The sequence below is a fragment of the Lathyrus oleraceus genome, chromosome 1 (assembly GCF_024323335.1).
Source record: "Lathyrus oleraceus cultivar Zhongwan6 chromosome 1, CAAS_Psat_ZW6_1.0, whole genome shotgun sequence".
Lineage (NCBI taxonomy): Eukaryota > Viridiplantae > Streptophyta > Magnoliopsida > Fabales > Fabaceae > Lathyrus > Lathyrus oleraceus.
The window spans coordinates 100,465,309-100,537,397 of NC_066579.1; the positions used below are offsets into that span (position 1 = coordinate 100,465,309).

Sequence of the window (72,089 nt, forward strand, 5' to 3'; positions counted from 1 at the left end):
CTCACCCTTTCTGTTTGAATGTTACCTTTACATGGGTATCGTGCAGATACTACAGAGTAGTATTGCTGGAGTAGGTGGACAGTAGCTCGCTCAAGAATAGCTGGAGAGTTTCCGTATTTAGTTTGCAATTAGTTAATGAGTCAATGCTCTGGTCATGTAACACTGGGTAGATTAGTGGTATTGAACTCGTATCTTATTTGGATATGTTTTATGTCATTAATTTTTTTATTTTATTTGATCATGGTATGGGACATGGATCATCTTATGAAATACATGAGTATTCGTTATTTTCCGCTGCGAACGCATATTGCTTGAATATTCATGACGAGTGAAATGTGTTATTTTGAATGACCAGGTGTATTGTTGGGTTTTTGAAAGTTTTAAATTTCGAAAACGTCGATGTGACGCCCTTTTCTTTATATGCGTGCTTATTTACTCTGATTATATGCTAAATAACTTGGGGTAGAAAAGGGGTGTTACAAGAAGTGTGGAGCGGACAGAAGCCAACAGTTTCTCATCTCAAAGTATTTGGTAGTGTGGCTTATGCACACATACCAGATCAACGAAGAATGAAGCTTGAAGACAAAAGTCAGAAATACATACTCATTGGGTATGATGAGAAAACAAAAGGGTACAAGCTATTCAATCCCATAAGAAAGAAGGTGATAGTGAGTAGAGACGTTCGAATAAACGAAGCAAGTAATTGGGACTGGAACAGTTTGACATAAGTTATCGTCGAAGTTGAAGAATCATCTGTCACTGTACCACCAAACATTTCAATAAAACTTGAAGACTCTGACAATGAAGATGAACCTCCACAACCCAGAATGCGAAGTTTGCAAGATCTGTATGATTCGACAAGTGAAGTGCACCTTGTATGTCTCTTGGCAGATGCTGAAAACATCAGTTTTGAAGAAGCAGTACGAGACAAGAAGTGGAAAAGTGCCATGGACGAAGAGATCGAGGCGATTAACCACAACAACACTTGGGAGCTAGTTGAATTGCCAAAAGGTAGTCAACCCATTGGTGTAAAGTGGGTATTCAAGAAAAAGATGAACGCTCAAGGAGAAATAGAACGATACAAAGCAAGACTTGTTGCGAAGGGATACAAACAGAAAGCAGGAGTTGATTATGACGAAGTATTTGCACCTGTTGCAAGAATGAAGACAATTCGATTACTCATATCTCAAGCTGCGCAATTCAATTGGCCAATATTTCAAATGGATGTCAAAACAACTTTTCTGAATGGTGTACTCGAAGAAGAAGTCTATGTTGAACAACCACTCGGCTACATAAAAGCTGGAGAAGAGAAGAAGGTACTGAAATTGAAGAAAGTGCTATATGGGCTGAAGCAAGCACCGCGGGCATGGAACACACGTATCGACGCATATTTCAAGGAGAACGGGTTCGAGCAATGTCCGTACGAACATGCCCTCTATGTGAAGAAAATTGGAAGGAATGTATTACTTGTTTCTCTCTATGTTGATGATCTTATTTTTCTGGGCAGTAATGTCAGATGATAGAAGAATTCAAAAGCACAATGACACGTGAATTCGAGATGACAGACTTAGGCCTTATGAGATTCTTTCTTGGTCTAGAAATTCGACAAGAAGAAACAGGAATCTTCATCTCACAAGAAAAATATGCAAAAGAAATCTTGAAAAGATATAAGATGGAAAGCTGTAATCCGGCTTCGACGCCAATGGAACCAGGAACAAAGTTGTCAAAATTTGATGGAGGAGAACGTGTCGAAGCTTGGTAGGAAGTCTTCGCTATCTCACATGTACAAGACCAGATATCTGATTAAGTGTAGGCATTGTAAGTCGATTCATGCAGGAGCCAGTTTACACACATTGGAAAGCATTGAAGCGAATTCTGAGGTACATCCAAGGAACAGTGTCACTTGGGATGTTCTACTCGAATTCAGACAAATGCAAGTTGGTTGGTTACTCTGACAGTGATTGGTGCGGAGACATAGACGATCGAAAAAGCACTTATGGATATGTGTTCTTCATGGGAAATACTGCATTCACTTGGCTTTCTAAAAAGCAGCCAATAGTAACACTTTCGACATGTGAAGCAGAATATGTAGCAGCATCCTGGTGCGTTTGTCATGCAATATGGCTCAGAAGATTGATGAGTAAAATGGAGCTAAAACAGAAAGGTGCAACAATAATATAAGTTGACAACAGGTCAGCAATTGAGTTAGCAAAGAATCCAGTAAACCATGAAAGGAGCAAACACATTGACGTTCGCTTCCACTTCATTCGAGAACACGTGAAGGAAGGAAATGTCGAACTGAAGCATGTAGCAAGTAAGGATCAAGCAGCAGACATTTTCACAAAACCACTATCAAAAGAAATCTTCGACAGAGGCAAGAAATTGATAGGCATGATGAATAGAAGAAACATTTAAGTTTACGGAGGAGTTTTGTTGAATAAACTTTAATGTTATAGTTAATGAGTTTTATTAATAAGATAGTGGAGAGATTAAGAGTCTGTTGTAGTTGGAAGGTCAAGTATTTACTAATTATTATGTTTCCTAGAATAGCTGAAATTTCTGAGTCTGTATAAAGACCAAGGATGTACTCTAATGATATGCAGAAGTTACAAAAGACTTACTTCCTTCTGTCATTCGGATTCAAGAAATCAAGTCCGGATATTGGAAATTGGAAATTTCACTTTCCATCCTAATAAATTTAAATCTGAATTTTGCACTCATTGTGGAAAAATTGACCATACTATTGAGGTTTGTTACATAAAACATGGTCTTCCACTTCATTTTGGTAAAGGACCAATGGAAAATAATGCAGTCACACACGAAACATGGTTTTCCATATTCAAGTTCTTCCCTGCTTTTTTTTAATGTTCTTTACATACTTGATTTCTTTGTCAATTTAATTTTTGTTTCCAAATTATGCGAAAATTTTGAACATAATGTTAGTTTTAATGATACTAAGTGTTTCATTTAGGACTATCAATCTATGAAGATGATTTGTTTAGCATGTATAGATATTCATGTAGCATAAATACTTCTTATATTTTTAAAGATAATGCTTTGTGGAATTTCATATCAGTTCATTTGTCCCTTTCTAGGATGCAACCGTTACATTCTAGTTTTTTCTTTGTTGTTGATTAAAAGGTTGTTTGTGATGTTTCTCACTATGCCAAGTATAACAAATATCCCTATGTTTCAAGTTTAAATAAATCTAAAAAAAATCTTTTTATATTGTTCATTTTGATATTTGAGATCCCCTAACCATTAAGCCTTATATGGTCATTCTTATTTTTTAACAATCGTAGATGATTGCAGTAGGTATACTTAGTTGATTTTTATGAAAAATAAACGTGAAAATAGATAAAATGTTATTAATTTCATTAGAATGGTGGAAGTTCAACTTAAATCAACTGTTAAAACTATAAGAAGTGAAAATGACCCTAAATACATTATGCCTAATTTATATTCATCTAACAGAATTTTGCATCAAACTAGTTGTGTGGAATCTCCCAAAAAAATGGAAGGGTGTGGAGGAAACATCAACACATTTTAAATATAGGAAGATCGCTATTTTTTAAATCCAACATTCCTAAAGTTTCTCGACTAATGTAGTTAATCATGCATGTTACATCCTGGATAGAGTTCAAGATCCTGTTTTGGAAAATAAGTTTCCTCACTATATATTATACAATGAGGAACTTGACTTTCATGCATTAAAGGTCTTTGGAATTTCAGCATATGCATCAACACTTCATCCACACATAAATGAACTTCATCATAAGGGTAGGAAATGGATTTTCTTGGGCTATAAGCAAGGTAACAAATGAATTGTTCTTTTAGATATCAACAACAAATAACTCTCTCTATCCAGAAAATTTGTTCATTATAAACATGATTTTCCATATAAACCAAATTGGCCCTACCGCACATATTTTAACTCAGACATACCACCTTTAAATACAGAACCTTCCTAAGCGTTTGATTCACATGAGTCTTCACATACTCTTAATCCTAATATAGATTACATACAACACATCATACCTTCGGATCTCATATAATAAAACAAAAATTCACCCAGACCTATTAGGAACATGCATGCTCCAACTCATATAGAGGATTATATGTTTAATACATCAAATGACTCAATGGAATCAGCATCTTCGGGTATTTATCTCATTTGTTATTTCCATTCCTTTGCATATTTGTATTTCATTCATAAATCTTTTAGCATGTATGTCATACAAGGTTCAGAGCCTAGAACCTATGAAGAAACTTGTAAATATGAACATTGACATAGAGTTATAAATTCTGAATTAGAGGCACTAGCCAATAATCATACTTGGGTGTTGGTTGATTTACCACTAAATATTAAACCTATTGGCAGCATATGGGTCTATCAAATCAAGCATATGGTTAATCGATCTATAGAGAGGCACAAATCAATATTGGTTGCAAAAGATCATAGTTAAATTGAGGGATTTAATTTTTTGGGACTTCCTCAACATTAGTTGTAAAAGGTTATAGTTAAATTGAGGGATTTAATTTTTTCATATGTTGGATTTCTACTTGCAAATGCTTCCATCAAGAATTAGAATTTACACTAGGTATATGTGAACAATGTATTCTTACATGGATATTTAAAAGAAGATGTCTAAATGAGTGTACCTTAAGGAATCATATGTGACAAGTCAAATCAGGTTTGTTAATTGGTCAAGAGCTTATATGGTTTAAAGCAATCTAGTGGGATGTGGTATGACAAACTCACTTATTTACTTCTAAAGCTGGGATATACTCAGTCAAGTTCAGATTATTCAATATTTACTCTCAAAGGGGACAATCACATCATTGTCATACTAGTATATGTTGAGGACATTATACTAAGAGAAACCTCCTTATCTAAATTCGACTGCATGAAATGTATTCTAAAAAATAATTTTAAAATCAAGAACCTAGGAACCTTGAAGTACTTTTTGGTCTTAAGGTGACACACTTAAAATAAGGTATTGTTGTTTCAGAAAGAAAGTATTGATTATATCTATTGAATGATACAAGATTATTGAGATCAAAATCTATTTCAGCTTCTTTGTATCCTTCAACAAAACTGCATCAAGATGGAAGTAAACCTTTTGAATATATTACTTCCTAAAAAAGTCTCACTAGAAGACTGATATAATTAAATAACACAATTCCATAAATAACTCTTGCTAACAACAACTATGTTCGTTCATTCAAAATCCAACACAAGTGCATTTTATCAAGCAACTTGTTGGGTTATCAGATACTTGAAGCATAATCTTGGTTGTTGTGTGCTATTTCATGGGTCTTCTAACTTGCAAACCTTAGGATACTCAGATGCATATTGGGCTAGCTTCATTGATTAAAGAAGATCTACATCATTATATTCCTTCTTCCTATGACCATCACTCATATCTTGGAAGGCAAAAAAGTAAAAGATAATGTCTAGATCTTCTTCAGAAGCAGAATATCAAGAACTAGCCACAACTACTTGTGAATTGGTCTAGCTTTTATATCTTTTATGATATTTTCACATCATTTTCTAAGACACCACTTTTGTACTGTGAAAACCAGAGTGCTCTCCATAGAGCATCTAAACTTGTCTTCCATGTGTCGCATCTCGAAAAATATGATCCTTCGTGATGGTTGCGGAAAAAATAATTTGAACAGAGTCGCCACCGAACTTTATTTTATTCCAAATAAGGAAAGGGAAAAAATCGATAAAACCCTTGAAGAGAAATAGAAAATGATCGTCGCAACCAAATTCGGGTTCGGGATGTCGATTACTCAAGGGGAAGGTATTAACACCCCTCACGTCCGTTGTACTCAACGAGAACCTTTTAGTTAAAACTTGCAATGAATATTGGCTTGTGTTAATTATTTTCTTCAAATTATTGATAATTATAAAAGAAAATAAAAGGGTCGCAAATTGGTTTTTATTTGGGTGTTTGACAAGATTGCGAATCTTGCTCATACGTATCCTTAGGTTCAATGAGGAATTTAAAGCTACGTAGTTTTAGGCAAGACAAAAAAATGATTTTGGTGTTTTTTATTATAGTGTTTGACAAGACGTGAATCTCGCTCCTACGTATCTCCAGGTGCGATGGAGAACTCAAAGATACGTAGTTCTTGATAGCCAAGAGTGTTGGTTGATTGATTTTTTAGAGGACGAATATTTAGGTCGCATTCTAACGACTAAACATTGGCTTGTTTGCTCGCGGATGAGAGACTTAACGTTTGTTAGTTTTATGGTAGAATGGATCCTGTTTGATCGTGTTCTAGTAGTTTAAACATTTAGTTGTATGCTCACACATGAGAGGCTTAAGCGCTAGTTGTATATGCATTAGAAAAGACTAAACAATGTCCGTTTGTGGAAAGGTTTCGATCTCACGGGGCAAGAAAATAGGTTTTATTGGTTGAAGTTTGTTAGGGTGAACATGTGTCTAGATCACATTCTAATGGTAAAACATGGTTTGCTTACTTGCGGTGGAGGCTTAAGCGCAAGTTTGTATGTGTTAGAAGGGATTAGACAAATGTACTCTTACGAAAGGTTTTCAATCGCACGGGGGCGAGAAAGTAAGTTTGATGTGTTGCGTGTTTTTTAAGGTGATTGACGAATGTTTAATGAGAACGATACGTAAGCCTCGGAACCAAGTTTGGGATATTACCAGAATTCTAGACCTCAATGATACCTTTTTCATTCAATGTATTTATGAAATTGTTTGATGGATAATGAACATTCAAAAGATTGTTCAAAGATTCCACTAAAATGCTAGACTCCAATGGCCCTTACTTCCGTCCAAGTTTTTATGTTAAGTGTTTTAGAAACGAAAAGAGTGAATGAAAAACTAACCCAAGACGTGTGCCTCGAGAGCATTCATTCGAAGATTCAATGAATGCGAGACTCCAAGAACCTTTTTCTTTAATGTTTGGTGAAAAAAGAGATTAGTGTTGTGTTTTAGTCGAGGGGAAAGGATTGAATCGCACAAACGAAGTACTTGACATTGGATCAAGTACTTGCATTAGTGAGAATGATTTAATTTGGATTATGAAAATGGTTTGAAGTCGAAGCGATTATGAAATCAGATGGATTGTTTACGATGAAAGATTGTTGAAATGATAGACATATGTCGATCAATTTTTTAATCATCAAAATCATTTGGTTGAATTTTGATAAATCATCTAATTAAGCTAATTAAAATTAATTATCAAAATTTTTTAATTGACAATTAATGTAATCAAATAATTAAGTTAATTAATAAAACTATCTAATTAAACAAAAACTTCAATTAATTAATTAATTAATTAAATTAAAGAATAAGCAACAAGATCGAATATAAAATAATTGATGCGAGTTAACCACAATATACTCAAAGTTGGTTTGTGCATAATGACAACATGAATGGAATGTCATTCACAAGGGTCATAATGCGGCGGAATCAAATTAATATATCAACTGAAATTCGGCGGCATAACGACACATAAAAATCGAATACACGAATTTAAATCGATTTATCACAATGAAATTAAACAAAAGTCAATAGCAACACAATGTTATATTTACAATGAAGATAAACCTAAAGAGGATAGCACATCAACCTAATGAAAGTTACTCAGGAAAGCAACATCAATTTTATACAAATGTATCCAAAGAACAATCAACGACAAAACGACATATAAACAATGTCGATCCCGCAAATTAAGTTAAACGTTAGAAAATTGTACCTGTTAACCCCGAAATTTCCTTCATGTGCAGTTTTAAATTTACCAAAAATTATTCATATATTTTCAATCATTTTCTGACTTAGTTCAAGGTCGGTTCATGGTCAAGTCCTTAAACAACCATTCATTGTGTAATGTACAAAAGGTGATTAGCATAAAAATGAAGAACGACAGTTCCAAGTTATAAAGACAAACACATAGATAAAATATGAAGAAACAGTCACAAAATGAAAGCTTCTTATAAAAAAGACAAACACATATATGCAAAACTAGAAGAAAAAAGTTGCCATACTCGAATATCTGGATATGCACCAGCTGCAAGAAGCCTCTTTACAATGGGAATGTGGTTTCTCCAAGCTGCAACATGAAGAGGAGTCAGCCCGAAGGTGTTCCTTAAATTGATATTGCCACCACCTTTTTTTAGTGATGTTGATGCAGACTCTACATCATTCAGGATCTATTTCGCACAACAAGCTGCGCTTGTTTCTTGTTGGTGTGAATGCTATTGTGTTTGATTTCACCGTTGAGGTGCTGTTGTTGTTCGTATCGCCGAAAAAATGAAAACAGAATGGATACTTGTGCGTATGGTGATTTGTTTTGAGATTTACATGGTGGTGAGTAAAAGTGAATGAGTTTTATTGATGGAGAGTGGGTTCCATTTTTGTAGTAGGGAACTTTGCAGAAAACTGATTTTCTTCTTTTTGTTTTTCTCCACTATCCATATGAGTGAGAGAGAGAGTATTAATCTTGCTGATAATTTGAGAGAGGGTGATGTGTTGACGCGTGGAGTGTATTGATTGGAGTGTGAGAGATCCGATGAACCTTTATGGAGAGAGAAAACGGTTATCATCACATGAATAACAATTGTGGATCTTTGATTAATTTGAATCAATGATCCAGATTGAATTGAATCAGAGAAATACAAATTAATTTAAAATGTTAAAGTTATCTATATTCTAGATACTTTAATTGATTTAAATGAGATTAAATCAATTAAATCAAGTGACATTCTCATCTTTTTAAATAAACACTGTAAAAAATTATTCTAATCAATTTGATAAAAAGATAAAAATGAACAAAAATCAAACGTAAAAGTTTTCGAAAAATTAAATTGAATACACTAAAATGATCGGTGCTAAATAAATTTTTCGAAAATATACAGATTTTGATCAAATTTTGAAGTAAAAAAATACTCGGTTGAAAAGGCTTAAGCTGATCAAAATGCGACTGAAAAAGTAGTCGAAAAAATCAAATGAACACGCCAAGTTAAACTACGCAAACCGTAGATTAATAACACTGACATCTGCGAGCTCGATTTTGAAACTTTTCGCCTGCTAATTTTATGTACATTTGAAAATTGATTCAACCGATATGTTTGTAGATCTGAAAATTTATTTTAGTTATTTTTTTAAGTATTATGCATGAAGAAAGACATGTTATGCTATGTGTCGCACCTCGAAAAATGCGATTCCTCGCGATGGTCGCGGAAAAATTATGTTCGAACAGAGTCGCCACCGAACTTTATTTATCCCAATGAAGGAATAGGAAAATATCGATAAAACCTTTTTAAAAAATAGAATAATGGTCGTCGCAACCATATTCGGGTTCGGGAGTCGATTACGTAAGGGGAAGGTATTAGCACCCCTCACGTCCGTTGTACTCAACGGGAACCTTTTAGTCCAATTTGCTATTTGAATGTTAATTACATGTTATTTGCTTTTCTTCGGGTAATTAGATATTGGATAGAGATGGATGAAGACCTCAGAATGGAAAAAAAGGAGGTTTTTTATTAGTGTGCTCGCGAAGATACAGCAATCTCCTGCCTACGTATCCTTATAGTGCAATAAGGAAATCAGAGCATTTGTAGTTCGGGGAACTACGATTTTGGTGTGTTTTGTTCGAACGACTGTGTAGGTCGGCGTTCTAACGGCTAAACGCTGGCTTGTCTACTCTCGGCGGAGGCTTATGCACTGGTTTGTTGTGCGCATTAGAAAGGATTGACAGTGTTCTTTTTTAAAAGGGTTTTGGCCACGCGAGGGTGACAAGTTGAATTGATGTGTTTGATGTTTGATTGGTTTCGATCGCTCGGGGGCGAGAAGTTAGGTTTGATTTGTTTTTGAAATGTTTTTTGGAGAACGACGAAAGATTGAGCAATGTGGTGTTCACCAATCGTCCAATTCTTTCGAGGAGTAATAAGGCGTTCGCCTTCTATTCCTTTTTCATTCAGATTATTTTGAAAGTTTGTTTATGGATGTTGAATATGCACGGTAGTGAGGCGTACGCCTCCTACTTGCTTATTCAAAGGATAATGAGGCGTACGCCACTTATTCCTTTATCCAAGTTTATTTAACGTGTTTTAGTCGGAAGTCGATAATTTGTGCAATATGGCGTACGCCAATTATTCAAATAATCGAGAGATGGCGAGGCGTACGCCTCTCATCTTTTATCATCCGAGGTTTAAATTGTAAAAAATATGTTTAGATGTTGTATAGGATTTGTGAAAATAATTTGTATTTGAATTGGTAGGTTTTGATCGAAAGATGATTTGAGTTTATTCGATTGTGGTTTTGAATTGATGACGAAGATTCGAGCAATGTGGCGTACGCCAATTATTCGAATAATCGAAAGATAGTGAGGCGTACGCCTCCTATCCTCTTTTCATCTGAAATGTGGAATTAAAAGGATTTAGGGTTTGTAGTTAATTTAGAAGATGTGATTTGAAGGTGTATGATTATTAGGGTTTTATTTGAATGACGAAAATCCGAGCAATATGGCGTACGCCAATTATTCGTATAATCGAGAGATAATGAAGCGGATGCTCACTATTCTCCTTTTCATTCAAAGATTAATTATTAAAAGGTTTTGAGGAGTGTATTGATTGAAAGGGTTTTATTTGAATGACGAAAATCCGAGCAATATGGCGTACGCCAATTATTCGAATAGTCGAGAGATAGTGAAGCGGAAGCTTACTATTCTCCTTTTCATCCCAATGTTTATGTTTGAAAGAGAAAAAACTTTAGAAATCGAGTTGATTGGCAAAATGATTTGAATTTGTGTTTATGAAGGAAAAGAGTTTATTTAGTGTATTATTTCATCTACTCGATTAATCAATAACCAAGTAGGTTTCATTGTAAGGAAGCCCAAGAGTAAGCTATGTGAGGTCGATGGCGATGCTTTAAAAGCAATCGACTTACAAGGGTGTTTTGAAAGAGGGCTCGACTTTAAATCGAGAATTGTGATTTGTGCTTTTTGAAATTGGTTTGTGTGTTTTGAATTGAAATAAAATTGAAATTTAAAATGATTTATGAAAAGATGATTTGGAATGGTTTATGAAATAATTTTGTTTGAAATGATGTGAAATTTGTGATCAGAAGTAGTTAATCAATTTCTTTTTTTTTAGAAACAAAATTAATTTATTAAAAATTAATTAAATTAATTAATTAAATTAATTAAAATTAATTATCAAAATTATTTAATTAAATTAAATAATTAAGTTAATTAAAATTGATTAATAGAAATTAAACTAATTAAAGATTTTAATCGATTAATTAAGTTCAAAGAGAAAAAAATCGGTGAAATATTCTGATAATGTATTGAGAATTTGGTGGTATGTCGGCATGAAATTGCCGAATCCGAATCTGCATATTATAGATCTCATGTCATCATCTCCTATCTATACTCGAAACGCTCTTGTAGTATTTGTGAATTTTTGTGTAACATTTTATGGACCTTATGCACTACTGCTGATAATTGGTATCACAAAGACCAAGACACAACACCACATTACAGTTCTCACCCATCCCTCCATACTGCAGTACGCAAAATGCAAGTCTATCTTAAAAAAGGAGAAGAAAAAGAACTCCACATGCTGTGATGATATCCAAATCCGGAATATGACAATCAGTTCTCATTCAAAAGAAACCAAAACGTAAACAAACCCATAGTCCATTAATCACATCCAGGGAGTATAATCAACAAAACAAATTCATGTTTCTAATCAACAGTTCAGTAAAAAGAACATAGTAAGCACATTGAAAGACTTTAAAATGAGGATGGAAACAAGGTTACAACCTGGACCCTAAGGCGCGAAAGCCACGAATGAAAACTCCGCAACAACAAGGTTCTTGAACCAAAATATAACGATCATATCACAGTGCTCAAACAAGATAAATGTACATGACGGTAAACAATCAGGATTCAAATAATTTACAACAAATAATACAGCTTTGCGGAGAATGTAATGCACACCGTTACCGTAATATCGTCGGTGTTGGCTATCTGGGATGCTTTGTTGGTGGTGACCGCACCAGTAATAAATCACTACTTTATATTGCTAAAAACGAACCATAACCTGTGCAGGAAATCAAAGCTACAACAACAACATGTCGTAACCGACTCGGCGTTCCCGTCTAGCAACTCAACCTCGATCTGTACTCAACAGCAGCTTGACCTGTTCGTAGTGTCCAGAATTTCAGCAAGTTTGTGATACATCCTTGAAACAACGTCGTCGGCAGCCGTGACGATCTTGCTACTCAAAGGATGATGGATTCAACATCCCAACAAACAGAAACACCTGCATCAACAGCATCCACAAATAGAATTATATAAATTTTGGAAACGTTAAATCAACGTTTGCAGAGCAAACGTCAACTTAGTGATTTCGAGCAAGAGTACCTGGAGTTTGCGAAAGGAAAAGAAATGGGAAATTTGAGGGTTGGGTTTCGTGAGGGTGAGCGGAGGAGTGTGGTGCGGTGACGGATTTGGGGTTTCACCGGTGGTTTTGCATGGCATTGATGATGTTGAAACCGGAATGGGTTGAAGGTGAATGGGTCGCGATGAAGACGGATTGAGCGATTTAGGTTAGGGTGATGTTGAAGGTGGTGGCGGCGCACGGTGAGGGTTTTGGGAGTGTGAGAGATGTGTGGAAGAAGGTTTTTGAGTGATGAGTGAGATGGAGTGAGCTGTTATGATGAGAGTGAGGTAATGAGAGACTTGTGTGTGAGAGAATGAAGGACAGAGCTGTAGCGATGAGAATGAGAGCGGGTGGAGGTTCGTTATGAGGAATGTGAGTGGAGAAAATGAGTGGCCAGAGAGTGACGCGTGTAAGAGGATAAGAAGAAAGATTTTTTCAATTTTGTTTTCTTTTTTCAGAGAGATAATGGGAAGAGAGATTTTTGAGGGAGTGTGAGATATTTGTGAGATAACAGCTGGCAAACCAAAAGAGAATCCAAGGCTAAAACATTTATTCATTTATTTTAACAATCTCATAAAAACATTAATAATAAAAAAAACTAATTGACAGTATTTCCTCAAATTTTGACGATTCAACCGATTTTTCTGTATTCTCAAATAAAGTCATTCTGACTGACATTTCAGGTGTTATTCATGATGAAATGCATGTCACGCTATGCATATGATGTAAACTGAAAAATGAAATCGAAATTATGAAAATTTAACATGCCCGGACAAAATTGGGGTATGACAGCTGCCCCTATTTAATTACCTTGAACCAGAAAGTATAAATGACAGTAGTCTTTGTACATTCGTGGTGGAAGATAATTAAATACGAAAAGACCCAAATTTTGTCCTTTGAAATGCAATGGGGAAATGTAGAAAGAGAATGCAATTAGAATGTAAAATGAAACAGTCAAGACTCTCTGGGAATCGTCAAAACAGTATCTTGGATGTCATAATCGAGATATTCCAATAATGGAATGATACCTCAACTGTATCTAAGACTTTCTGATAATTAGCAGAACAATGTCTCGATTTGAACGCACGAGATTCTCTGAGGATCAACGAAGCAGTACCTTATATGATATAATTGAGATATTCCGACAAGGGAATGATACCTCAACCGTATCTAAGATTCTCTGAGGATACCTAGAGCAGTATCTCTAAAAATGAATGAGACTCTTCATATTGATGAAGCAGCATCTCAAACAGCAGAAATGAGATTCTCTGTATCGAGTCGAAGCAGCATCTTATACGATAGAATTAAGATATTCCGAATAAGGGAATGATACCTTAATTAAATCAAAGACTCTTCGAGGATACTAGAGCAGTATCCCTAAAAACTGAATGAGACTCTTCATATTGATGAAGCAGCATCTCAAACAGACAACTAAGATTCTCCATATAAATGAAGCAGTATCTCAGATGTTTATCTGTTGGGGGAAATATTTTAGACAAGACTCTTTTTGGAAGAGATTTACTATAAATGCTCTGCAGTGGAAAAGCTCATAAGAGACTTTTTAGGGTAACCTCTGCTTGGGGAGCAATGATAGCAAAGATGTTGGGAAATATCATTATTAATCACAAATTTGAAGAATGACTGGCTGGGAAATAATTCCACGAGCACATGCAAGATAATAACTTTATTGAATTAAATGAGGAAAGTCCGGGATACATATGAATGACCCTGGATCTTGATATTTTGTTATGTTTTTTTGTATAATGGTCCACTCTGGGTGGCAATGCCATGCATGGGATGATGCATTAGATGCATGAAGGGATGCAATTGTTAGGGATATTTAGGATGTGTATGCATGAATGCGAGTAATTTTATTCATTTTTATGAAATTTCCGTTTTGACGGGAGTGCTTATGCATGGGTATGCTGATGATTGATAGGATTGTGTTTGATGAATCTTCCTAATTGGCAGGAAAATTATGCGTGGAATGATGCATGTGATGCATGTGGGAATGCAATTGTGTAATTGAATGTTTTTGTAGGGTTTTATTTTTTTGAAATTATTGGGGAACATCATCATCAAAGAGTTGATGGAAAAGATCATCATCAGAGGGTTGATGGAAAGGTAGTTGTCATCGTCAATGGGTTGACGGAAAGAGGTAAAGGATGGCATCACCAAAGGGTTGGTGTAAAAAAAACCTCACTATGGAGTGGCATCACCAAAGGGTTGGTGGAAAAGAAATTTTGTAAAATATCGTCATCAGAGGGCTGATGGAAGAGAGACTTCACTATGGAGTGGCATCACCAAAGGGTTGGTGGAAAATTTTATCATCATCAGAGGGCTGATGGAAAAGGTAACTGTCATCGTCAAAGGGTTGACGGAAAGAAACTTCACTATAGAGTGGCATCACCAAAGGGTTGGTGGAAAAGATTGTATATGTAGTATCATCGTCAAAGGATTGACGGAAAGAAACTTCACTATGGAGTGGCATCACCAAAGGGTTGGTGGAAAAGTATGGTCATCGTCAAAGGGTTGACGGAAAAGAGACTTCACTATGGAGTGGCATCACCAAAGGGTTGATGGAAAATTTTGGTCATCGTCAAAGGGTTGACGGAAAAGAGACTTCACTATGGAGTGGCATCACCAAAGGGTTGGTGGAAAAATTTGGTCATCATCAAAGGGTTGACGGAAAAGAGACTTCACTATGGAGTGGCATCACCAAAGGGTTGATGGAAAAATTTGGTCATCGTCAAAGGGTTGACGGAAAAGAGACTTCACTATGGAGTGGCATCACCAAAGGGTTGGTGGAAAAATTTGGTCATCGTCAAAGGGTTGACGGAAAAGAGACTTCACTATGGAATGGCATCACCAAAGGGTTGGTGGAAAAATTTGTTGTGAAATGTCATCATCAGAGGGCTGATGGAAAAGAGGGATCAGGTTACGTCCATCAAAGGGTTGATGGGAAAGAATTATGATGTTGTGCATGCGTATGATGCATGTTAATGAAAATTTCTTATTTTTGTGAGAGAGATCTTTGATATGCAACTTCCTTATTTGGAAGGAAAGTCATGTGTGTTTATTGTATGCAGTGCATGTGGTAATGCAAGAGGATTATTGGTTGTTTCTGGATTGATCTCCTTTTTTGAAGGTGAGACTTTCTGGGTACCAATGTTGATTGGATTTGAGTTTATGAAGATGCCAGCAAAGTGGACTTTCAGTGGTTGCCAATATGGATTGGACTTTGGTTTTGAAGATGCCAATAGGGATTGGACTTTGGTTTTAAAATGGACTTTTATTTTTGGTAGTTGCCAATATGGATTGGACTTTGGTTTTTTCTGGTAATTGCCAATTTGGATTGGACTTTGGTTGGTGAAAGGTTTTGACTTCCCGACATTCTGTATTTTGACGATGCGATGATCAGAAGATAGATGTGGATGCTTTTGGTGCCCCAAGTTTGATCATTTGCTGACAGACTGTGTATTTGTTCTTGAGAGAACCTCGACTTCTTTGCCTGATATGCCTTGATGGTTTACAAATAATTTTGTGAGCGTAGCGACGTAATCAATGCATGATGATTGTGCTTTTGCTCTGCCCTAAGGCTCTTTGCGACCTTGTCTTCCCCAGCCTGTAGGGTCTTTGAAGGAATTCGCCTTTGAAAGGAAACTCTGGGAATGATTATACCATGGACTGAACCAAATTTTGCCCCAGTGTATGAGTCTTGTAGTGTTTTGCCCCTGATTGAGATTTTGAAAGGCGTGCCCCAGATTGACTGGATATTTTGAAAAGATTTGCCTCCTTGATCAACTGATGCTTGGAGATTTGTCTTTCAACTGACCAATTTATAGTCATTATATACCATGCCCCTAATCCATAGGGTTAGGAAGCAGTCTTGGTTCAGGTCAGCACCGACGAATGATCAAGTTCTTCTCCGATTGCTTCTTTGAAGTTTCCTTGATGTTAAGTACATTACTTGCAGTTAAAATTGTTTATTTAATCAATGGTAATTTTAATGCGACGTTCATGCAGGTTTGAAAAATCATTTATTGAAGTGATGTGATAGTGTGTGACGAATGAACCATTAGTTCAAACGCATTGCTAATTTAGCTAGTGTGTGAAAGATACAGTGAGAACATGATGCCAATACAGGTGATTTAGCAAATATTTAGGAGTCAGTTTACGCAACCTTGCTGTAGTATGCTTTCAGAATAAACCCTACTTCAATTAGGTCTTTTGAGGGTTATAACGTGGCCTGGTTCACGGTTTTTGAACAAAAGGATATAAGGCTCAAATTTTGTTTTAACCCACCCCTTCTTCATGATGATCTCCAATCCTATGTCCAGTTAACTCAACACACACATTTGACTTTTAACAGAGTTCAATGGTGTAAAGATGAGGATCCAAGATTCGCTTGAAATGGCAGTCACCTCATTTTGCTCTTCATAGATGTCCATGCCCCATTGATTCTTGATATGGTGGTCACCGAATCTTGTTTTGTTTTGTTGAGGGTTTTCGTGACCTCTTTTGATCTTTGTTTCGATCCCTAACTTTTGCCTGGACAACTTTTTTAAGCTTTGGTCCACCGGGATTGCCCCTATTTTTGCCTAAGTCTCCTTTTTGGGTGTTCGACTTAGCGGGCTCTTTCTTTGATTTTTTTGTGGAAGATTATGACTGCCAAGTCATTGGTCATTGAAGAACAACCGACATAACTTTGGTATTTTTCAAGGTTCCCTCGACAGTTCAGGATGTGTGCGAAGAATGGCATGTGGTTGATCCTCATACGGGATGTCTCATCTTGTAATTTGAATGCGTAGTCAAATTAACTAAGCACTACCTTGCCCCAGGTTAAATGTAAGGGTTTGTAAATCCGAAAGAAACTCCTACTTCTAGGTTCGAAGTGGTTGACTAGGGATTAACTCCTTATCTCTCCAGTGTTTGGGGATTTGAAACAATGCCTGTAAATCATTAGTAAGGTTTTATCCGAAAGCATACAATCAACAATTATGAGTATTGTGTTTTCGTCATCCTCCCTTCAATCTTTGCTAAAACAACAGTTTGATAAGTGAATGGGAGAAATATTTTTTTTATATCAATGGAAAAAATGAGTGAATACGAAAGGATTCGTTCAAAACATGCATAATCATTTCATTAATATTACCATTAAAGGAAATCAACAATACTTGGAAGCAGATAAGTACTTAACATGCAAAGAAAAATACAAATGAAATGCGAGGAGTAGCCAAATGGTTGCCAGTGCAGAGGAATCTCTCTCGTGCCTGGCTCACTGCTGGGCTAGCCTTCTTCAGAGTAATGGTATTTCTCCTCATCGAGACTAGTATGATAATCATCTTCAGACCTATTCTCGGAAATCTCCTCCACCGTTTGGACTGATGGACCCGCACAACTAGGCGAAGCAGTATTACTGATTTGCAAGCTTCGAGGCGCAAATGAGAACATCTTGGAATCAAGCAGGGTTTGTACTTTACTCTTAAGCACTTTGCAGCCTTCAGTTTGAATGCCCCTGTGCCCCAGCATGGAAGTCACACCGGGCGTTGGCGTCATAGCCTGGTGGATATGGAGGACTTACTGGTTTTAGCTCCTTTGGCACTATCAATCCCCTCTTAATCAAATATGGAAGTACTTGACTGTATGGCATTGGAAGTGGATCAATATGTCTCTCTGGCTTCCTTGGCCTCTGTTGAGCATGTTGGCGCTGCTGATGTGAAGTGTTATGTCGTTTGTATGGCTGTTGAGGTGGAATCCATCGTTGATATTGAGGAGGTCCTTGACTTGTAGGATACTGACCATGTGGAGAGAATGGTGTCTGGTGTGAAGCTTGTGGAGCTTCCCAGACTGCGTTAATTTCAGCTTCTTCTTCCTTTTGGGAACTAGGAATAGATTCACTCTCCATGCTCTGGCTATTTGAGGCGCATTGGATTTTTCCACTTTTGAGGCCATTCTCGATGCGTTCTCCAATTGACACCAAGTGAGCGAAGTCTGATGTTGCACTGCTGATCATCCTTTCGAAGTAAGGACTTTGCAAGGTATCCCTGAATAATTCCATCACTTCTTTGTCTAAGAGTGGTGGTTCAACACGAGCTGCAAACTCTTTCCATCTTTGGGCATACCCTCTGAAGGATTCGTTGCTTTCCTGAGACAAGGTTCTCAACTGCATGCGATCGGGAGCCATGTCCAAATTGTATTTGTACTGCTTCAAAAAGGCATTAGCTAGGTCTATCCATGACTGAACATGGTTCCTTTCTAACTTCATATACCAACTCAATGATGCCCTAGTCAAACTGTCCTGAAAACAGTGAATCATTAGCTTATCATCGTGGGCATGAGAGATCATTTTTCGACAAAACATCACCAAATGGTGCTTTGGACAGCTATCCCCTTTGTACTTCTCAAATTCTGGTACTTTAAATTTTGGGGGTATAACTAGGCCAGGTACCAAACACATGTCTAAGGCACTCTGTTCAACAGTATCTTGTCCTTCTATGGCCTTGAGTTTTTTCTCTAGCACATGGCATCTTTCAGCAATCTCATCATCTTGTGGCTGTTCAATATTAACCACCAGGCTTGTCCCATTGGAATCCGGCACTGAGAATGCAAAGCTATGATATTCAACATCATCATGGCAAGAGGAATCTCGAATGATATGACGTTCTTGTACAACAGAGTTATCAACCGGGGTTCTCGCAAGCTGAGGTTGGGTAGGACTATTTACTGGAGCTAGAATAACATTTTCGATAACTGCAGTTTGTTGAATGTTGTCCTCCTTATTTGCTAAAGCTATCATAGCCTCTACAAGTTGGTCTATCTGGTTTTTCATTGAGTCCACATCTCCTCTCAATGCAATGTGGTTTTGCTCCAACAGATCCATAATCTTTTCAGAGCCACTTCAAGTCTGATACGAATGTCGGGAATTCAACTGCGGGTTATGGACAAAGGATGAGATGAGTTTTTTTGTTTATGAAAATGATATGCAATTTATGCTGATGAGATGAGAATGCATGAAATTTTGTATTTAGGTATGCAAAGGAAATGTAATTTAGGTATAGTTAGGATCCAGGATAACACGAGTATCATATGCTACACCCTATAAGGAGGTTCTATGTTCTCTACCCCACACACAAAGGATGGCTCCTAAGGTTATTTGTTTTCAGGATAAGAACCTTAGAGTCATGGACCAAGTTCAGTCTTCCATCGCAATAATGGGCTAGCCACATCGGAATGGAAATTCTGAATCGGTCTATTCTAAGTGGGATCCTCGTATTGTTCGAACAGGGTGTAGACCCTTCGGTTCAATACTACACGATCGCCAATCATGAAGACGGACTTCATTTTAAGATGAGGTTCCCAGAGTCATGGATCATGTTCAACGTTTCCTCGCAATAATGGGCTAGCCATATTATGATGGAAATTCTGAACAGATCTACTCTAGGTGGAGTTCTCGTATTGTCCCAATGAGGTGTACACCCCTCGGTTCAATACTACACAACTCCGGGTTCTAAGTTCTTCTCAAAGCTCGGGTACGGAGCTTATCTCACAACATGTGTCAGAAACCATAGATCACCCAACATAATAGCAGAATAAATCACATAGCATAAATAATGCAACAAGATATAAAGAAGTAAAAAGGAAGAAAACAATATTTTAACATTCATAGAAATTTGAACTAAATTAGGCCTGACTCTCTCTAGCATGGAGCTATAGTCCCCAGTGGAGTCGCCATCTGTCGCACCTCGAAAAATGCGATTCCTCGCGATGGTCGCGGAAAAATTATGTTCGAACAGAGTCGCCACCGAACTTTATTTATCCCAATGAAGGAATAGGAAAATATCGATAAAACCTTTTTAAAAAATAGAATAATGGTCGTCGCAACCATATTCGGGTTCGGGAGTCAATTACGTAAGGGGAAGGTATTAGCACCCCTCACGTCCGTTGTACTCAACGGGAACCTTTTAGTCCAATTTGCTATTTGAATGTTAATTACATGTTATTTGCTTTTCTTCGGGTAATTAGATATTGGATAGAGATGGATGAAGACCTCAGAATGGAAAAAAGGGAGGTTTTTTATTAGTGTGCTCGCGAAGATACAGCAATCTCCTGCCTACGTATCCTTATAGTGCAATAAGGAAATCAGAGCATTTGTAGTTCGGGGAACTACGATTTTGGTGTGTTTTGTTCGAACGACTGTGTAGGTCGGCGTTCTAACGGCTAAACGCTGGCTTGTCTACTCTCGGCGGAGGCTTATGCACTGGTTTGTTGTGCGCATTAGAAAGGATTGACAGTGTTCTTTTTTAAAAGGGTTTTGGCCACGCGAGGGTGACAAGTTGAATTGATGTGTTTGATGTTTGATTGGTTTCGATCGCTCGGGGGCGAGAAGTTAGGTTTGATTTGTTTTTGAAATGTTTTTTGGAGAACGACGAAAGATTGAGCAATGTGGTGTTCACCAATCGTCCAATTCTTTCGAGGAGTAATAAGGCGTTCGCCTTCTATTCCTTTTTCATTCAGATTATTTTGAAAGTTTGTTTATGGATGTTGAATATGCACGGTAGTGAGGTGTACGCCTCCTACTTGCTTATTCAAAGGATAATGAGGCGTACGCCACTTATTCCTTTATCCAAGTTTATTTAACGTGTTTTAGTCGGAAGTCGATAATTTGTGCAATATGGCGTACGCCAATTATTCAAATAATCGAGAGATGGCGAGGCGTACGCCTCTCATCTTTTATCATCCGAGGTTTAAATTGTAAAAAATATGTTTAGATGTTGTATAGGATTTGTGAAAATAATTTGTATTTGAATTGGTAGGTTTTGATCGAAAGATGATTTGAGTTTATTCGATTGTGGTTTTGAATTGATGACGAAGATTCGAGCAATGTGGCGTACGCCAATTATTCGAATAATCGAAAGATAGTGAGGCGTACGCCTCCTATCCTCTTTTCATCTGAAATGTGAAATTAAAAGGATTTAGGGTTTGTAGTTGATTTAGAAGATGTGATTTGAAGGTGTATGATTATTAGGGTTTTATTTGAATGACGAAAATCCGAGCAATATGGCGTACGCCAATTATTCGTATAATCGAGAGATAATGAAGCGGATGCTCACTATTCTCCTTTTCATTCAAAGATTAATTATTAAAAGGTTTTGAGGAGTGTATTGATTGAAAGGGTTTTATTTGAATGACGAAAATCCGAGCAATATGGCGTACGCCAATTATTCGAATAGTCGAGAGATAGTGAAGCGGAAGCTTACTATTCTCCTTTTCATCCCAATGTTTATGTTTGAAAGAGAAAAAACTTTAGAAATCGAGTTGATTGGCAAAATGATTTGAATTTGTGTTTATGAAGGAAAAGAGTTTATTTAGTGTATTATTTCATCTACTCGATTAATCAATAACCAAGTAGGTTTCATTGTAAGGAAGCCCAAGAGTAAGCTATGTGAGGTCGATGGTGATGCTTTAAAAGCAATCGACTTACAAGGGTGTTTTGAAAGAGGGCTCGACTTTAAATCGAGAATTGTGATTTGTGCTTTTTGAAATTGGTTTGTGTGTTTTGAATTGAAATAAAATTGAAATTTAAAATGATTTATGAAAAGATGATTTGGAATGGTTTATGAAATAATTTTGTTTGAAATGATGTGAAATTTGTGATCAGAAGTAGTTAATCAATTTCTTTTTTTTTAGAAACAAAATTAATTTATTAAAAAATTAATTAAATTAATTAATTAAATTAATTAAAATTAATTATCAAAATTATTTAATTAAATTAAATAATTAAGTTAATTAAAATTGATTAATAGAAATTAAACTAATTAAAGATTTTAATCGATTAATTAAGTTCAAAGAGAAAAAAATCGGTGAAATATTCTGATAGTGTATTGAGAATTTGGTGGTATGTCGGCATGAAATTGCCGAATCCGAATCTGCATATTATAGATCTCATGTCATCATCTCCTATCTATACTCGAAACGCTCTTGTAGTATTTGTGAATTTTTGTGTAACATTTTATGGACCTTATGCACTACTGCTGATAATTGGTATCACAAAGACCAAGACACAACACCACATTACAGTTCTCACCCATCCCTCCATACTGCAGTACGCAAAATGCAAGTCTATCTTAAAAAAAGGAGAAGAAAAAGAACTCCACATGCTGTGATGATATCCAAATCCGGAATATGACAATCAGTTCTCATTCAAAAGAAACCAAAACGTAAACAAACCCATAGTCCATTAATCACATCCAGGGAGTATAATCAACAAAACAAATTCATGTTTCTAATCAACAGTTCAGTAAAAAGAACATAGTAAGCACATTGAAAGACTTTAAAATGAGGATGGAAACAAGGTTACAACCTGGACCCTGAGGCGCGAAAGCCACGAATGAAAACTCCGCAACAACAAGGTTCTTGAACCAAAATATAACGATCATATCACAGTGCTCAAACAAGATCAATGTACATGACGGTAAACAATCAGGATTCAAATAATTTACAACAAATAATACAGCTTTGCGGAGAATGTAATGCACACCGTTACCGTAATATCGTCGGTGTTGGCTATCTGGGATGCTTTGTTGGTGGTGACCGCACCAGTAATAAATCACTACTTTATATTGCTAAAAACGAACCATAACCTGTGCAGGAAATCAAAGCTACAGCAACAACATGTCGTAACCGACTCGGCGTTCCCGTCTAGCAACTCAACCTCGATCTGTACTCAACAGCAGCTTGACCTGTTCGTAGTGTCCAGAATTTCAGCAAGTTTGTGATACATCCTTGAAACAACGTCGTCGGCAGCCGTGACGATCTTGCTACTCAAAGGATGATGGATTCAACATCCCAACAAACAGAAACACATGCATCAACAGCATCCACAAATAGAATTATATAAATTTTGGAAACGTTAAATCAACGTTTGCAGAGCAAACGTCAACTTAGTGATTTCGAGCAAGAGTACCTGGAGTTTGCGAAAGGAAAAGAAATGGGAAATTTGAGGGTTGGGTTTCGTGAGGGTGAGCGGAGGAGTGTGGTGCGGTGACGGATTTGGGGTTTCACCGGTGGTTTTGCATGGCATTGATGATGTTGAAACCGGAATGGGTTGAAGGTGAATGGGTCGCGATGAAGACGGATTGAGCGATTTAGGTTAGGGTGATGTTGAAGGTAGTGGCGGCACACGGTGAGGGTTTTGGGAGTGTGAGAGATGTGTGGAAGAAGGTTTTTGAGTGATGAGTGAGATGGAGTGAGTTGTTATGATGAGAGTGAGGTAATGAGAGACTTGTGTGTGAGAGAATGAAGGACAGAGTTGTAGCGATGAGAATGAGAGCGGGTGGAGGTTCGTTATGAGGAATGTGAGTGGAGAAAACGAGTGGCCAGAGAGTGACGCGTGTAAGAGGATAAGAAGAAAGATTTTTTCAATTTTGTTTTCTTTTTTCAGAGAGATAATGGGAAGAGAGATTTTTGAGGGAGTGTGAGATATTTGTGAGATAACAGCTGGCAAACCAAAAGAGAATCCAAGGCTAAAACATTTATTCATTTATTTTAACAATCTCATAAAAACATTAATAATAAAAAAAACTAATTGACATTTGATTAAAATAAATTCTACCTATTTTAATTAACTAACTAATATTAAAAAAAATCTAACTAATATATATAAAAAAAATTAACTAATATTTTAGAAAATCTAATTAATATTTAATTGAATAAACTAAAATTTAAAAATCAACTAATATTTAATTAAATCAATAATATAAAAAAAACTAACCAAAATTTAATTAAATAGCTAATACTTAAAACTAACTAAAATTTGAATATTTGACCAATTAAAAAATAGAAATCGAGTACAAAAAAAGAACTGGTCACACTAAAATTGTCAAGACAAAACATACTTATTAAAAATACAGTATTTCCTCAAATTTTGACGATTCAACCGATTTTTCTGTATTCTCAAATAAAGTCATTCTGACTGACATTTCAGGTGTTATTCATGATGAAATGCATGTCACGCTATGCATATGATGTAAACTGAAAAATGAAATCGAAATTATGAAAATTTAACATGCCCGGACAAAATTGGGGTATGACACTATGCAGATGATGCCAAACAATAAAAAATTTAAATATATGAAAGTTTTTAAAATATCCGGATAAAATTGAGATATGACACCATGAGATAACAAAACACCTCAAAACCAATTGTCCCTTGATGAGAAAAAAGGTTCGACAAGGTCTGGTAATACTTCTAATAATTCCTTCTCAATACCAACTTGCAGGATTTTCTTACATAGCCTTAGTATTCAACAAAGTTTTGTTGGTGATTTTAGTATCATCAATGTATTTTAGTAGTAATGTGATTTACTATAGGCCGATGCAATTATGCGTTAAAGCTTGGAAACAAGTTAGGGGTAGTGCGGAGTGCACGCTCGTCGAGCCAACGTATAATTGAATGCGAATAATTGAAACGGGGTTCCAAGGGGTGAAGCCCCTGGCAGGGTGCGGGGCAGCGCCTCGTTCGAAATTTTCTTTTGAACAGTTGAACCCTTTCCCAACCGACGTAATCGTTTCTGAACAGTTGCGTCTTTTCGATTTCTGTTATTGATCTCCTATATAAGGAGTCATTTGGCCTCAGTTTAAAAGTGATAACAAAACCAAACTTTCTCTCTACATTCCTGAACATTTCTCTTTGCCAGAAACAAATTGTTCTTCAAGAATTATCCCCACAAAGATTTCGTGAACCCAGGCAAGAATTGGGTCAAAATACTTTGTTCGGAAAGTGTACGAACACGATTCTTCGAAGTTATCCAGGATTATCATACCCGATTCTCTAACAAACGAACAAAGTACTTTCTGATAATCATGGCTGGAGGAAGCACCGTCAAGGAGATGACTATAAACTTCGGAAAATTTGACAAGTTTCAAGGACAAGACTTCAGGCGTTGGCAAAAGAAGATGCATTTCATGTTGACAACGTTGAAGGTGGTGCACGTCCTGTTTACACCGATTCCAGAACTTCTGGAGGAAGACACGGTTGAAAATCTGAGACGCAGATCAAAATGTTGACAACTTGGAAGTCACTTGCGCATAGAAGAATCTCTAAGAGCGCAGGAGGATGACAAAGGAAAAGGCAAAGAAATTGCTGGACCCTCGGTTAATATGGTCGAAGAGGGTGGTAAGAACGGTAACAACAAAAACAAAGGAAAGAAGCGTGCTTTCAAGAACAATAAGGGCAGTTTCGGTGCTAACAAGAAACCGAAACTAGAATGCTGGAAGTGTGGCAAAACGGGCCACTTCAAGAAGGATTGCCGTTCCGGCAAAAAGCATGATAACACGAATGCAAGTGGTTCAGGAAAGGGGTCTAAGGACCAATCCGAAAACCAAGGTCAGAAATCAATTCGTGATTTGAATAGTTTGATTAAACATTCGATTTCACTAAATTCTGAAGCATTCTATGTGCAGGATGATGTTATCGCGTGGTGGATTGATTCTGGCGCTACAACACATGTTTGCAAGGATCGTTTCTGGTTCAAGACTCTTGTTCCAGTGGAAGATGGTTCTGTCCTCTACATGGGAGATGATCACTTCGCTCCCGTTGAAGGCAAAGGAAACGTGGTGCTAGAATTCAGTTCTGGAAAGACTATTACTTTGTTTAATGTTTTGTATGTTCCTAAACTACGTAAGAATTTAATTTCTGGTCCTGTATTAAATAAGCTTGGATACAAGCAAGTGTGTGAATCCGATAAATATGTTTTATCGAAGTCTGGTGTTGTAGGATTTGGATATTATAATAATGGTATGTTTATGATGAATTTGAATGGAGTTCCTAATGATTCTGGTTCTGTATTTATGTCCTCTTCGAATGTTATCAATTCATCGTTATGGCATGCTTGTTTAGGACACGTACATTATAAAAGAATGCATGAAATGTCTAAAGATGATTTAATTCCTGTTTTAGATAAAAATGTAGAAAATTGTAAAACTTGCATGTTAACAAAGATCACTAGGCAACCTTTTAAAATATAACAAGGAAATCTGTCATTCTTGAGTTGATACATAGTGATTTATGTGATTTGCATGCTACTCCATCATTAGGACATAAAAAATATTTTGTCACTTTCATAGATGATGCATCTAGATTCTGCTATGTTTATTTGCTGCACGCTAAGGACGAATCCTTAGATAAATTCAAAATTTATAAAACTGAAATTGAAGTGCAACAGAATGTGTTGATTAAAACATTACGTACAGATAGAGGTGGTGAATATTATGATCCTGTATTTTTCCAATCCGTAGGAATCATTCATGAGACTACGGCACCTTATACACCTCAACAAAATGGTGTGGCTGAAAGGAAAAATAGAGTGCTTAAGGAAATGGTGAATGCCATGTTATCTTACTCTGGTTTGAGTGAAAGGGTTTTGGGGAGAAGCTATGTTAACGGCTTGCTATTTGTTAAATAGGGTTCCTAATAAAAGGAACAAGACTACCCCATATGAACTTTGGTATAAGAAACGACCTAACTTAACATTTCTACGTGTTTGGGGTTGTAGGGCCGTGGTTAGACTCCCGGACCCAAAAAGGAAAACTTTGGGTGAAAAGGGTGTAGCTTGCATCTTTGTTGGATATGCTGAGCACTCCAAGGCCTATAGGTTTTATGTTATAGAACCTAATGACTCGATTTCTATTAACATAATTATAGAATTGAGAGATGCCATATTTGATGAGAATTGTTTCTCTTCTATACCTAAACCAAAGGACTCTATACCTAATTCAGATGAATCTCTAAGGGATGATCATTCGAATGATGTGCCAAGTGAGACACTTGAACCCCGTAGGAGCAAAAGAGCTAGAAAATCTAGATCTTATGGATCTGATTTTCAACTATATTTAGTTGAGGGATCAAAGGATCAGATTGACACTCAATACTATTATTGCTATAGTATAGAGGAGGATCCAAGAACGTATGATGAAGCTGTGAAATCTCGAGATTCTGCTTTTTGGAAAGAAGAAATTGACGAAGAGATTGGTTCTATCATGGAAAATAATACTTGGGTATTATCTGATTTACCACCAGGTTGCAAACCATTGGGTTGCAAATGGATCTTCAAAAAGAAGATGAAAGTCGATGGTACAATTAACAAGTTTAAAGCTAGATTAGTTATCCAAGGCTTCAGACAAAAGGAAGGGATTGATTATTTCGATACATATGCTCCTGTTGCCCGTATCACTACTATTAGATTGTTGATTGCCTTGGCGGCTATTCATAATCTAGTGATTCATCAAATGGATGTCAAAACAGCATTTCTGAATGGTGATTTGGAGGAAGAAGTGTATATGAAGCAACCTGAAGGATTTGTAATGCCTGGTAATGAGCATAAAGTGTGTAAGCTAGTTAAGTTGTTGTATGGGCTGAAACAAGCTCCGAAGCAGTGGCATCAAAAGTTTGATGAGGTTGTTTTGTCTAATGGTTTCATTCTAAACCAAGTTGACAAATGTGTATATAGCAAATTTGATACTTCCGGTAAAGGAGTTTTCATTTGTTTATATGTTGATGACATGTTGATCTTTGGCACCGACCAAAATCAAGTTGATAAAACGAAGAATTTCTTGTCATCAAAGTTCTCCATGAAGGATATGGGAGAAGCGAATGTAATTCTTGGTATTAAGATTAAACGGGAGAATAAGGGGATTGTAATTACACAATCTCATTACATTGAGAAAATACTCAAGAAGTTCAACTATGAAAGTTGTTCTCCAGTAAGTACTCCCATGGATCCGGGAGAAAATCTTATGCCAAATACAGGTAAACCTGTGGATCAACTCGAATATTCAAAAGCTATAGGCTCTTTGATGTATGCTATGATTAGCACTAGACCGGATATTGCTTATGCGGTTGGAAAGTTGAGCAGATTTACTAGTAATCCTAGTAGACATCATTGGCATGCGATAACTAGGGTATTCAAGTACTTGAAGGGTACAATGAATTATGGATTGTCATATATGGGATTTCCTTCGGTGTTAGAGGGTTATTCGGATGCTAGTTGGATAAATAATGCTGAAGATTCATCCTCTACAAGTGGATGGGTGTTCTTGCTTGGGGGAGGTGCCATCTCATGGGCTTCCAAGAAGCAAACATGTATAACTGGTTCCACAATGGAATCTGAGTTTGTAGCATTAGCTGCTGCTGGTAAAGAAGCGGAATGGCTAAGGAATTTGGTATATGAGATTCCGATATGGCCTAAACCGATATCACCAATTTCTATCCGTTGTGATAGTACTGCCACATTGGCTAAAGCTTATAGTCAAATATACAATGGAAAGTCTAGACATTTGGGTGTTAGACATAGTATGATTAGGGAATTAATCATGAATGGGGTGATATCTATTGAGTTTGTTCGGTCGCAACAAAACTTAGCTGACCACTTGACGAAGGGGTTAGCTAGAGACTTAGTGAAGAAGTCGGTAATTGGGATGGGATTAAAGTCCATTTAAATCTATTAGCTATGGTATACCCAATTCCCTTCTAATACAACATTAGAAGCAGAATTCAATGTGGAAGGATCATAGTTAGAGATTGGAGCAATTGTGTTTATCTTCCCAAGGTATGTGCTCAGACCTGCAAGTGATGGCTAGGTTGAATTATATCTTCTTAATGGTTCTTTTGGAAAATTGCAAATGCAGGTGCAAGATTAAAAGAATCACCTATGTGAGCATGAAGTTTTGCCGCTTCAAGAAGCTTGGACTTGGCTTCCTATATGCTTATTAATGGATAAGGACACATGGCTTGTAAAGTGTCAAGTATGAATAGTAGAGTATTGTAAGAAACATATGTGTACTATATCTTCAGACACTCAAATGGATTGACGGGTTCAATCGCTATGACACCCCGATTTTCGAGTATTTGGAATGTGTATTTGTACTAAGATGAAAATTCAATGGCAAGACATTTTCATTTATGCATTTGTTTGATCGTTATACCTGTCTGCACTACAACAAACAAGACCTTAGACAACGCTTTTTTTAGCCTTAGACAGCGCTTTAAAGCGCTGTCTAAACCTCCGCTGCTAAAGGTTTAGACAGCGCTTTTTTAAATCTTAAAAGCGTTGTCTAAGCCCCCCCCCCCCCCCCCCCCCCCTTAGACAACGCTTTGGCCAAAAGCGCTTTATAAGACCCTCTAATTTTAAATTTTTTAGGTATACCTTAGACAGCGCTTTTGAAAAGCGCTGTCTAAGCCCCACCCCCTTAGACAGCGCTTTGGCCAAAAGCGCTTTCTAAGACCCTCCTATTTTAATTTTTTTAGGTATACCTTAGACAGCGCTTTTCAAAAAGCGCTGTCTAAGCCCCCCCCCCCCTTAGACAGCGCTTTTGCCTAAAGCGCTTTCTAATCCCCCCCTTAGACAGCGCTTTTTACCAGCAAAACCGTCAGCTTTCTCAATGAGATCATCAATGGAAACAGCACCTAATTGATCTTTATTTTCACCGAGCAGTGATTGTCGCAACCTGAAAAAATACAGTGCGAAAAAAGACAACCGGCGAAGAAAAAAGACAGGAGAGTCGCCACCGTGCGTTATTTATCCCAAAGGAGGGAAAGGAAACGCTCGAAGTAAACCTGAAAATAGGAAAGAAAAAGACAAGGTCTCGCAACCAAATCTTGGGTTCGGGAGTCGGTTATGCGAAGGGAAGGTATTAGCACCCCTACGCATCCGTAGTACTCTACGGGATCCACTTATGCGGTTTCTGTTTAAAGGGTACGGTTTTGCCTAATGTGCTATTTACTAAAAAGGTTGAGAGAAATGACTCGCGCGGATGTCGCATCCACTGCATACGTATCTCATCTGAATATGAGAATCAGAGTCTTCGTAGCTCGGCTGACCTACGGGTTGGGGGTAATTGTGCTCGCTAAGACATCGCGTCTTATGCCTACGTATCTCATCTGGAATGAGAATCAGAGCAAGCCGTAGTTCGACTAACTACGGGGTTATGGATTATGTTACGGGGTGAACAACGTTACTACGCAATCTACCGGATGCTCGACCTTTGGAGACTTACTCGCCTGTAGTAGAAGGAGTAAACGTGTTGCTTTGGGTTTTAGGTTTTGTTTGCGTTGTAGGAACGCGCATGCAAAAAGGAAGTCCTAGGCGGAGGAACAGTGCTACCTAAATTGGCATGCAAACGGGAGACTATGCGAAGCCTCGCATCCTATGGGGAAACAATCACATCACACAAAACATATATCTTGAAATAGAAAAAATGCCACCAAGGGGCTCAAACATTGCCTCCTATCGAGGTCTTCCAGCTAAGAAACAGTAGAAATAAAAGGGAAGAAGTAAAATACCACACGGATCAAGATCCGAAGTTACAGCAATTAAAGGATAAGCGACCCTGAGATTCTCCCAAGCTGATGCCATCAAAGAAAACCAATCAGTACGGGAAATCGGAATAAACCTCCGGAGGGTATCCCTGCGAGAATATGTGAGCCCTCACAAAAACTCAACAAAAGGGGTTAGGCAAACAGGATTGAAATCAAAAGATAACAAGGCCATGGCAACACAAAGAACAGGTTAGAACAAAACGGAATAAAGCAGATACTGTCACATTCGCGACTGCTTCGCCTAGCGAAAGCCTAACGAAGCTTCGCTGCGTGCTCGCCTAGCGAAGCGGCTAGCGAGCACCTGCGGGATTTGGATTTTCCATTGGTACCTGCACGATGTTAAAGATTCCAGATCCTATGGCATTCACCTCATAAACGAAACTGTTAAACAGTCAAGGCATAAATCACATATTCATACACAAATATAACCCTGAGGGCCAAGCCTGAGGTTACCTCATATATTCAGTATTCAACCCGAGGCATAGAGTAATAGGAACAGAGGCATACCTGATGAGAGACCTGTTAAAATTGGAAGGCAAGGCCGGATTGGCGAAGTAACGTTTAGGGTTTGCGCGAGGCGGAATGAACTTCTCAGGGCTGCCCGAAGGTTGCTGCAGAGTAGTTCCTAGGTTTGAAACTCCACGTGAACTCCAAGTCTATTTCTCAGGGAATTTCCAAGTGTCTGAAACCCTACTGAAACTCTTATATTTATAGCTGATTTTCGTGGACTTGTGGGCTTGGAATGAGGGAGACCCAAAATTTGTTATATTTTAATTATTTATTTATTTTTTCTTTTTTTCTTTTTTTTTTTGGAAAAACTGAAGGGTAAATTTTGGGGTATTACAGTGATGAAGAAGGATACATGTTAGTCCCCATCCCTAGACGCCTTCCCGTTTCCTTACTGTACGACCCCAATTTTGGCCCTAAGATCCCTCATGGCCCATATCATATCATATCATGGCCTCAAGGATCATTGCATGCCCTAGCTTCCCTCCTAGTGGGTAGGTTGCCTTGTGAGTTGGTTCTTGATCACCAAGCATGTCTTGCATTTGTATATCTTTGCTTTTCATATGTTTACTAACCCAAAAATACAAAAATATTGTCATCTAACCATGTTACTTGCAGTTGAAGCAATCTACAGTCAAACAGCCAAATCAATCATTAAACAGTGGATGGTGGCCATTCTTGAAGAATTTGGGCACCATGATCATTCATCAAGAGTTCACATGAATTGTGACATCATTTGGAATCAAGATCTCAAGGAATTAGGGTTTGGAATTCATCAGAGCATGGTTCAGTCAAGCAAAACCCTAGAAAAGTCAACTGAAGTCAACCTTGGTCAACTGTCCATTTAATCAGTGATTTGATGATGGGAATTGGTCTGAGAGGTCTCATTCATGTCCCTATAAGCCTCACATATCATGTCAAACATCATCATGGAAGAATTTGAAGTCAAACAAGAAATTTCCCAAAAATAGAAACTTGACCTGTAATTGGAATTTGCCAAAAATGGAAACTTCTTGATCCCAAACTTACATCATGATACAAGCTTCAAATGAATTTTTTCCCAACATGAAAGTTGAAGATCTTGTTCTCCCATTTCCAAAAAGTCCAAGAACACTCAATTCCCATGTATGGTTGGCAAGTTATGATCAAATCATTCTCCAAAATTTTTGAACTTCAAAAGGCCATATCTCTCAAACCATTTGGCCAAATTGGATGGGGTTTTTTGCTACAAGTCACATTTGATCCCCTCTTTCCAAATATGTCATCACCATTCACCAAAACTTCACAAATCAAAATGGCATTTTTGAACTAGCATGAATTAATTTCAAGAGAGGTGAAAAAGTGAATTTCCAAATTAACCAATTCCAACACCTCCTACCAATTGAAAATGTTCTGAAATTGCATTTTGGACATGTTAGAGGCACAATTTCGCAGCTGTAAGCCTTGCCTTTGTCACTTAAGTGAAATTGATCAAAATTGCCAAAACACTTCATTTTCAAGCTAACCTTAATTACCACTCACTAACCAAAACACTTAGCAATAAACACAGTATATATTTCATTTCTTCTGCAGAGAAAAACCCTAGCAGCCACATTCTAAACAGAAAAAATTTCATTTCTCTCAATTGCTCATTTCTTCCATTTTTGAACTTTCTGCAAAAATCTTCAAAGAGCATAAGCTTTGGTCGATGGTTTCATGATCTACCATCATCTTGGTACCATTTTCAAACCCCATTTCTCAACTGTAAGCAAAAGAGAAGAACTGTTTCACCAAGAACACATCCATGGCAGATTTGGTTTGAGGTCATTTCAAGGGTTGCTGAGCCAAAACTCTTCATCCATTCACTTCCTGAAGCCTCCCTGTGCATCTGTTTTGAGCTAACACATCCAAACAACACCTGTTTCATCATTTTCTTCAAGATCAAGTAAGAATTCGATTCTCACTATTTGCAAAACCATGATGTGCTTCTTATAGATCTCCTTGCCATGAGCATTTTAAGCTTTAAATCATCAAAAATGGTTGAGTAATTAGGAAGTTATGCTGAAATGAATTTTGTTGTGCATTGTTGTTTCTGCTCGATTCGTGCTGGATAGCTTGATTCATAGAAAATGGTTGTTGGATTTGTGCTATTTATGCTTGGCTGGTTCGATTAATGTGCTTGTTGTTCATTTCTGGGTAAATTCATTTTCCACGATTTGGTGAGGATGATGAACAAGATGATGAACACTGTAGCAAAACCCTAAAACCAAACCCAGAAAATCGTTTTGCTCGCTGGAAATTTTCGTTGCATGTAATCCCTGTTTCATTGCCATGTGACCTATCACTGTTTGCCACGCTTATGCTCAGTACGCTGCATTTCATTAAACGTCCAGCAAATTTACAAAATTGCCACCGGTTCCATTTAAATCCATTAATTCATTTATTTTCTTCAATTTTTATTTCATTTTGATGCTCAATCTTTGAAAAATCATAGCTCATCCATTTTTAATCCAAATTTCATGAGACTTTTTGCATTTTGCTCATCTCAATCTCTAGTTATTTGTCATGATTTTTCCAGAATTTTTGGATGAATGGTTTTTAAATGGTGCTAGGTTTTGTGACATGTGCTCATATTTTGTACACTTTGCCAAAACATTTATAAAATGATGATGCTTTATCCAATGGCTTCCAAATTTTTTGTTCTTAAACTAGACACATTCATGGTGATTTTGGTATAAAGTTTATGAATTTATCATCTCTGGTTTTTGAGTTATGATTTTTTGAATTAGGGTGTGACAATTTGTGTCACACCATTGATGTCCAACTTCATGATTTTTATTACCATGCTTCTTGAACTCAAATTGATTTGAATTTTTGCATGAATGAACTCTTGGATGTCTAGTTTACATGTGAATTGTATTGGAATTATTTGTGGCATTTCCTAATTGTTTGAGATTTTCTCCCCTGTTTGGTCATATGTTGACTTTTTGTGACACATGTTCCCATTTCATTTGTGAAATTCTCATACTTTATTGGATGAACATGAAATTTGACATGTTATTAGTAGACATCTTAAGCTTTGTCATGGTTTTGATCCCGTTCATTTCTCATATGTTATCACTGATTTATGATTTATTTAAGTAGGTGCATGTTTGGTTGACTTCTTTGAGCATGCTTGAACTTGCCTTGCCTTTCTGATTTTCATTGACCAACTTCCCTTGATCCAAATGAGCTGGAATTTGATATGCATATCATGTTATGGATTATGTTTGATCATGATTTATTTGATGATTTTTGGAATTGTTTATGATTGGTTTTGAGTTAAGTCTTGCTGTTGACTTCTATGAGCTTCTATATGCCATGCCTTGACCTAATTTGTTTATGAAATCATGATGATGAATGATATGAACATGAAACCAATTGAGCTTGCTTCTTGATTGTTTGAACTTGATTTTGGTTGGATTTCACTTGCTGTTTTGACTTTCTCATCCCTTTTTGACCCTAGGCTTGTCCTAGTGGTCTTGTTGCTCATGTTTGAGTTCATGTTTTTCAGGTTAAGCAAGAAATGCTTCAAAGAGGCTAATACAAATTGTTTGAGCTTGATTGTTTATCATGACTAACTTGCTTGTTTTGTAGGTCGCTTGGCTCACATGCCTTGAGCCTTGTGCATTGCACATTTAACTGATTTGTGTTGACTGTTGATCATTACCTCATTTTGCTTTAACTTTGAGTTGTGTACTGATTCTGTTTGACTATTTTCAGGTACCTTTAGTTGCTTAGTTCTTTAAGAACTTGCTTTGCTTTTCTTTATAGCAATTTGCATTGAGGTATAATCCCTTTTCTTCATGTAGTCTGGAAGACCTGGCCTGTTACTTGGCCAGGCAACTGTCTGAAGTCCTCCTTAAGAGGCAATGCCTGTGTGTGTTTACATTTGTCCCAAGCAGGAAAAGTCCTTCAAATAAGGCAATTGGTAGATCAAAGAGATAAGCAACCTATCTCCTACTATTCTGTGAGTCTTCTCCTTGCTCCCATTACATGGTTGTAGCATTGATATCCAAACCCAAGATCTATTGAGTCAATAATCTGTGGAGAGAGTTCCTACTTTCTGAACTCCCACACCTTCTGATATTTAATGCTCTCCCTGACCAGGGATAAGAGCAATGAGGCACACCCCTCATATCTTTTCATCTGCTTCACCTTAGCCCCTCAATGGCAAGGTTAAGAGCACCATTAACCCTATTCCAGTTGGCTTCAATGCCTAACCCTTTGTGTGAGCCTGATTGCTTGGTTATAGTGTGTGCTGAATGCCTCCATTGATTGTTTGCTTCATATGCACATGTTTGCTTGTATGCTCTATGCATTTATCATCATTGATTGCTCATTAGTGCATGATCATCTCATTTGTCTTTGTGACATCATATCTTTGTTGTTTACCCATTGAGGACAATTGTAAGACCATTCATTGGCCATTGTTCCTATGATATGGAAGTGAGTATAAGACCATTTCATTGGCCACTCATCTTATCTTTGCTTGATGCATTTGTTTGATTGTATGTGAGGATGCAATTGTAAGCCCCTGTAAGTTGGCATTTGCTTTCCTGTGATCATATGTTGCATTGTTTGATTGTATGTGAGGATGCAATTGTAAGTCCGTGTAATTTGGCATTTGTATTCCTATGATCATATGTTGGAGATTAGAGTAAGCCCAGATAAATTGGCATCTGACATCCAAGTGTTTGCTCCCTTTGTTGGAGATTGGTATAAGTCCAGACAGATTGGCATCCGGTATCCACTTTCTTTCATCTTCTTTGTTAAGGAGATTAGTGTAAGTCCATTGAGTGGCCTCTGATATCCATTTCTGTTTTAGGAGATTGGTGTAAATCCATCTATTGGTATCCGGTATCCGCTTTTGTTTGTGAGATTGGAGTAAGACCATTGAGTGGCATCCGGTATCATTTGTTTGCTTACTTTGTTATTGCTTATTGCCCATTCCAAAGGACACACTTGAATCATCTTCTATATGATCTCAAGAGGTGAACTTTCTAAGAAGTTTTACAATCCATCTTCATCCATTCATCCCCATTTATGTCCTAAACCTTTTCACACATTACTTTCAAACTTGAGATAAATATTGTGCAAACATCTTCATGCTTTTCAAATTAAAAACCTGGACCCCAAGTCCTTGACTTTTTTCAAACTCCATTTCATAATACTTCTTTTGAATCAATCTTAATCATACTTTGACTCCACTTTCATAATCATAATCAATTAACTTCACCCATTCAATGTTTTTGTGGCTTTGTCCATTCTTGTTAAGTTTTCATACATTAGCCTTAGGTTTGATTTATCCTAGTTGGTTGATGTTAATCTCACCTATTTGTCCTTAGTTGATTGAATTGTAAGTCTTCCTTGCTTATTATAGGGTTAACCCCTCACTAGCAAGTTGAAGCTGTTCTCACATGGTGGACTTGTTGTTTGTATAAGGTTGAGTTTTCTCCCGTGGATAACGTAAGACCTTAGGGCTTGTGCTTAAAATTGAATCCATTAACTTTTGGAAATCTTTTAGCCGAACTACGGCATTTTGATCCTTACCTTTGATGGAAGGTACGTAGGCAGCGGGTTCATCCGTTCAAACCCAATAAAAATTGTATATTCTTTTCTCATCATCCCAATCATGTTTGCACAATATTTATGTCAAAACAAATAACAATTTTATACAACAAGTGTGAAAAGGGCTCCCTAGGAGTACCTAGGATGTAGTGGGTGCCTAACACCTTCCCATTGCGTAATTTACCCCTTACCCAGACTCTCTGATCTTTTTATTAGTTTTCTACGCGTAAAACTTCTTAGGCTTTTGTTCGCTTTTTAGCCAGTCCTTTGGATAAATAAAAGTGCGGTGGCGACTCGAAAATCTTTGTATACCTTGCTTATGATTTAATCGATAGATCATATAGCGACGAATACACCGCTACAGAAAAGTGGCGACTCCACTGGGGAAGAATCGATCCTTGGTGGTATTGCCTACTTTTCACCCTTGTTGTGCTATATTGTTATTTGTTATATGACATATTTTTGTACCATTTGGGATAACTGTATTGATTGTAATGTTTGAATTGCTTGATATACAATTGCTGTTTGCTTTGGTGATCTGTGAGATGAGTTCTGTACCCGAACTCGAGTGCACTCTAGGATAGGAGAATGGCATAGTCTTGTTGACTGGTGTGGAGTATTCCTTAGCCAGTTGACTTGCGAGTCCATTCACTTGGTGTAGGTCATGTTGGACTAATAATGTCACACAAGTTATTTGTGGTTAGGCATTATTCTTTCAATCATGTTCCGCAGAAGCCAAGGACCTTAGTTTACCAAACCCATCTTGGCCTATTTTTAGGAACGTAGTGCGGAGGTCGTTCAGATGTAAGTTCTGATGCGATTGTTACGCGATACTACACTCATAAGAGTTTCTCTTGAGAATATTATTGGAATACGAGTATTCGTTCCTCCGATAATATTCGAAAGATGGAACGATGATTATGGGAACCTCTGATAGAACATGTCTGGCAGGTTTAAACCCTAGTACACTCCCATTGGGTGGTTCTTAACCGAAACTCCATGCTCGTGACTCTCAACAAACCCGTGATTCATGGTTGAGTCGTTCAGACACCGTTAATATCAATGGAACTTGGGCGTTGATCAGGTATAAAACCTAAATCCCCCAAAAAGGATGGTTGATATTAAGGATGTCCGAGCCGGTTCATGTACCGTTAATATCAATGGAACTTGGGTGTCGATAAGGTGAAAACCTAAATCCACCAAAATGGATGATTGATATTAGGGATACAATGAGCTTTCCCATGACCTTTGTTTGGTGTGCCTTGCTTGATCCTTGAGTGTGATTGTTGCATTCATGCATTCATGCATTCATCCGCATCCATATCATCAGAAAAAAGAAAATTTTCAAGGAACTCAAAGGAGTTTATTTGCAAAAATTCTCAAACATGAAAAAACCGGGAAAATTTTTTCACCTGATATATCTGATGAGATATTCTCATATATGATCAAAATGCTTAAATATTTCAAAGTTTGCAAATAAAACCCTCGAGTTCCTTTGAAATAAAAAAAAACAAGCATATGCATAAACACTTCATGCATCATTTGCATAAGCGGGTGTTTTATTCCGGTCTCCCGTCCTGTGGTCTGACCCAGCGATCTTCATTTATTTTGAAAACGCGCTTCGCCGGTATTATACCAGAGCCAACTCTGCCAGATTGATGGATCATCCTGAGCAAGAGAATTGTGAACTCGAGGAGGATTTTGCCAGACTTAGCACTGTTGATGGATTTATTCCTGTTGATGGATTTATTCCTTTTGATGGATTATGTACTGTCGATGGATTTATTCCTGGTTAACCAATCCCGGGCTGGCATTGGCTACTGTTCTGGGGCATGTAAGGAGCAAGGTTTGTTCGCAAGTGGAGGATTCATCCATGATGATCAACCTGAAGAAGAGGCTGCTGCTATCTTGGAAGAGGATGCAGAGGACCTGAACAATTTCATCATTCCTGGTGGTGTCTGCCACAATTGGGTCGCTATGGATGTTCCTACGATCATTCATAAGTCAGCGTGATTTGTTCACCTTGTTCAAAACCCTTCTCCCATGCCAAAAGGAGAAGTGATGACATTATTGGCAAAGCATATATACAATGATGTTTCATTCAATTAATGCATTGTCAAACATTTGTTTTTCCATTTGTTTTCACTTTTTGCCTTTTGCATGAAATCAGTGATCACAAAAAACCCATAAAAACAAGAATAAAAGCATTCTTTTCATCTGCATAAATGATTTGCTTGTTTAAATTCAAAAGCTTTCCATTATACTAAATCATTATGCAGGGATTTCTAAACCCATTGAACATAATGATCCAACGCCATCTCCTGATCTTGAATTCCTTGTATCTGAGGCAGAGGAAGATGATGTTGAAGGGATTCCTGATGAGATTACCCGAGCACTTGAGCAATGAAAAGCAGATCATTCAGCTGCGTCTCAAGAACCCAGCAACAGTCAAACTGGGGCATTACAAATGTAATGTAAAAAAAAAAAAAAAAAAAGGAAAAAAAAAGAAAGAAAAGAGAAGAGGGTAAAAAGATGAAAAAAATAAAAAATCAGCAAAATTTTTTCAAATCTTTTCAAAAGAAAAAAATTATACCCTCAAGTCCCTAGTTGACTGGTGCTGAATGGATTCAGAGTCGTTATGACCAACTGAATTTGATTGAAGAGAAGCGTTTAACTGCCATGTGTCATGGTCAGCTATATCAGCAGAGAATGAAGAAAGCATTCGATAAGAAGGTCAAGCCTCGTGTGTTCCGAGAAGGTGACCTTGTGCTCAAGAAAGTTTTGTCTTTCGCGCCCGATTCCAGGGGCAAGTGGACTCCAAACTACGAGGGTCCATATGTTGTTAAGAGAGCCTTTTCAGGCGGAGCTTTGATGCTTACAACAATGGATGGGGAGGATTTCACTCGTCCTGTGAATTCAGATGCAGTCAAGAGATACTTTGCCTAAAAAAAAAAGTATATGCAAATGAAAAAACAGAATAGCTCGCTAAGTTGAAAACCCGAAAGGGCGGCTTAGGCAAGAATGAACGTCTCGGTGGAGAACCCGCAAGGGTAATCCAGGCAAAAATTAGAGACTTGAAAAAAAAGAATATATTTGCATCCCGCTAGATTGAGTACCTCACCCTGGGGCAATCTAGGCAAAAATTAGGGATTTGGCAAGTAACTGCATCCTGACAAGACTTTCTGTTTGCCAGTCGTCATTTCGTCAGAAGATTCTCGATTCGTCGTCAACCAAAGCTTCGGATACATCGAGATTCAAATTGGTAGAGAAAGGATCATTATGTTCAATGTAGCCCTCTTCCAATATATATCACTGATTTCAAATTTGTACAGATCTATGGAGTCTTGCCATTTGCAGGCTACCATTCTATCAAATCAATTTGAACTTTTTATCCAATTATTTGCACTCCTATTTATTTCAATTCAACAAATGTTTTGCATGTTTTAATTGATAAAATATCATTGTTTTTAAACAAAACAAATCTTTTCAAAATCATTTTTCAAACAAAGTGAACATTCACAAGATTGAAAGGATACTCAAGAATATCTCAGTGCTCTCCCGAGGGTGGCATGATCTCCAACAGGTAAGCCATTTGTTCATGTTCCTGGTTTGGTGGTATCTTCTTTCTTCAGACCTTTGTTGAGGTTGTTCCTCAAGCAGAGTTGATGGTTGGGGTTGTTCCCCAGTATAGTCGTAAGCAGAGCATTGTTGAAGACTTCGTTTTCTCCAGCAGCAATCTTCCCCAGCATGGGTGCTTTTCTTGTAGAAGTTTCGGCGGTTAATGGTTTGTCATCTTGGTGCCCCGTCACTTTCTCCAGTGGGTCGCCTGCCCCAGACTTTATTTGTCTCCTCAGCACAGTCACGAGTAGAGCTGTTATTGATATCCCCATCGGAGTCGCGAGCAGAGTTGTTGTCACTCTTCCCGGTGCAGTTGCCAGCGGAGTTGTCTGTTTCCTCAGCACGATCGCTTTCTTTTGAAGACTTGGTAAGTCAGTGGTTTGATACCCGGTACTTTACCTTTTCCCCGGCGAGGTCGTCTGCGGAATTGTTGCTATCTCTCCATCAGAGTTTTTCTCTTCAGCAGAGCAGGATTTATTTTCCTACTCAGTTGTTTGATTCGGGTTGACATCCCAGTATTTTCATCCATTCTTTTCCTCAGCTTAGTCTGCAGAGCGTTTGTTGAGGCAGTTTTGCCTGTTGAATACTCCTTCAAATCCCCAATATGGTCGGACGATGGCTCTAGCATCCAGTGAACGGATTGATTTCCTGACTGTTTGTGATCCCCAGTAGAGTGGCTTATATTGCAGAATCTACTTGTTGTGATCAGTTTGCTATGTGTATTCTCCCCAAGAGAGTAGCCAACAGTTTTCCCCAGTAGAGTTGCTTATGCAGTTAGATTCTATTTGGATGATATCATTCTCCCTCAGTGGGTTGTTCCCCAGCGGAGTTATGTGGATTTGCTTCCACAGCAGTTCTTGCTTGTGCAATGCACCTTTTGTTTCTCAGTTGACGCTGGGACTCCCTGCAGATATCTTGGGTTTTCTCTTGTTCCCCGACAGATTTGTCTTGGTGGCTGCTTTTGCCCGTTGTGACTTTCTGTACCCTGATTGGGTTGTTTCCTGATATCTATGACCTTCTGCTTCTTCAGCAGTACTTGCAGATCTTTGCTTCTCAGCATTTAGATCTCCGCAGATTGGCTCTCCAGTTGGTTTTTCCTCTGGAAGTATGATACCGGGCGTTTGATTCCTGGACCTGTTTGTGTTAGAATTGTCTGTTTTGTCAGCATTCATCAAACATAAATCACGCATATTCATGCATATTCATAAACATTCAGATATTCATGTTGCATTTCTTGCCATATATCCTTTGTTTGTTGTGTCTCCTGCAACGGGTGATACAGATCTTCTTTATAGATCTTCCCAAAGCAGACGTCGGGTGTTTAAAATCTCTCCATATAGAGTCAGCCCCCATAAGCAGAAAATGTTTGTCTTTCCTTCTGCAGTTCCCCACTGAGATATATCCTCGTGGATGACAGTTTCTTCCGTTTCCTTCCAACACATATATTGGGATGGATTTTCCTATTTGAGTTATATCCTCATTAGGACGTGTCTTGATTCAGTCTGTCTTTTCGGATTATTCCCGAATTGGCTATTTGTCAAAAGTCTTGTGCTTCCCAGTGGGTTGTTCCCCAGCGGAATTTTTCGGGCCTCTACCCTCATACCGGTAGTTATAAGTCCTATTTTCCTGGCTTCCTTGGCGGAATTTGTGGTTATACACCTTTTATTCCCCATCCAGAGTTGTTGGTTTTCTACCTAACAGTCGGTAGTTGTAAATCCTATTTTCCTGCCCTCTAGCAGTTTGTGGTTTGTTATAAGCCCTATTTTGGTTTCCCGTGCGGATTTGTGATTTGTTCTATCCCCACGCGGAGTTGTTGGTCTTCTACCCCGTATTCGGTATATGTAAACCCTAATTTTGTGGTTATCCCCACCAGACTTTTGGCCTTCTGCCTACAAACCAGCAGTCGTAAGTCCTATCTTTGCGGTTTGTTCTACCTACAAACCGGTAGTTTTAAACCCCGTTTTCTCCACTAGCAGAGTTAACTTTGTTGTTCATCCCAACCAATGGCAATTCCCTCTTTGTGGTTATCTCCATCTAGTTCTTGATGTTGAGTTTCCTTTGCTCGGATAAGTTGCACAGATAAGCACTTATATCCCCAGCAAATCTTTTGTGGATAATTGCCGTATGCTAGCAATTTTATCCCCATTGGGTCCTTTCACCTTTCGTCAGTGATTGCGTTCCCCGGATATTTGATTGTCATCATTATATCCCCAGCCTGTTGTTGTGGATAATTGCTGTTTATGCAATTCATCCCTGGATCATTGATTTTCACCAGTGAATCCTCAGCAGATCGCCTTTCATTTACCCTCTTGTTGGTAATGTCTGTTGCTCCTCTTGATTGGTCATCATTATATACCTAGTTTGGTATCCCGATGCCTTTCTTTTCGGTTGATTTATCCTTTATTAACCCAGTAACCGGTTGTGGATAATCTTCCATGCGAGTATATTATTCACGGTCTGCCGGTAATGAATAATATATCTCATGCACTCTTCAGTCGAAGCCTTTCGTGTTTCCCTGGTCGAGTAAGATTCGTTGTTTCCCTTTGCGGAGTCGAATATTTCTTTGTTGTCGGATAATTGCCGGATGCTTGTAATTTATCCCTTTGAGTTGTCTTTCGTTTACCCGGATGCTTGGTATCGATTGTCTCTCTTTTTGGTTAGTCACCTATTATATACTTCGGTATCTCTGGTGTCTTTTCCTTTCGAGTATATTATTCACGGTCTGCCGGTAATGAATAATATGTCTCATGCGCTCTTTAGTTGGAATCCTTTGCTGATTTTCCCCAGCTGAGCAAGATTCGTATTCTTTGTAGAATCGAACATCCATCCTTTAACCAGTTTGTGTTCGGATGATGAGTGTTTTGGCATATATACCAATTCACGTTTTCGGTAGATCACCTATTATATACCCAGTAACCGGTTGTGGATAATCTTCCATGCGAGTATATTATTCACGGTCTGCCGGTAATGAATAATATATCTCATGCACTCTTCAGTCGAAGCCTTTTGTGTTTTCTTTGTTGAGTAAGATTCGTTATTTCCCTTTGTGGAATCGAATATTTCTTTGTTGACGGATAATTGCCGGATGCTTGCAATTTATCCCTTTGAGTTGTCTTTCGTTTACCCGGATGCTTGGTATCGATTGTCTCTCTTTTTCTGGTTAGTCACCTATTATATACTTCGGTATCTCTGGTGCCTTTTCCTTTCGAGTATATTATTCACGGTCTGCCGGTAATGAATAATACATCTCATGCGCTCTTTAGTTGGAATCCTTTGTTGATTTTCCCCAGCTGAGCAAGATTCGTATTCTTTGTAGAATCGAATATCCATCCTTTAACCAGTTTGTGTTCTGGATGATGAGTGTTTTGGCATATATACCAACTCACGTTTTTAGTAGATCACCTATTATATACTTCGGTATCTCTGGTGTTTCTTACCATGCGAGTTTATTTATCTACGTTCTAACGGTAATAGATAATATATCTCATGCGAGTATTCTTATCCACGGTCTGCCGGTAATGGATATTATATCTCATGCACTCTTTGGGTTTGTGTCCCCAGTTGAGTAAGATTCGTTTTCCCGTTGTGGATTCGAATGTCCATCCTGTAAGTCGATTTGCTTTTTCAAGCCCTCCTTTCGGATGATGAGTGTTTTGGCATATATACCAATTCACGTCTTTGGTTAGTCACCTATTATATACTTCGGTATCTCTGGTGTCTTTTCCTTTCGAGTATATTATTCACGGTCTGCCGGTAATGAATAATATGTCTCATGCACTCTTGGATTAATCTTTTGATTGTTTTCTCCGCAGAATAAGATTCATATTCCTTGTGGAATTGAATATCCATCCTATAAACAAGTCTGCTGTTCTAGCTTTCTTCAGGATGATGAGTGTTTTGGAACACAAACCAATGCACGATTTCGGATCTTATCCTATAAACAACCTACAACCCGGTTCAGGATAATCTTCCTTTGTGAGTATTCTATCCACGTTCTGACGGCAATGGATATTATATCTCGTTCACTCTTGGGTCAATCTCTTGATTGTTTTCTCCGCAGAGTAAGTTTCGTATTCCTTGTGGAATCGAACGTCCGTCCTATAAACAAGTCTGCTGTTCTAGCTTTCTTCAGGATGATGAGTGTTTTGGAACACAAACCAATTCACGATTTCGGATCTTATCCTATAAACAACCTACAACCCGGTTCAGGATAATTTTCCGTGCGAGTACATTATCTACGTTTTGACGGCTATAGATAATATATCTCATGCACTCTTTTGTCGAACACTTTGTTTGTTTCCCCAACTGAGTAAGATTTGCATTCTTTATAGAATCAAATATCCATCCTATAAACAAGTTTGCTTTCGCTCTCTTCAGGATGATGAGTGTTTTGGAACACACACCAATTCACGTCTTTGGTCGGTCACCTGTTACATACCTACAACCCGTTATCCTTGGTGTTCCTTCCTTTCTGCTCCCTATTATGACCTCGGTCCCTTGTGGAGTCAGATTTTCCTGAGTTTATGTACCTTTTCCAGGTCTTTCTCAGATGTTTGGTTGATTGATATCTCTCACCCTTATACTGGTCTTAGATATTCTTTCTTCCTGAGTTTGTTACCCTTACACCGGTAACACTTCATTCTTTTGGTGCTTCCTCAGTGGAATTTCCTTTTGCTTCTCCCCAGGAGTCAGCTTGTGTCTTTCCAATGGATTTATTTTCCTTTGGAGTTCTTTTCCCCAGTGTGAGTCCTTCACTCCCCAGTGAGGTCTCCAGTCTGATTTCATTCCCTAACCAGAGTCGTGTCTTGTTCACGCATTTCTTTTTCTCTTACTATCCCCAACAAGAGTCTTGTTAGAGTCTCTGTTCCTGGTGAGTGTATTACTCCGATGGATCGTCTTTTCTTCTGTGTGAACCATATTCCCCACAGAATTTGTGTCTTTTGCATGCATACATTTGCATCATGAGGTCTCTTAGGGACCAAAATTTATCTCATTACTGTTATTTAAGCCCATTCTACCGCGTCGAGATGAAGATTTCTAAACTTCACTTCTCCGGCTAGAATGACCTTAAATAGGGGCATCTGTACGACCCCAATTTTGGCCCTAAGATCCCTCATGGCCCATATCATATCATATCATGGCCTCAAGGATCATTGCATGCCCTAACTTCCCTCCTAGTGGGTAGGTTGCCTTGTGAGTTGGTTCTTGATCACCAAGCATGTCTTGCATTTGTATATCTTTGCTTTTCATATGTTTACTAACCCAAAAATACAAAAATATTGTCATCTAACCATGTTACTTGCAGTTGAAGCAATCTACAGTCAAACAGCCAAATCAGTCATTAAACAGTGGATGGTGGCCATTCTTGAAGAATTTGGGCACCATGATCATTCATCAAGAGTTCACATGAATTGTGACATCATTTGGAATCAAGATCTCAAGGAATTAGGGTTTGGAATTCATCAGAGCATGGTTCAGTCAAGCAAAACCCTAGAAAAGTCAACTGAAGTCAACCTTGGTCAACTGTCCATTTAATCAGTGATTTGATGATGGGAATTGGTCTGAGAGGTCTCATTCATGTCCCTATAAGCCTCACATATCATGTCAAACATCATCATGGAAGAATTTGAAGTCAAACAAGAAATTTCCCAAAAATAGAAACTTGACCTGTAATTGGAATTTGCCAAAAATGGAAACTTCTTGATCCCAAACTTACATCATGATACAAGCTTCAAATGAATTTTTGCCCAACATGAAAGTTGAAGATCTTGTTCTCCCATTTCCAAAAAGTCCAAGAACACTCATTTCCCATGTATGGTTGGCAAGTTATGATCAAATCATTCTCCAAAATTTTTGAACTTCAAAAGGCCATATCTCTCAAACCATTTGGCCAAATTGGATGGGGTTTTTTGCTACAAGTCACATTTGATCCCCTCTTTCCAAATATGTCATCACCATTCACCAAAACTTCACAAATCAAAATGGCATTTTTGAACTAACATGAATTAATTTCAAGAGAGGTGAAAAAGTGAATTTCCAAATTAACCAATTCCAACACCTCCTACCAATTGAAAATGTTCTGAAATTGCATTTTGGACATGTTAGAGGCCCAATTTCGCAGCTGTAAGCCTTGCCTTTGTCACTTAAGTGAAATTGATCAAAATTGCCAAAACACTTCATTTTCAAGCTAACCTTAATTACCACTCACTAACCAAAACACTTAGCAATAAACACAGTATATATTTCATTTCTTCTGCAGAGAAAAACCCTAGCAGCCACATTCTAAACAGAAAAAATTTCATTTCTCTCAATTGCTCATTTCTTCCATTTTTGAACTTTCTGCAAAAATCTTCAAAGAGCATAAGCTTTGGTCGATGGTTTCATGATCTACCATCATCTTGGTACCATTTTCAAACCCCATTTCTCAACTGTAAGAAAAATAGAAGAACTGTTTCACCAAGAACACATCCATGGCAGATTTGGTTTGAGGTCATTTCAAGGGTTGCTGAGCCAAAACTCTTCATCCATTCACTTCCTGAAGCCTCCCTGTGCATCTGTTTTGAGCCAACACATCCAAACAACACCTGTTTCATCATTTTCTTCAAGATCAAGTAAGAATTCGATTCTCACTATTTGCAAAACCATGATGTGCTTCTTATAGATCTCCTTGCCATGAGCATTTTAAGCTTTAAATCATCAAAAATGGTTGAGTAATTAGGAAGTTATGCTGAAATGAATTTTGTTGTGCATTGTTGTTTCTGCTCGATTCGTGCTGGATAGCTTGATTCATAGAAAATGGTTGTTGGATTTGTGCTATTTATGCTTGGCTGGTTCGATTAATGTGCTTGTTGTTCATTTCTGGGTAAATTCATTTTCCACGATTTGGTGAGGATGATGAACAAGATGATGAACACTGTAGCAAAACCCTAAAACCAAACCCAGAAAATCGTTTTGCTCGCTGGAAATTTTCGTTGCATGTAATCCCTGTTTCATTGCCATGTGACCTATCACTGTTTGCCACGCTTATGCTCAGTACGCTGCGTTTCATTAAACGTCCAGCAAATTTACAAAATTGCCACCGGTTCCATTTAAATCCATTAATTCATTTATTTTCTTCAATTTTTATTTCATTTTGATGCTCAATCTTTGAAAAATCATAGCTCATCCATTTTTAATCCAAATTTCATGAGACTTTTTGCATTTTGCTCATCTCAATCTCTAGTTATTTGTCATGATTTTTCCAGAATTTTTGGATGAATGGTTTTTAAATGGTGCTAGGTTTTGTGACATGTGCTCATATTTTGTACACTTTGCCAAAACATTTATGAAATGATGATGCTTTATCCAATGGCTTCCAAATTTTTTGTTCTTAAACTAGACACATTCATGGTGATTTTGGTATAAAGTTTATGAATTTATCATCTCTGGTTTTTGAGTTATGATTTTTTGAATTAGGGTGTGACAATTTGTGTCACACCATTGATGTCCAACTTCATGATTTTTATTACCATTCTTCTTGAACTCAAATTGATTTGAATTTTTGCATGAATGAACTCTTGGATGTCTAGTTTACATGTGAATTTTATTGGAATTATTTGTGGCATTTCCTAATTGTTTGAGATTTTCTCCCCTGTTTGGTCATATGTTGACTTTTTGTGACACATGTTCCCATTTCATTTGTGAAATTCTCATACTTTATTGGATGAACATGAAATTTGACATGTTATTAGTAGACATCTTAAGCTTTGTCATGGTTTTGATCCCATTCATTTCTCATATGTTATCACTGATTTATGATTTATTTAAGTAGGTGCATGTTTGGTTGACTTCTTTGAGCATGCTTGAACTTGCCTTGCCTTTCTGATTTTCATTGACCAACTTCCCTTGATCCAAATGAGCTGGAATTTGATATGCATATCATGTTATGGATTATGTTTGATCATGATTTATTTGATGATTTTTGGAATTGTTTATGATTGGTTTTGAGTTAAGTCTTGCTGTTGACTTCTATGAGCTTCTATATGCCATGCCTTGACCTAATTTGTTTATGAAATCATGATGATGAATGATATGAACATGAAACCAATTGAGCTTGCTTCTTGATTGTTTGAACTTGATTTTGGTTGGATTTCACTTGCTGTTTTGACTTTCTCATCCCTTTTTGACCCTAGGCTTGTCCTAGTGGTCTTGTTGCTCATGTTTGAGTTCATGTTTTTCAGGTTAAGCAAGAAATGCTTCAAAGAGGCTAATACAAATTGTTTGAGCTTGATTGTTTATCATGAATAACTTGCTTGTTTTGTAGGTCGCTTGGCTCACATGCCTTGAGCCTTGTGCATTGCACATTTAACTGATTTGTGTTGACTGTTGATCATTACCTCATTTTGCTTTAACTTTGAGTTGTGTACTGATTCTGTTTGACTATTTTCAGGTACCTTTAGTTGCTTAGTTCTTTAAGAACTTGCTTTGCTTTGCTTTATAGCAATTTGCATTGAGGTATAATCCCTTTTCTTCATGTAGTCTGGAAGACCTGGCCTGTTACATGGCCAGGCAACTGTCTGAAGTCCTCCTTAAGAGGCAATGCCTGTGTGTGTTTACATTTGTCCCAAGCAGGAAAAGTCCTTCAAATAAGGCAATTGGTAGATCAAAGAGATAAGCAACCTATCTCCTACTATTCTGTGAGTCTTCTCCTTGCTCCCATTACATGGTTGTAGCATTGAGATCCAAACCCAAGATCTATTGAGTCAATAATCTGTGGAGAGAGTTCCTACTTTCTGAACTCCCACACCTTCTGATATTTAATGCTCTCCCTGACCAGGGATAAGAGCAATGAGGCACACCCCTCATATCTTTTCATCTGCTTCACCTTAGCCCCTCAATGCCAAGGTTAAGAGCACCATTAACCCTATTCCAGTTGGCTTCAATGCCTAACCCTTTGTGTGAGCCTGATTGCTTGGTTATAGTGTGTGCTGAATGCCTCCATTGATTGTTTGCTTCATATGCACATGTTTGCTTGTATGCTCTATGCATTTATCATCATTGATTGCTCATTAGTGCATGATCATCCCATTTGTCTTTGTGACATCATATCTTTGTTGTTTACCCATTGAGGACAATTGTAAGACCATTCATTGGCCATTGTTCCTATGATATGGAAGTGAGTATAAGACCATTTCATTGGCCACTCATCTTATCTTTGCTTGATGCATTTGTTTGATTGTATGTGAGGATGCAATTGTAAGCCCCTGTAAGTTGGCATTTGCTTTCCTGTGATCATATGTTGCATTGTTTGATTGTATGTGAGGATGCAATTGTAAGTCCGTGTAATTTGGCATTTGTATTCCTATGATCATATGTTGGAGATTAGAGTAAGCCCAGATAAATTGGCATCTGACATCCAAGTGTTTGCTCCCTTTGTTGGAGATTGGTATAAGTCCAGACAGATTGGCATCCGGTATCCGCTTTCTTTCATCTTCTTTGTTAAGGAGATTAGTGTAAGTCTATTGAGTGGCCTCTGATATCCATTTCTGTTTTAGGAGATTGGTGTAAATCCATCTATTGGTATCCGGTATCCGCTTTTGTTTGTGAGATTGGAGTAAGACCATTGAGTGGCATCCGGTATCATTTGTTTGCTTACTTTGTTATTGCTTATTGCCCATTCCAAAGGACACACTTGAATCATCTTCTATATGATCTCAAGAGGTGAACTTTCTAAGAAGTTTTACAATCCATCTTCATCCATTCATCCCCATTTATGTCCTAAACCTTTTCACACATTACTTTCAAACTTGAGATAAATATTGTGCAAACATCTTCATGCTTTTCAAATTAAAAACCTGGACCCCAAGTCCTTGACTTTTTTCAAACTCCATTTCATAATACTTCTTTTGAATCAATCTTAATCATACTTTGACTCCACTTTCATAATCATAATCAATTAACTTCACCCATTCAATGTTTTTGTGGCTTTGTCCATTCTTGTTAAGTTTTCATACATTAGCCTTAGGTTTGATTTATCCTAGTTGGTTGATGTTAATCTCACCTATTTGTCCTTAGTTGATTGAATTGTAAGTCTTCCTTGCTTATTATAGGGTTAACCCCTCACTAGCAAGTTGAAGCTGTTCTCACATGGTGGACTTGTTGTTTGTATAAGGTTGAGTTTTCTCCCGTGGATAACGTAAGACCTTAGGGCTTGTGCTTAAAATTGAATCCATTAACTTTTGGAAATCTTTTAGCCGAACTACGGCGTTTTGATCCTTACCTTTGATGGAAGGTACGTAGGCAGCGGGTTCATCCGTTCAAACCCAATAAAAATTGTATATTCTTTTCTCATCATCCCAATCATGTTTGCACAATATTTATGTCAAAACAAATAACAATTTTATACAACAAGTGTGAAAAGGGCTCCCTAGGAGTACCTAGGACGTAGTGGGTGCCTAACACCTTCCCATTGCGTAATTTACCCCTTACCCAGACTCTCTGATCTTTTTATTAGTTTTCTACGCGTAAAACTTCTTAGGCTTTTGTTCGCTTTTTAGCCAGTCCTTTGGATAAATAAAAGTGCGGTGGCGACTCGAAAATCTTTGTATACCTTGCTTATGATTTAATCGATAGATCATATAGCGACGAATACACCGCTACACTTACCTATTGCGAGTTGATCACCTGAAAGTTTTTTTTGTAGCATGAGTATAGTTTGCATTATATAAAATCATTGACTCAATTTCAAATGACGGTGGTACTATGATACAATGTAGCAGTGATCATTTTGACACTAACGCCAAGAGCAAGAGCTCTTCTGATTGTTTCTGCGCTATCATGTCTCGGAGGGTCAAAAAGAGGGAGAAGAGCAACAAACTCCCATGGTCCTCCTGCACTTTCCTTACTTCCCTCCGGTACTTCCTATATGAAAAAAAAAACTTCGGTGCTAAGGAAAGAATACATGATAATTGACTTATCCGATTATGAAGAATTCATAAGAGGGAAATAAACCTGTCTTGCAATCCCAAGAGAACGAAGTCCACGTTCTGCAAACTTGTCAATCATCGCATGAACCTTCCGTTCGATTTCTGCCTTGTTTTGTGCAAGATTGAGAATCTACACAGTATATGAGAAAAGTTTATCAATGATCGGTAGGTTGCGTGGTTCTTGAAAAGCGAGAATGAATTATGTATTACCTGCTCTGGTGCACCTTTGCTAACCCTGTGCATATTACCAGCACCATCAATGTATGTAAGGGCAGTTCTTTTATCAGTTGGATTAAACGGAAGGAAATGAACTTCTTTTATTCCAGCTCGTGCCTTGCGAAACCAAAGGACTATTAGTAGACTAACCAAATTTCAACTACACAACATGATGGAAAACAAACTTTGAAGAGTCTGTACCTCCTTTGGGTCTGCCAACATTGAAACGATTGCGCAATCAATTGCATCTTGGTTCTCCATCCTTGATGCTCTTGCAGCCATAAGTACAACCAAATCCTTGCCAACACCTTTGGCAAAAACCTGCCAGATATTCATGATTGTTAGGGGAAACAAAGTTAATATACATCCTGGTCAAAGATTGTTTCAGTCAGAATTCAAACTCGGGTTTTTCCGAATACTAATATTTATCTGTTTGTATACTTTTGACAAAAAAAGAAACTTATGTCTCAAGTAATTGCGATGTTCTATTTTATCTTTAGAAAGAATAGGATTAAAACCTCAATCATTTCCTTGTCCACTGTAAGCTTGTTAAGAGTTAATGTGCCTGTTTTGTCACTGCATAACACATCCATTCCGGCCATTTCTTCAATAGCAGTCATTCTCTTTGTTATAGCACCCTGCAATAATGATGCATATGATCAAAACTTGACAACATCTTTAAAAAGCTACTGAAATGTTGGAATAATCAATGTACTAATTGCAAACCTGCTGAGATAACTTATGTGAGCCAATACCCATTGTAACTGAAAGAACAGTTGGCATTGCAATAGGGATTCCTCCAATTAGTAGCACTAGAAGGTTATCAATACCGTTTCTGTAACCATATCCGTGGACGCCGTATATCACAATGATTTCAATAATCATTCCAATAGCAATTGAACAGATGCAGAAATTTCCAATAGATGTCAAAACCTGTAATAATATTTGTCACGCAGTGAGCATTACTATCACAACATTCGGTGATGTCAAATAGTGGCTATAACAATGTAAGTATAGTGGAATTTGAACAAATCGCTTTTGTCTGCGATACATTATTTAGTATATTATGTACCTGTTGGAAATGTCCAACGTGTGTTGTGTTTTCGACGAGATGAGCTGCCTTTCCGAAAAATGTGTGAACTCCAGTTGCTATGACTACGGCTTCAATTTCTCCTTGCTTGCAAGTTGAACCAAAATATACTCCTTCTCCGGGATGTTTAGTCACAGGGAGTGACTCTCCGGTAAGAGCAGACTAAAAGTACAAACAACAAAAACATAACTTCAATTACAAGAAATCTAGAATCTGATATCAACATCAATAAACTCGTGGAAGATATTATTCGTTGTGACGCTTGAATCACGCATCAGTAATTTCAAAGTACTTTATAGATTTTACCTGATCAATCTTCAAAGGGTCACCTTCAAGGAGATGTGCGTCGGCAGGAATGATGTCCCCTAGCTTGATGCTAACTATGTCTCCAGGGACCAATACCGAAGCATCTTCTTCGCTCCATTTTCCGTCACGAAGTACCTATTAATCAAATATAATTAGAAATCAAAGAAACTATGAGCAAGACAAGATAACAAAGAGATTATAAGAGAAGAAGAAGAAGAACCTTTGCTTTTGGAGCCAATCTTGCCATAAGGGCAGCAGCTGCATTACCAGCATTATTTTCTTCTATGAAACTTATGGTTGAGTTTATAATTAGCAAAATAATTATGCCAACAAAATCTTGATAATCTCCTCGCTTTCCCTGCATAATCAAAGCGTTGTTATATTAAACCGGTTGATATTAAAAACCATTGTTTTAAAACCAGGACCGAAGATCTAGCGGTGAGACTTCTAGATAATGGTTCAATAAGTTGAAACACACTGATTGAACCAGCAGACGGACTAATCGGTTCTTAGTTCAACCAGTTAAACTGGACGGTCTGGTTTTAAAAACACTAGTTGAAAGTTCAAACATGACTTTTCACCTTAACAAACTTCTACCACCAAAATCTTTCTTGTATGTATTCCATAATCCTTTTGTAAAATGAATAACATTTGTAACTTTCAAATCAAGTTAACCAAAGGTTATAAGAGTACAGTTTCATAGTTATTCTAATTTTGTATGATTTGAAATAATGAAAACCATTGAGAAATAACAAAACAAACAAAAAAAGGAAGAGACTTACCCCTCCATGTGCCATAGCAATGGCCATGAGAGCAGCAGCTTCCATAACCCATGACAAAGGATTCCACATAAACCCTAAAAACTTCAGTATTTTACTTTCCTGTACAAGAAGTTAAAGTTACATAACAATTTGGTAAGAAACTATATAAGCACTTAAGTCAGGATTCTAACCTTTTTTTCTTCAAGTTTATTGTATCCAAACATGTCAAGCCTCTCTTGTACTTCCTCAGAGGTTAAACCTTCTTTTGTGCATTTTAGATTATCAAATACCTCCTCAATAGGAATGTTCTCCTATACATACAACAAATTCCAAATTTATCAAATGTCTAATACTTCTGATGGAAGGTGTGTATAGTGTCTGACACGTCTCAGTGTTTCACATCGACGCAATACAGACACAGACACATGTATCAGTGTCATGTTTTGACATACCAAATCAACAGCTTCCTTTATAACAGCATCAAGAGACATAGTCCCTTCCACCATTTTCTTTATTTTCTGCTCCCCTTCAATTTTGAGCTCTAAATCAAAATGAGTTAAAATTACAAAATTATGGAACCTAATGGGCATAATTTGTTTCAAAATTATGGGCATACCTTAATTACAAAATTACAAAATTATGCAATCGATAACGAATAACCTTTGTGTAATTTGTTTCACGTATTGCGGGTTTCGGAAACGGTGAAAGACGAACAAAACGCAGTAGAAATGACGAACTGAATCAGAAATGAAGAACATACCGCAGTAGAAATGACGTTCTGAAACCGATTCTTCAAACACTTTCTGGTATTGAAACCGAATGATTACAATGTATTCTCGTTCGCTGTTAGGGTTCGCTGGAGGGGTTTAATCGCAGGAGGGAAAACAAAAAGAACTGAGAACGAAAATAGAAGTTTGAAATTTAATTTTAATTAGACCTTAGACAGCGCTTTTGTGGAAAGCGCTTTCTAAGATATGCCTTAGACAGCGCTTTCCAAAAGCGCTTTCTAAACCCCCACCTTAGACAGCGCTTTTGGTTTTAATTTTTTTTTTAATTGAAAGACTTTAAACAGCGCTTTCTCAAAAGCGCTGACTAAGGTCTATATTTAAAAGCGCTTTCTAAAAGCGCTGTCTAAGGGGGGGTCTTAGACAACGCTTTCTAAAAGCGCTGTCTAAGACCCCCCCTTAGACAGCGCTTTCATTATTTTTTTAGAACATTTTCCGTGTTTTATTTTTATTTTAACCTTAGACAGCGCTTTCTTTTAAAAGCGCTGTCTAAGATGCGCTGTTAAAAAACCTTTTTGGCGTAGTGCTGTTATACCCTTGTATATATTATTGTATATACTGAGTAAATCAAGGATTACACTAAAATGGGGGGGGGGGGGGGGGGGGGGGGGATTTGTTGGTGATTTTAGTATCATCAATGTATTTTAGTAGTAATGTGATTTACTATAGGCCGATGCAATTATGCGTTAAAGCTTGGAAACGAGTTAGGGGTAGTGCGGAGTGCACGCTCGTCGAGCCAACGTATAATTGAATGCGAATAATTGAAATGGGGTTCCAAGGGGTGAAGCCCCTGGCGGGGTGCGGGGCAGCGTCCCGTTCGAAATTTTCTTTTGAATAGTTGAACCCTTTCCCAACCGACGTAACCGTTTCTGAATAGTTGCGTCTTTTCGGTTTCTGTTATTGATCTCCTATATAAGGAGTCATTTGGCCTCAGTTTAAAAGTGATAACAAAACCAAACTTTCTCTCTACATTCCTGAACATTTCTCTTTGCCAGAAACAAATTGTTCTTCAAGAATTATCCCCACAAAGATTTCGTGAACCCAGGCAAGAATAGGGTCGAAATACTTTGTTCGGAAAGTGTACGAACACGATTCTTCGAAGTTATCCAAGATTATCATACCCGATTCTCTAACAAGTTTAACTCTTTTGTTACCATGATGCATCTTGTGGGAGAATGTTAAAGAAAGAAATTTATCAAGAAGCAATGATATAAATTTAATGTTGATTCTTCACTTGCTTCAACTAACTCCCATTTTTCCCTCCACTTTGTAACCTCCTTTAAAAGTTAGTTATACTTTCTAATTTAGCATTTCAATTAGTTATATTTGATTATCTTAGTTGCAAGGCGTATTTTATATATATATATATATATATATATATATATATATATATATAATATATATATATATATATATATATATATATATATATATATATGTGTGTGTGTTGGCTTTATAAGGTTTTGAACTCAAATAAAATTTGCAATTTCTTCTTTTATTTTCATCATGTTAAGCTTAGTATTCTAACAATATAAGAGTTAAAATCATGAAGGAGACAATATCCAAGTGATTTCTGAACGTTTCTAGATGTTTCAATTTGATGTAGGTGTGCAGGGCGGATATGTGATGGTTACGAAATGGATCTTTTGCATAATTTTAGCGTGTTTAGGAATAACATTGTTAGTATTGCAAAATATCCTAAGATATGGAAACATGGTTACCTACTGTGAGAAACATGCCACTTTTTATATTAGCATATTAAAATATCTTAATATTAATTTAATATTAATTGTATTAAGCAATTATTTTCTGTAGAGGATTTAGTGATTTGAGACGAATTTGGTAAGAGATTTTGGATTCAATTATAAATATTTATTATGTGACAGATTTAGTGACCAAATTATGGTCTTTATATTTTTATTTAATATTGATATAAAAGGATCCAAATGTTAGGAGGCATACCACTTCAGCATCTTTGTTATATTGTCACAGTCATTTATGCATCAAGTCATAAATAATTTGCCATGTGACATGTAATATAAATTTTTGTTAATTGAAGGGTCTAAAAATGTGGATGGAAAACATTAGAAGAACAAATGTTTGAAGGAAATATTTTTATAATTGAATATTGTAATATTTAGAGGGGCCATTAACTTATTAAACCCCTAAAAACTACTTCGATACCACTATTGTAACTACCCATTTATCATTCGGTGTTGAACATCTTGGAATGAATAATCAATGGGAAATATGTTAATACTATGAGCCAACACATTTGGTTTCTTTAAATGTGTCTCTACTTGTACTTTCCAGAACTTTTGAATTAGTTTAACCCCATCTTTATTCACAATGACAATCGTATCTTGATGAAGTTTTTGATTCGCTACCAACTATAGTCTTGCAATTTCACCTCATATTCCTAACAACTACATTCACTATATGTTCTAACCTCTAAGGCCTCTGACTTCTCTAAAACATACATATTTGTTATAGATCCTCATATAATATGTGATGACTTATCTTCGATTTTTCAATGTTTTGTGAAAGGTAACTATGACAGGATCTTGATGGTCAAGGAGATCCTATGTAGTTTAAAGCTCGGAAATAGTAACTGCAAAACCTTGGTCGATCAGAACAACCCTCATTGTGTTGTGAGGCATATTGAAATTTTGCAACACCTACTACAAGAATATGAGTTTGTAGTACCTAACCTAAAATGTTTTTTTTACTATCATTATATTCTTGAGTTTTCTCTCTTAAACGGGTATAAGTCTCAAGCATTTGAGATAAGGTGGTTTAGAAATCATTGTCATGTACAAATAAATGACATTTTTTCTTGATAGAATAAAAAGTAAACCTTTGTTTTCTCATGTTTCATTTAAATCACTCTTTAACCTTTGGACTGACTTCTAGTGCTAAGGATCAAGGCACAATCTCCCAAGTGCTCACGCCTCAAGAACCTTATTCTCTATTCCAAACAACTTCTCTATTGTTGGATGTCTCTATTATATGGGGAAATCCTTACATCAACCAAAGACAATGCCAACCAGTTGGAATTTCTCTTTAGATTGTACTTATCTAGCGTAGTACTTCTAGTTCTTTAGAGCCTGCTTGGTTAGATGGTTCTATAACTAAACAACTTCTCATAAAGATGCCTGAGATGCAAAAAGAAATTTGATCTCACCTTACATGATCTGGATAAGATGCATACATTGCACGAAACTCAAATTATACTCAAGATGATGTATTGTGAAATAAACTGAAGATAAAGTGATTTCCCTTCAACAAAATAAATTTGTAAAGGATGGGATGCTTTTTCTTGAAGGAATAAATGTCTAGAATTGATGAGGAGATGAGTCGGATGGAACTTGAGACTTTGATGCTAGCCGAGAGACTAAAGGCGACCAACATTTAAAAGGTAAATATATATAGTCAATCCACAAAACTGCATAATGAATTGAAATTGTTGGTTGATAAGTGTTCCTGCCTATACTATGACCATGCTAAGAATCCAAAAACATATGGAGCCCAACAAAAGCAACATACCTTTATGTTGGAATATGCCACCATAGAGATAGACTTGGAGGGATGTCGGTCTTACTTCTTAGCATCCCGCAATCTCCACCAAGAAAAGACTAATGGCAGAGACAGAGAATCATTATTGATAAGGATTTTGAAGAAACGAAGAGCAGAGTCAAAGGGAAAGTGAATTCAAAAGACCACTAAAAGTTCATTGTCAATAAGAGAAGATTCAAATAAGAGATAAGAACGACTTGTTGCTAAGGGATTCTCTCAACAATAAATCATTTTCTAAATGCTAATCTTCAAGAGGAAGTTTACACAATATATTCATGAATTGTTTCACGTAATCAAGAGGAATTATGTAAGTTGGAAAAATGCCTTATATTGTTTGAAAAAAGCTCCATCATCTTGGTTTGAGAATTTTACTACTATGATTGTATCACAAGACTTCTTCTCTAGTGATCATGATTTTTCTTTGTTTATCGAGACCACTTCTCTTGGTCATATTGTAATCTATTTATATGTTGATAATATGATTATTATAGATGATGGTGCTAATGGTATTGATGATTTAAAATTACAATTAGTTAAGCAGTTTGAGATGAAGGACTTTGGAAATTTTTTCTACTTCTTAGGGATTAAAGTTATCTATTATCCCAGAGGCTATCTTTTTTTCTCAATCCAAGTACATTTCCAACGCTCTTGGATAAGCATGTCTTTGTGGTACTAAACGAGCAGATATTCCTCTTGAGTTGCATGAAGTATAATCCTCCAGAGGGTGCAATCTAAGAGGGGTGAATTAGGTTTTCTGGATTTTTATTAATTTAAGTAAATATTCTTCTCCTTTTTATTTTTCGAGAATTAATTTATTTGACTTGAATGATAAATGTAGAAAAAATGCAAGAAAGTAAAAGTTACAAAGATATATACTAATTCCTCTTTCCAAACAAGGCTAGTTCAATCCCTTCACACTCTATGAAGGATCTTCACTATGTTATATCTTAATACAAACCTCGCACCAATACTTCTCTCACAATCTTATAACACACTCAAGAAAGCCCGCCACTTTCTTTTTACAAACAATCTTGAGAAAGCACGTCACTCTCTCTTATTACACAAATAACTTATCACCACAACTTTGATGATTAAGTCACAAGAAACTCTTAGAATAATTTTAAGAAATATTGTCTTGTTTTGAATCCAAAACTTTAACCTTGGATCTTATCTTTCAATATGCTACAATTCGAACTATGACAATTCAAGTGCTTAGAAATAATGTATGAAAACTTTGGATGATGTGAAAATAATGCACAAAGTTTTAATGAATGAGTACTTGACAATATGCTTGAATTGATATGAGAATTTTGAATGTTGGAAAGAGGTAAATATGAATTTCGAAATGTGCATCTTATATACTTCATGAAATATTGTAATGAAAAATTGCATATTCTTTTAGAAATCATCATGGAGCATTTCAATTAGTTTTGAGTCTTGAAACAATGTGCAATGCAACTATTCATATTTATGAAACCATGGAACAATGCAATGATTATGGAACATTTTCATTTTGAAAAATGCATGATTTCAGGTTAGTATTCGGATACCATAATGTGATATTCAAATACCACATCAGAAATACGTTTAAATTTCAAATTTTAAAACCTCGTATTTAGATACCATATATGGTATTCGAATACCACCCTTTAAAAGACGGTAAATTTGAGTTTGTTCATCTGGTATTCGAATACCATATATGGTATTCAAATATCGCCCTTTTAAAATAAAAATAAAAATTACATTTTGTTCATAGGGTATTCGGATACCAAATATGGTATTCCAATACCACTTTTACAATATGCTTAAAAAATGAATTTTTAAAGATTGTATGATGCATACATATGAATAGTAATGCAAAAAAAGTGTAGATGAAGTGAAACATGAATTTTATGAACAATGAAATGTCTTATAACACAAATTGCAACGAGTACCTTTGAACATGTTTTCGTTCACTTATTTCTTGATTATCTTCAATTGATACACATCATATAGCTTGGTTTAAAATCTTCTTTGAGATCTTTTGTCTTCATCAAAACTACTTCTTGAATAAGATGCATTTATAATTTCCTTTTTTTTTATGATGACAAAATAGTTTGAGGATAGTGTTGTGATATGATTTGAAAATCTTGTCCTTAATATGTGACTCTCCTTAATGTATTATTCGTCTTTTATTATAGAGATTTCAATCATAAACTTTATTGAAATGTCTGCAAAAAAGTGTTAATCCAAAAAAAAATAACAACACATACATGTAAACTTTCTCTCCCTTTTTTACATTAACAAAAAGAGACATGAAAAGCATATATATCATAAGCAAATCATAGAATCATTGAAACAAACATTCAACACACATGATTAAGTAACAAACATAAAAAAAACATAAAAACATAAGATATCAGTAATATTACAATAACGAAACATAATGTTTAAAACAGGAAGAAAAGATAATCATAGAAAATTAAGAAAATAACTATATGTTTTCTATGATTGTTGGATGTTTGTTACTTAAACATGTGTGTTTAAGAAAACAACTAATCTTAGTTTTCATATATGCTATTAAATTATTGAATCAAAATACCAAACAAAGGCAAAAAAAAACATAATTTTGGCATTTGAATAACATATATGGTATTCAGATACCGCCTATTTAAAATTGAATAATTCATACTTTTTGAAGACTTTGGCCTAGGAAAACATCATACACACGTGGGAAAACACTTTAAAATATGGATTAAGGATAATATTGATTTAGAAAGACAAGATAACATGGAATAAATAACTAAAACTTTAATTAATTCATTAATCAAATAACATATGATGGGCATTTATCAATTTGAGGAATACATAGCATGTAGCTTGATATTTTTTGAAGAATCATGAGAAACGATCATTATGTAATAAGTAGTTATGAATTGTGTGATATTTTATATATCAATTCCATCCAAAATGCCAAGTTCTCTCCTTATCTTGTAAAATGGCTCCTTGGCTAGCAGATTCGTGATGATATATGCTAGTTGATCATGTGTGTCTACAAATGTAACTTCAACATCTTCGTTAAGGACATGATTTCATAGGAAATGATGTCAGATGTATATGTGTTTAGTTCGAGAACGCGTGATCGGATTCTTTGTCAAGTAGATAGCACTTGTATTGTCACACCTAAGGGAAATGCATTCTAGATTCAAGTTGTAATCGGAAAGTTGTTACTTATATCTGTTTGGAAAGTTTAAGGAAATGTTATCTACACTTCATGTGAGTATTTCGTTCTATGAAATTTTAGAAATAATGCCTAAGTTTTCTAAATTTATGAAGGGATTACTAAAGGGGACGAAAGTGAAAGTGGTTAAGGAACATGTGAGCATGACATAGAAAGAGGAGATGATAGCACCTCAGGCAGTGCCACCAAAGATGAAGGATCCAGGAAAGTTCACCATTGCTTATACCATTAGTGGGACGAAGATCTCACATGCATTATGTGATTTAGGATCGAGCATCAATGTCATGCCATTAAGAAAATTAAGAATTGAAGATATGAGAGATCATACCGAGCAATATGACTCTCACTTTAGCCGATTCACATGTTACTCATCTGCTTGATATTGTACAAGACATGTTAGTTCATGTCAATGGTTTGACTTTTCCTGCATATTTTATGATGATTAACACGAAAGGAGATTCAGGAGGGTTGGTTATTCTCGGACGCCCATTCTTGGCAACCGGGAAGACAAAAATAGATGTGGAAACAGATGAACTTGCTTTGAAGTTCAACAAGGAAAAGATGGTGTTTAATGTGTATGAATGGACACCATATACGGAGGATTTAGGGACATGCTTCCAATTAGAATAAAAATGTAGTAAAGTTCACAAAGGAATGATAATAATAGCTTTGACCGGCATGAGGGTATCTCTTGCGCCTGACGTGTTTTAAGCATTGGACGTCAAGCTAATGACGGAAAGTAAGCACTGAATGGGAGGAAACCCATCGGATATAACCAGTTTTTTTTTTGTTTTGCAAAACTTACATTATATTATTTGAGATCTTCCAAGATAGGAATTAGCTACTCGAGCATGCCCATTCCATGACTATTTATGATGTCTTTAATGAACAAGTTTGTAGCTGTGTTTTTTTTCAGATACCTCAACTAGTAAGGTTTAAGCCAAATTAATTCCATTATACACTTTTCTTTCTTTTTGAGTGTATCCGTGCATTATTATTTTATCTGGTTTGATCTATTTCATCTGGTTTGACTGACACACGCGGAGGCATTTTTTGTTTGTAACTTTGAGCCTTTTTAAACCACCATGTAGTAATAGGTACATCCATTACTAACCACTTTGAGCTTAGTATTTCTTTCGGTGACGTAGCCTAAAATAAATTCTTAGCCATATAACTTGAAATATATTTTCTTTCCACCCTCTCTTTGGAGTTAGGTAGAAGTATAATTTCTAAAGTGTATGAAAAAGATTAAGTTTGGGGTTGCTCATGGAAGTGGCAAAATTTTAAATTTGCTCATTTGCCAAATTTTCAAAAATCATGAGGAAATAAGAAATGGGAAAAGACATTTCTTCAAAATAAAAAAGAGAAAAGAAAAATAATGTAAGTATAAGAAGGACCAATGATCTCTAGTACCGTTAAAAAGGAATAAAGAAGTATGGTGATAGAAGGAGAACTAGGCACATAACTCCAAAGGTTTAAACCTAATTTCCTAAAAATATCCTACCCCAACAGAAACCCAATTACAACTTAAAAATAACTCTAATGTGTGTGTTGTAATTTCTATGATGAACTATATTAGAACATGATCAAGCTAACCATAATTAGTTTTGCATGTTGATTGAGAGATAACCTTATGCATTGAGTGAGTCAAAGTGAGCTGAGAGACAGTTTGAGTACTCGTCAATGTTTGAGGATGTTTTCTGAATTTTCCAGATAGAAGTTGGAAGCTAGAATGATGGTCATGCAAAAGAAAATTTTAATTGGGTCATGTTCGATTGTTATTGTGGGACTTGTTTTCTGTTGAAATATCCAGTTGTCTGCGAGTTACTTAAGGACAAGCAACAATTCAAGTTTGGGGTTATGATGACATTCCGTCATTGCACGAATTTAGTCAAAGAATCAGACCAAAACAAGTGAAAGATGAGCTAAAATGAAGAAGAATAAGGAAACAATAGCTAAGTGTGAAGAAATTGGACTTGGTAAAAATTTAGGTGAAAAATGGAGCAAAAGAGTGCAACTTTGGGGAAAATCACGCACACCATCGTGTACGTGCGATTGTGGCATAAAGGTAGCATCGCACGCGCGATACAATTTTTCACATGCGTGATGACTCCTTTTTCTGGGCATTTTCTAACGTGTCTGGTCCATTTTGAGCTCTTTTAAAGGTTAAATTATGCCCTTTGGTAAGGGTTACGAATTTTGGAGAGCAAAGCACGATTTTTGCAACATCAAAGATGATTTTTAGGGCATTGGAAGTCGTTGGAGGCTATTACTTCAAGGGAATTCACATGTTATTTTCAACTATCATTTTTGGTATTGTAATCTAAATTATGAGTCTCTAAGCTCCTCTAGGTTAGGTTGTGTTATGATGAACTTATTTCAATATTGTTGGGTAATATGTTGATTTGACTTTATATGAACCTTTTGATCTATAATCCTACTCAATTGCTTATTGTTCTTAATAATTTTTATGTGAGATACTCTTTTAAATTAATTATGGGCATATAGGGAATACTAATCATTAGTCTATGTGTTGGACATAGGGCAATTGTTGTACTTACGTTGGTTGAATAGAAATAGGAGACCCCAAGTAATGGTATATGGAATTAACATTTTGTGCATCGTCTAATCCTACTTACGATGGTGGATAAGGGATAGGAAACTCCTAATAATGAGTAGTAAGTTATTTCTCGAGGGATCGGCTATAGTGGCTTTGTTAATTTGTCGTGGGGTTATAGTGATAATATTATTCATATAAGTCATCAAACATCAACAATAGAGAAATATGAGATTCTAAGCACAACCTTACCGCTTGCGACATTTTTTTAAACACTTAATTACTTTTCACATTGTAAACTCGAACCCCCTTCCTTTTACTATTTTTTATACATTGCACACATCTTGTCTTATTAAAAAGCAGTCATTGTGGATTCAATATTTTTTTACTGCTATACTATCGATACACTTTCCAAGAAGTCATCAGTGGCCAGCTGCAACTATCAGTGCAAACCATCAACCAGAGTGAAGGAGGCAAGTTTCAGAAGCATGACGGACGATCCGTCAGCATGATGACGTATGTCATGACCGTGATTGATAACCCATCAGCATGATTACGACCATCATGATACCTAGTTTTAGAAATTACATATTTTTCTCAACGAAGTGCTCCATGATTCAAGCCATTCTTTGCACGATTTTTGCATGATTTTATGCACTTTCAGGGTCCGAATTAGCTATAAGTACCCCCTGTAATAAAGAGAAAACACATCCAAGCTTACTTTAAGCCATAAATTTACTCTTGTAAAACATAAATACTTTACATTGAAGTGTTAATGTAATTTTTATTTCCTGCATTATTTTAGTTTAATTGATGTTGTATTTTTCATTCCGCTACCGTTGCTATTATTTTTTTGCAATTTATTTCAAGTCTAAGCATTGTACTGGATCAAAAGTATCCCTTCGAAGCAATTATCTATTCAAGTTTTATAAATTCATGTTATTTCTAGGTTCTTTTTATATCCATAATTTTATTATGTATTCTTTATTGTTATGCCTTTTAATTATTGATTTCATCATGCCTGAGTAAATTTAGTGATTCCGGAACATGAGGACTGTCATACTGTAGCGGTAAATTCATGATCATCAAGCTATGGATAAGCTAGAGATCAAATAACAAGAGTCGCCACCGCGCTTTTATTGTTTCCAAAGGAAAAGGTAAAAAGTATGAACAAAACCCAATAGTAAGAAGTTTTCAAATCAAAACTAATAAAATGTCAGAGATTACAGGTAAGGGGGTTGGTTACACAAAGGGAAGGTGTTAGCACCCAAAGTGTCCTAGGTACTCCTAGGGAGCCCTTTTTGTGTGCATATGTATTTGGTACAAAATGATGTTTATAAACAAATAGAATGAGGGGGTGGGGGATGAGAAAAGAATTCATTAATTATATTTTTGTGTTTGACAAAACCTTCGGTATTGTGCCTAGTACCAACATAAAAATGAGGGATCAAAACCTCGTAGTTCGTGATACAAATTTCAAAGTGGATGCATTGCTTTTAACAAAAATTAAGTTTGAAAGGCACAAAGGCCTAAAAATGGTTTGAATGAGTTAGTTCTTTTTGGCTTTTTGAAAGTTTAAGTCAAGTATAGTTAAGTTTATTTACAAATTTGATTTAAGAAAAGAAGTTTGAAAATGCAATGGCATAAGGCCAAAGTTTCTATCTTTTTGCAAAGTGGTCAAAGTTTGGAACAAAATAAGTTCAATCAAAGAAGATTTTAAAAAGGAGGGAGAGATTTTGAAATTAAATAAATGGGGAGAAGATGAATGGACTAATCCTATGCACAAAATTAAAAGTTAAGAGTTGAAAAGATCTGACCAAATGGGTAGCAATCCAATAGACAAGAATGTCAATAGAAAACCCAGAATTCCCTTGGACATTTAGAATCAAGCAACACACAAATGCATAATTATATTATCTTGAAGAGAAAAGGCATCAAATAAAGATAGACACATTCAAGCTTTAGCCATTCCATGATCTTCTTCAAGATTAGCCCATGTAACAGATGGATTCCACAAGTCACAGGTTCAAAATAACAACTTCACAATGATCATGTTGCAGATGAACTCAGAGGGATCTTGAGTGATGTATCAGATGAAGTTTCAAATGACAAGCACTTGGTTTCTCAATAAGTTGACATTGGCCAAGTCCTTTAGCATAGGAGTGTTGCCTAAGTTCTAAGTCCATTTGCTCAAGATCAAGCCAACAGTCCACACAAAAGTTTTTTAGGGTTTTTTGTTGTTATTATGTACATTAATGGTCAAAGACCACACAAACAAGCAAAGTATACACAAACAAGATATATCACACAATATGGTCCAAATGGAAAAAGGGAAAATTGCATTAACATAAACAATTAGAATGATATGAACAATGGCAAATGAGTAAAGGCTAAAATTAAATGACATTAAAGTAAATGACTTCAAATTAAAAGTTAATTGTTAATGAGTTAGAAGTTAGTATTGTTTTGCTTTTGCTTTTCATTTTAAGACATTCTTTGGAGAACACTCAACCCACTTATCACAAGCATGGATCCTTGAGCCAAGACATCTTCCAAAGGAAGGAAAAAAGGTCAAGTTTCCACACAATACCATGAAAGAGGGGAGACTTACAATCTCACTAACTAGAATGTTATGCCTCTTGTGTCACAAATTTAGCGCTATGTTAAGCAATCGTAATTAGACTAATGTAGAAGTCACAACTATTTGAGGTCGGGCAATATAATTTTGGTGTTAATGCATGTTAGAGACATAGTATAATGGACTATGCTCATGAAACATACCACACACAAAAAGAATATGCAAAAGAGGTGGCTTAATCTCATCCATACTCATGTTAATTTTTCAATCAACTAGCTTTAGGACTTTGAGATATCATAGGCCAAATGAGATGAATGCATAAAGAAGGGGAATGAGATGAAGAGGGAGGGGAATGGATCAAAACTCAAATTGATCAAAGGAGGACTTTTGCCAAATTAATATCATCCATTCATTTTGGGAGATGGAATGTACATTCCATCAATCCCCTAAATCCAATGATATTAACTTGACAGAGTAAAATCAACCTTGACCAAGGCCCAACAGCAAGAGTCAAACTCAAACAAGTATCACAATTGGTCAACAAAATTATTTGGCATTTATTCAAATTAAAAATATTAAAATAAGGCATTTAAATTAAATATGGTTTGTCAAATTCCCAAAACCTCATCAAAACACCAAAGAAATGGCCATGAGATTTATCATAGGTCAAACAAGGTCAAAGGACCTTGGAGAAAAAAATTCAGAATTTTTAAAGACTTAAAAGTATTTTTAAACAATTAAAAACAAATGCAAAATCAATTAAATCATGAAAAATATTAATAATGATCCAAAAAATAATTTAATTCGGAATATGAAAGAGGAAATTATTTGAAAATTTTTGGTGAAACTCTCATATTTTTTGGATCAATATTAATATTAATATGAATTAATGAAAATAAAAGAAATAAAAGAAAATCAGAAAATAACAAAAAAAACGTGGACCACTTGATCTCCCTCATTAATTGAGGTGGCAGATCAAGTGGTCCTCAGCGCGTTTTCCACCGTAGACTTAAGTCAATGCGCCACAGGAATGGTAATCAGAACCAACGCGTGAGATTAAAACAATTTGAACCAGATCAATGGCTCTGAACACTTCCAGTGCATCGCGGCGCCCAAAGGCCGGTCATCTTCTCCGGTGACCCTAGCCGGACTGGTTCACTCATCACCATCAAGAAAATGAAAAAGGAGGATATGATCTGAAAGAAAAAATGGTGTAGAGCACGAATTTGACCTCAATTTTAACTAACTCCACATATATAGAGAGATATGAGGAGTTGAATTTTGAGGTGTGTTAACTGAGTTGCTTCGATTTGACCTCTAAGCAACTCAATCTTCTTGCCTACATTGGTAGGACTTCAGACAACCAAAGATCCAAGAGAACTGAGTGGAATTGAGAGAGAACCGAAGAGATGAAATTTTCTGGAAAATACCTTCAATGCAGGGCTGGATTCAATTGTTCTTGCTTTGGCTCGTGCTTGATCTTGCTCAGTATGCTTGCAGAAGTAGATTAGGATGCACAAAAGGTCTTGGATCCCTGGAGTTTTGAATCTCAAAACAGTGAGATTCCAACTCAATTTCCAAAGGAAATTCTCAGGATTATCCTCTCAAATGGAAGGGTTTGGTGTTTGGGATCAAAGCTAGCGCGAATGGGTCCTTAGTTCTGAGCATAATAAGCTCTATTTATAGCTGAATCACATGAAATTTGCACCTTTCAAATGAGCTTCTAAAATTGGCAATGAGTGGTGCATGTGTGCATGGGCGTGTGCAGGCCCATGAGATCATTCCATTTGGTCCATAATTGAGTGTGAACAAGTCTGAAATCAAATTGGAGTGCTAGGCAATTGTACATGGAAGCTTGAAGTTTGATTTTTTCCAAATGATGATGCAATGTAGAAGACATGCACAGCTCATTTAAACCTTGTCCAAAATGGATGAAATTAGACTTTTTGGAAAGGTTAGATCAAGAGGAACAACTCTCATGTTCAACAATTTTCCATTTGAAGCTTGTCTCATGATGAATTTTGAGGTGGAAGTTTGGAAATTTCAACATATCAAAAAAAATTCTAAGTGTCAAGCCATATATCTCAATATTCCACCTTGCTTAACATTTTATGTGAAATTCAAATGAGAAAAGTGTCTTCATCAAAGTTGTATCTCTTTCAAAGACCTTCAAAATGGTCACCAATTTCATGTCATTTGGATTTGGGATGATAGAGTTATGCATTTTTGAAGTTTGGAAAAATCACTTGTTCAATGGTATAAGTCAAAAGTGACCTATCATGTAACCTCATATCACATGCTCGTAAAAGTTTAATTAGCTCCCACTCAAAACATAAAATTTGAAGTAGACATCTTGAATTTGATTATGAAACTTGTAAATATTTCATCTCATAAATATTGAGAAAGTTATGGCCTTGGGAAGTTGACTTTCAAATTAGGGTTTAGACAAAATGATCTATAATGTTTCAACATAGAAAATGATTTTCCAAGCAAAACTAGCTCTATGTCTCAACATGAAACTTGTTTGGAATGTCATTTAGAGTAACGTTTCTCTTTGAATAATTTTCATATGGTGAAAATTGTAGGAGATAGGGTCTAGGGAGACCCAGTTTTGATCAGATGAATTCATCTGGCCAACCACCATCAACCAACTTGCTAACCTTCAATTATTTGTACTTCCTTGGCTCACGGTAGATCATATATGCATAAGATGATGAATTTTTAAGTGTACCTTGAGAAATTTGATCAATTGGTAAGATAGCTTGTTGGAGAAGTTACTCAAGATACCCAGTCAAACTAGGGTTTCCAAGACAAATCACCCTCAAACTCTTGAAGAATGCTTGACCAATATAACATGTAGGAATCAATGGAACTCATATATGATGCTCATAACCATTATTAGATCAATTTATGGTTGTGCTCTTTGTCATGAGGGTCCTAAACCATAGATATGAACTTGATAGATCAATGGTGATCATGCCCTACCTACAAAAAAGTTAGGCAAATGCAAAGACATATTTTTGTATTTTGGTTAGTAAAATGATAATATACAAGTATGATACAATCACATAGTGCTTGGTGATCTCTCCCAAAACAAACCTAATAAAAGAGGGGTAAGGAGAATGTCAAGGTATGATCCCAATGTTAATGCTTATGATGAAATTGCATGAGGGATCTTAGGGTCAAAATTGGGGTCTTACACACACTGACAATACTCGAATAAATTGCATGTTTAATAATTTGTAATGAAAATTATTTTTTACTTCAAAAAAATTATGTTTTTAAATTAAAGATTGTTTGCTACGAAAGTAGAATCACAAATATACCATTTATGCACCTACGAGGGCGGTATTTGACATAGAAATTCGACCAATAAATTATGATGGTCGTGAAAAAGCAAGAATAGAATCAGAATCTATTTAGAGAATTTAGCATTTTTAGATTTTTTGTATCGAATTTTTTGCTTGTAAAACTCATTGTTCTACTACAAAAATAGTGACACTGAAATTCTATTTACAATTCAAAAGAGCGAAAACAATATTAGGCTTAGAAAATTCTTATTTTTAATTAGTAGATATGCAAAATAGATTTTTAATTAATTATGAAATTACTACTTTTCAACTCGTAATATGTATCTCGCGAAAGCAAACGAATACGAGTCTAAACCCCAGTAACGGACACACGAAAGTGGTCGATACCTCTAACTAGTTTTTCTGCAAAAAAATAGCAAAATTGTTTTTTCGTTACAATGTAATGCTGCAATTTATGAGGGTAACACGGGTAGATGGAAATCATGTTACGGTCTCTTGTTATTAGAATTAATTTTAAAACCTTTATTTTCCAATCACGCGAACAAGCACAATAACACCGCCTTAGATAAACAACGTAGTAGTAGAGAACGATATTTGTCATTTGGTTTATGTGAGATTTGATATCTTTTATATTAAAACGATAAAGTCGTGCACTTGTAGGCATGTCAAGTATTATAAATATATAAGACTAATTATTAAATTACTAAAGCAATATGCACACACACACTTAAAATTAGTTTTAAACTTATCTCTTTTATTAAACACCATAAAACCTATAAAGGAACCCTCAATATGCATGTGGGATTGACCAAGAGTGTTCCTAATCATTTATGAAGCACTTGTATACTACCTAATCATTTCAAAATACTTATAATCAATTACAACACATAATCGTTGTAGGGTTTTCTTTTTGGGATTATTGTTGTCGTATATTTGAAACTTCCAATTGATTAAACCTATGTCATAATCATATAGACCATTAAAAGGCCAATGAATCTTTTTAGTTTTTGAGCCAAAATTTTCTCCTATAAATAGAGGGTTTCTCCTCATTTCAAAATACACAAGAAAATGTATTTCTATATTTCTCACTTTCTACTCTCTCCATTTTATTTCTTTCTTTTTTCATGAAATTGCCTTAGTGCTTTGAGTGTGAAAAATATTAGTGAGACTTTTGTTGTTTTGGTGTTGTGGGAATTTTGTAAGTTACTCAAAATGGTTTGTCTCTTGTGTAATATCTTTGAAATGATTTTTTACTTAATTCATGAGATAAACCAGTGAAATGAAGCTGGCAAGAAACACAAGAAATGGGAGTTTGAATTTGGTTTCTAAAAACAAAAGCTTTTTCAAAACCAACTCAATAAAACAATATCATGAACAAGAAAAATAAGATATTTATTTTTATACTTGTTCGTTGTTAACGAAGTTACCCTCAGTGCACCCTATCGAGGTGATTTCGCCTTCTCAAGAAGGACTTAATCCACTATAATCAAAACTTGATTACATACACCACAAGGACAAATCGTCCTTGTCTTCTTGAGTCTATCTGACAAAAACCTAATGACTCAAGGAAACCACTTAAACAGATTATAGATTTACAAGTTGTGTTTACAAAGAATGTTTCTAAAAAGAAGATTAACACAAGTTAATACAATGAATATTTCTCACACAATAATAAGCAAAAACTCGTGTGTGTTTATAAAGAATATACACAGAAACTATTTACTAAGGAAAAAGCGTGTGTATGTTTAGTAAGAGTGTTATCAAAGCATTAGCAAAGAGTTAGAAACTTCTTCCAATCTTCAAGTCTCCTTTATATAGCCATATAAAAGATCTTTTGGAGGTTAGAATTGGAGTACTGAAATGCAGCTGTCTATTTCATAATGGTTTACATACAAGCGAAAAAATGGTACAATAGTAATGTCCTTAGCCCATAAAATCAGGGTAGTGGCGAAAAGGGAGATCTTGTACTGTGCACTATTTTCCTGATGTAAATCCTTTTGATCTAATCTTCTAATATTCATAGGCTTCTGATAAAATGATGTTGAAGCATGCTTATAAGGATCAAGATATAAATTGACAGAATCTTCAGAACCTTGGTCTTTAGATCCTTGACATAACTCCTCAGAACCTAGTCTTCAGAGTCTTCATATCTTGTTCTTCATAATCTTCAGAGCTTGATCGCAGAATCTAGAAGGTTGACAAATCTTC

At 36.4% G+C, this 72,089-nt stretch overlaps 1 protein-coding gene across 1 annotated transcript; it reads right to left on the reverse strand.

Moving 5' to 3' along the window:
• Positions 1-24,437: 24,437 nt before the first annotated feature.
• Positions 24,438-54,360, reverse strand: LOC127093824 (plasma membrane ATPase 1). Its single transcript, XM_051032729.1, has 16 exons — positions 54,307-54,360; positions 54,046-54,165; positions 53,876-53,974; positions 53,314-53,451; positions 53,094-53,228; positions 52,770-52,949; positions 52,424-52,630; positions 52,216-52,335; positions 51,899-52,018; positions 51,692-51,814; positions 51,507-51,611; positions 51,275-51,416; positions 51,158-51,182; positions 31,648-31,704; positions 29,844-29,932; positions 24,438-24,460 (listed from the first exon to the last, which is right to left on the reverse strand). The coding sequence occupies exons 1-16, from the start codon at positions 54,358-54,360 to the stop codon at positions 24,438-24,440; spliced, it is 1,737 nt and encodes a 578-aa protein (XP_050888686.1).
• Between the last annotated feature and the right edge of the window lie 17,729 nt (positions 54,361-72,089).

Coding starts and splice junctions, on each gene's coding strand:
- LOC127093824 (XM_051032729.1), bottom strand. CDS start 54,360: ATGGTGGAAGGGACTATGTCTCTTGATGCTGTTATAAAGGAAGCTGTT. Junction 51,417..51,506: donor CTCTTGGGATTGCAAGACAG/GTTTATTTCCCT, acceptor TTTTTCATATAG/GAAGTACCGGAGGGAAGTAA. Junction 31,705..51,157: donor GATCAACTCGCAATAGGTAA/GTGTAGCGGTGT, acceptor GGGGTCGTACAG/TAAGGAAACGGGAAGGCGTC.